This window comes from Salvelinus namaycush, chromosome 42 (assembly GCF_016432855.1).
Source record: "Salvelinus namaycush isolate Seneca chromosome 42, SaNama_1.0, whole genome shotgun sequence".
Lineage (NCBI taxonomy): Eukaryota > Metazoa > Chordata > Actinopteri > Salmoniformes > Salmonidae > Salvelinus > Salvelinus namaycush.
Window position 1 is genome coordinate 18104802 of NC_052348.1, and position 72089 is coordinate 18176890.

The following is a 72089-nucleotide window of genomic DNA, read 5'->3' on the forward strand; positions in this document are numbered from 1 at the left end:
ATCAACAAATTGTCCATCTCTAATTTGAAGCCTAAAACGTTGCCAACCTGCATGTCAGATAGTGATATGAGAGTTCAAATATACTTTAACCTGACCAAATTATTAGACCTGAAAACATTTATAAATAAACGCACTGAAAAAAAGGAGCGTGGACCAGAATGAGTCTCTCCTCACTGTATAGTTCCGGCACTGAGGATTACCATCTTCAGATAATGTTTTTGTGTCTGCAGATAATCGATGTACGGCGCTCAAAAATCAATAACAGTAACAGTATGCAAATCAGGGAGCCAAATGAACGGCTCTTTCACATATGTGATTTGGCGATTCCCGACGTTCACCGAAAAGAGACGTTCAAGAAAATCAAATCAAAATCAAATAAAATGTGTTTATATAGCCCTTCGTACATCAGATGATATCTCAAAGTGCTGTACGGAAACCCAGCCTAAAACCCCAAACAGCAAGCAATGCAGGTGTAGAAAAGACGTTCGTTCGCGAACGACCCATCAGTACAGTATACTAATGAAGAAAACTGGAAATGTCTCTATGGATAAGAACGTCTGCTAAATGACCAAAATGAAGTAAATGTCATTTCATTTACCGTACATAGTGGTCCATCCACTTTCATCTTCATCCTTACACGATAATCTATTGATTAAAGGTCATGCATGTGCTGTTGATATGTTAATACGTTTCTAACTACAACTTCAATTTAGGTTTACAATTACCCTGCATAGGTTGGTAGGTTGCTTGTTATGCTAGCTACATATTGTAACGTGATATGCGAATGCGACTAGCGTAGCTATCCCTTGGTCATGACCGAGTCCCATTATACACATAAGAGTCATTGGATGAAGGCGTCTTTTGAATGGGGGAGTTTTGTTAGAGGCCCCGACACTCGGTCTGAACATTAACACGCAACGCTTGCAATACGTGTTTTAGAAGCATAAGGACCTTTTCTTTCAAATCAGGGAGAAATATATATATTTTTAACTAAAGGTTAAATTGATACATCTTTATAGGTTTAGTTTTCCCAAACGGCCATATCTACATGTTACAGCAACAGAGGGACCACCTGCGCCCAGTAGCTATCTAGCATCCCACTGAACACCTGTGAGGGAAGAAGGCCGCCAGAAACGTGTTGTCACTGAAAAATATTTTCGGCTGCAACTGTGATAAAGCCTCGTTAAAACAGTATACAGCAGTGGCGGTAGGTGACGTTTAAGATGAGGGAGGACAGTTTTTATTGACCATGGCTTCATTTCTTTTGCAGCATATTGGATGACTGTCATTCATATTCCTTTCACCCAGCTCAATGTAACATCAATAGATTTAGGCTACTACATGATACTCAAATTTACCCTATATCCATCACGAGGTTGCTACAACCTAGCCTATAAATTGCACAGGTCGAGAGAAGGTGACAGACAGTGACACATTCAATATTGCCTTGCACTCTCTTGCCTGCATCTAGCTGATCTAGGGTGTAATCATTAGTCCAAAAGTTGCAAACGAGAGCTTCTATTCGACAAATTCAGGTATGTTTATCCCCGTTTTGTTCCGTTTGCTTCCGTTTATGAAACGTTTTTCAACAGAATCGGCGGAATGAATACACCCCTGGTCACACACAAACACAGTACACTTTCATAGCAGACACATACACACAGGATGATCATTTTTCTCATTGTAGAATTCCTTCTCGCATCCACGCACTCCTCCTCTCACCATTTCCCTTCGCTTGTGGAATTCAGCGCACAACACATCAGCTGTCTGTGATCAGGCGAAAAAAACCTTTCCAAGCCAAACCTTCATATCATAAACACTAACTGCTACACACAGCCTACATCATTAAAAGTACTAGCTAACGTCATAGCTAGTCAACATAGCTACTAGAACTAAGACGTTAGTTAACCCTCTATAATCAAGCAATAGTGAACAGCAAGCAGTATAGTAGTTACACCGGCAGGCCCCTGTGGCAATAAATGTATAATACCTAAAGCTTACCTTGACTTGGAAGAGTTCCAGTGTTGCATATCCATAGCCAGCTCGGTAACATAGCATCCCTGTCTGTTTGAGCCTGGCGTCTGTGTAGGCTAGCTAGCTGCAATCGCTAGCAAATTGAAAGTGAAAAATAAATATATATAAATAGCTAGCCCTCTCTGACGCTCTCATGCTTTAAATAAATAAATAATTTTGTTCAAAATACTATCGTATTTCTCTCTGTTTTTGAGTCGACTGCTCACCAATTTTATGCATTGCAGTGCTAGCTAGCTGTAGTTTATTATCTGATCCTTTGATTAGGTGGACAACATGTCAGTTCAGTAACATATAAGGTCCTTTGACCTTGAGGAGTAATCTCATGCTCCTTAAGAGTACTTATTGGGCTAGTTGTAGCTAGTGCAAAGCACCAGTAGGAATTTTTCAACAACCTTTACTTGGCAATACTTTCTTTGTTCTCAATTCGGAAGAAACTTGTCTCATAAACGTTTGTGTGCAGTTGCAGGTGGTACTCCAAAAATCTGAGAAGATGCAAGAAGCATTTTTCACTTGATATAAAAAGTGTATTTAATATTTTTCAGAACATTCTAAGTTTTTTTGCAGTACCACCTTCAACTGCACTCAGACGTTTATAAGAGACAATATTTTCCCGAATCGAGAACGAAGAAAGTATCGCCAAGTAAGGTTTTGTCGAAAATATCCTGATTATGGCTGAACAGCAGCCTATGCAGAGGAGTTTAATGTTTACATGGTTAATATTATGCCATGTTCTCTGCAGTTATGTGTTGGCAACAAGAGTGAAGTTTGTGTTGACATAAAATAGCCTTCAAGGTTTTGACGTGATATGCTTAGTGACTAATCAACATTCTCTCTGACTGCTGACCGACAATAGAGGCCGCAGTAATCTAGGCCAGAAGTTTGGAGTAGGACAACGTGGATTTGTAGAAGGATAGGCTACTTCTGCCCAATGCTCAGTAAGGAGAAGGATAGGCTACTTCTGTCCAATGCTCAGTAAGGAGAAGGATAGGCTACTTCTGCCCAATGCTCAGTAATGAGAAGGATAGGCTACTTCTGTCCAATGCTCAGTAAGGAGAAGGATAGGCTACTTCTGCCCAATGCTCAGTAAGGAGAAGGATAGGCTACTTCTGCCCAATGCTCAGTAAGGAGAAGGATAGGCTACTTCTGCCCAATGCTCAGTAAGGAGAAGGATAGGCTACTTCTGTCCAATGCTCAGTAAGGAGAAGGATAGGCTACTTCTGTCCAATGCTCAGTAAGGAGAAGGATAGGCTACTTCTGTCCAATGCTCAGTAAGGAGCAGAATAGGCTACTTCTGCCCAATGCTCAGTAAGGAGAAGGATAGGCTACTTCTGTCCAATGCTCAGTAAGGAGAAGGATAGGCTACTTCTGTCCAATGCTCAGTAAGGAGAAGGATAGGCTACTTCTGCCCAATGCTCAGTAAGGAGAAGGATAGGCTACTTCTGTCCAATGCTCAGTAAGGAGAAGGATAGGCTACTTCTGTCCAATGCTCAGTAAGGAGAAGGATAGGCTACTTCTGTCCAATGCTCAGTAAGGAGAAGGATAGGCTACTTCTGCCCAATGCTCAGTAAGGAGAAGGATAGGCTACTTCTGTCCAATGCTCAGTAAGGAGAAGGATAGGCTATTTCTGCCCAATGCTCAGTAAGGAGAAGGATAGGCTACTTCTGTCCAATGCTCAGTAAGGAGAAGGATAGGCTACTTCTGCCCAATGCTCAGTAAGGAGAAGGATAGGCTACTTCTGTCCAATGCTCAGTAAGGAGAAGGATAGGCTACTTCTGCCCAATGCTCAGTAAGGAGAAGGGTAGGCTACTTCTGCCCAATGCTCAGTAAGGAGAAGGATAGGCTACTTCTGTCCAATGCTCAGTAAGGAGAAGGATAGGCTACTTCTGCCCAGTGCTCAGTAAGGAGAAGGATAGGCTACTTCTGCCCAATGCTCAGTAAGGAGAAGGATAGGCTACTTCTGCCCAATGCTCAGTAAGGAGCAGGATAGGCTACTTCTGTCCAATGCTCAGTAAGGAGAAGGATAGGCTACTTCTGCCCAATGCTCAGTAAGGAGAAGGATAGGCTACTTCTGCCCAATGCTCAGTAAGGAGAAGGATAGGCTACTTCTGTCCAGTGCTCAGTAAGGAGAAGGATAGGCTACTTCTGCCCAATGCTCAGTAAGGAGAAGGACATCTCAAGGAGGTCTATTTATATTCATTTTGAAGTGAATGTCAGATGAGGCCCAAATAACTTGAGTGTAACAAACAAATATTTCAATCTACACCAAATGTAAATGTGCATTTCTAAACCGAGGATTATAATTTTATTGCTCTTAAAACATGAGAAACGTTGTACAGACAGAAGAACACAGTGAAGACAAGATTGTTGACAAATAAATAAAAGTAAATAAATAAGTGCAAACAAACACAATGGAATAGGCCATGGAACATAGGTCCATTATGTTATGGAACATAGGCCCATTATGTTATGGAACATATGCCCATTATGTTATGGAACATAGGCCCATTATGTTTTGGAACATAGGTCCATTACGTTATGGAACATAGGCCCATTATGTTATGGAACATAGGTCCATTATGTTATGGAACATAGGTCCATTACGTTATGGAACATAGGCCCATTATGCTATGGAACATAGGTCTATTACGTTATGGAATATAGGTCCATTATGTTATGGAACATAGGTCCATTATGTTATGGAACATAGGTCCATTATGTTATGGAACATAGGTCCATTATGTTATGGAACATAGGTCCATTACGTTATGGAACATAGGTCCATTACGTTATGGAACATAGGTCCATTATGTTATGGAACATAGGTCCATTATGTTATGGAACATAGGTCTATTACGTTATGGAATATAGGTCCATTATGTTATGGACATAGGCCCATTATGTTATGGAACAGAGACATATTCACAGTTTGGCAACAATGCAACTCAACAATGACAACCACACAAAATATTTGTATATTACCATTATGTCAAAAACAAAATGTTTGAAAACATTTCCAGGTGGTCATGATGAGAGAATGCCGTTTGATACTGTAAATATTTAGTTTTTATAAAAATAAACATGTCCCATGCTTTATACTCATTATATACTCTTAAAATATACGTTTTTGCTATTAGTTTTCTATGGAACATAACTACTATAAATTATACGGTACAGACATGTTTTCTATTTTTTTTTTACAAAACAGTGAAGAATTTGGAACCAATCTTCACATTGTCAGTTAGTGGGATAATTTAAAAGTGTTTTCAAGGCTCACAGATATTCCAACCGTTTTACAATATTTACATCTCAAGTGTAGAATAATACAACTCTGCGTAAAGAATTTCCATTGCAAAACATTACTGCCGTACGTAACCTCCTCATATTTTTGTGGATGTATATTCTTTCTTTCTCACTTCAATAAAACTAGTAGTAACACTGAATCTGCGACCACCATTGGTAACTTGACCGTTCTACTTCTTGTATCTTCAAGAAGAAATGTATAATTGGGGAAACATGCAAGACAGTAGTGCAGTGGAAGAAAACACATGGTATGAATAGTACACTAATGTCCGAGTCTGAATAGTTTCAGTTGAGGTTCGCAATAGGCTGCTTTGATCTTCGTGGTTTGACAATAGGATGAGACAGAAAGCCGTTTTCAGACAGAAAACACATGGTATGAATAGTACACTAATGTCCGAGTCTGAATAGTTTCAGTTGAGGTTAGCAATAGGCTGCTTTGATCTCCGTGGTTTGACAATAGGATGAGACAGAAAGCCGTTTTCAGACGGAAAACACAGGTGTCAGTTTTATTAAAATACATAGAAAACTACTTTGTGTGTGTGTGTGTGTGATTTCCCAATATTTCCTGTATTGCACAATGGACAACAGCACATAGAGAGCAAAAAGTATAAACCCATTGAATTTTTTGTGACACAAAATCCTGTAAAATGATTTTAGAGAAGAATATAGCAACTTGAATCTCTTATAAGATGAAATAGTTTATAAAACTGAAGGTGTATGATGTGACGTTTGTTTCTAGCTCAATGTTCAGTAGGCTGAATGTAAACAAAACATGAACTTAGATCATGTGTGAGCAGGAGCAAATGCTGAAGGTTGTGCAAAAGTCTAAGGCTAAGTTTGCTAAAGTGGATCTCCCATTTACCTCATCTCGTTTACAAGAGGTGAGGTGCCGGTTTCGTGTGGATTGTGATCGTTGTGTGTGTACTATGTGTGTGTGTGTCTCAAACCAAGACAGCAATGTGAGGTTTACTACAATTTATACTGCAGAGCGGGGCTGCCTTCCTTCATGAAGAACATTGATCTTAATGAGTTAGCGTTTTCGCTACATCTGCCCCAACCTGTGGTGTTATTCTACAGGTGAGTAAATGGGCCCCATGTCTGTTTTATAGCAACCCAATTCAAATGTGTGGATTTTACAATCTCGCAGAGGTACAATTTCCAACATTGTGAATGTGATGTATGTGATATTGTTGAGGTGCATGTCATGATATTTTCTGGGTGACTAACAGTACTCATTCTGTGACAACAGTTAGAAATGTAACAAACAAACACGTCAACTACTAACCCAGGCTTTGGACTACCTAATTCACAGAATTCGCTACTTTGACATATTCTCTGTGGTATTTTTGCCCAGAGCACATTAAAATGTCTAAAGATTTATTGTAGGTGTATTACTCTTTATATTTGTTATACTCAAATTCATTTTATATATTATTTTCATTATATTTATTCTCCACAAAATGGTATACTTTGCTAAAAAGATACAACTCAAATATACATAGAAAAGAATGAGAAGGATCTGTGTAATGTGAGAGTTGACATGGAGGAGTGGTTAGCCCTGTTTTCACCCAGCATTTCAGAGGTGTAGGTGCATGCACCTTTTGTACAGCGGTGCCGAAGCATTTGTCTTTTATGCTAGAACACTAACGGGCCACTCTAGGCTGCAACTGCCACAGCCCCTGTAAACGCATAATGGAGCAGTTGCATTGCGATGGATGGATCATTGCATGTCCTGTAAACAATAAATAACTAATGGACGTTGAGAGTGTGGACCCAGCCACCCACACTCCCAACTGTCATAAATAATTATTCACTAACTTCCCCCAGCTTTGTCTCTACTGGGTGGGCAGGGTTTTCATTGGGCGAGAGAGGGAGCCCATGTTAGTGGTGGTTGTAGTAACTTGGGGACTCATGCTCTTGTTAGGCAGACTACTGGAGTGGCCCATAGCATCCTCGGCTGCACGCAACAACAAAGTGTAATTGATAGCAACCTCTTCAACCTTCCTCAGCAGCTGCAGCCTTTGGGCCTCTGAACGCACCCCTCTAACCAGCTTGATGAAGGTCTGAGTCAGTTCGCAGAGGACCAGGAAGCTGGCCGTAACAACGCTCAGCATGCGTGTGGGGCTCTTCTCGACGCTCGCCACCCGTCTGCATGCTGCCCTGAACTCCTTGAAGCGCACCGCCAGCTCCTGCTTGTACTCAACAATCCGGGACGGCTGGAGGCGTGATTCGTTATCCACCTGGGGAACGTTAGCGCACTGTCGCAGGATGGCTAGCAGCTCATTAGCATCCAGCTGGGCGTTGAGGAAACCGTCCGGCAGGCTGAACGTCTTCCCTTGCAGGGACTGGACCCTCGCCAGGCTACCCTCCAGAGTCCCGCAGGCCCGGAGGTCAATCTCCTGTGTCTGCGGCTCCTCTTCTTCTTCCTCTTCCTCTATTTCTTCCTCCTCCCCGCTGCAGCCCTCAGCGTGGAGAACCTGGAGGGTTTTGCTGACGACGGGCAAGGTCTGAGAGTCCAGCTGCATCCCAGGCAGGACCTGGAGGGGGATGGAGTAGGAAAGCTCTTCTTTCTCACTGCTCTCGTCCGCCGCCTCACACTTCCTGTAGCAGAAACAGAAGGAGCAGCACTTCTCCCTGTCATCACTGTCCTCGCTAGGCAGCCCCAGCAGCATCTCTGTCGGCGCCCCCTCTCTGCTCTCCCGCAGCAGCTCTTCTCCCTGGACGAAGAACACTCCTTTCTTCCCCTTCGCCGCTGCAGCAGCCATGTGAGTTTGAGTTTGATTGTGAACAGGCCCCACGGGCATTGGAAGCCTCAGTCCTGTGGCCCTCACTCGCTCCATCTCCTTCTCCAGGCTCTTGGCTTTGGGTTTGACCTCGGCGTACAGTGGTGTGCCTTCAGCGTTGTCCACCTCCCCGATGCTATACCGCCTCTGTAGCTTCTTGTACTGCGGGGCGCCCATGCAGTCTGGTGTGCGAGAGGTGCAGGTGGGCAAGCAGGAAGCCTGCTCCCCCCTGGGTTCCCGTGACTCCAGACTGGTCGAGCGGATTCGGGTGGTCTTGATCTCTAAGGTCTGAGGTCTCCTCGGACCTCCCTGGGAGTGAGGGGTTTTGGAGGTCGCTTGAGGGGTCTTGGAGAGGGATCTCTCTCTGCCTCTATGTTGCTGTGGCTCTGCAGTTGAGCCGACCGGTGTATCAGGCAGTCGGATGCCTCTGCACATCCTCTTGCAGTCGCAGCTGCGGCGTTGCTCTCGGGAGATGCCAGGGGCTTTTAGCACAGGACTTGTACGAAGCTGGCAAGCACAGGGGGTACCTGAGGGGACTGGCGAGGACCCCTGGGGTAGGTACTCTCCCCCGGATGACTTGGGCTTCAGAAGTTCTTCCAGGAACTCTAACTCGTACTGCCGGACCTTCTGGAGCTGGGCTCTGCGCTCGTCAGTCTCCCGCCGAATCCGAGCTGGGAACGTGGCCGACAGGAGGTTCTTGATACTAAGGAAGGGGGCGCTACGCTGGGCCTTCCCTTTACCACCACCCTGCTTCTTGCTGTCGGCAGATGGAAAAGTGGAGACCTTGTCCACAGAGCAGGTAGGGTGTGTGGGGTCTCCCAGGAGAGATAATGTCTTCGCAGGGCATTTCTGTGGCTCAGCTTGAGCTTTACCCTGGGACCTCTCTGCCTTGGCCTCTGCTGCTTCCTTCCTCTCAGCTTTCACAGGTATGTGTGGGGACTGGGAGTACTTTGTTGGAACCTGGGGGCTGGGCTTGGCCAAGACGGGGTCTGCTCCTGCTCCTCCTGCTGCTCTCGCTGCAGTCTCTTTGCTGCTAGCTAGTTGGAGGCCTTTGGCTCGAAGACGCTCATCGTCTGTTGGGGAAGAGGAGTGGAACACCACCACCTTCTGGGATTGTGGATCCTTCGGTCTTAGCTGTGGCCCGGGTTCTCTCACTGGGCACGTGCAGAACAGGTCATCAACTGACAGGAGGTCATTAGAGCTTGAAGGCTTGATGGTCTCGCTAGAGGCAGTCTCGGCATCTTGGCACATGTTTGTGGGGCAAATCTTGGTGGAGGCAGTTCTGTCTACAGCCAAGAGAATAGGTAAGGCTTTGTTGGTAGGGTCCGGGCTCAGAGGCGCAGACTTCTTCCCCTTGATCCCTGCAGAGAGATTCGGGCTTAGTTTTCCCACAGCAGAACAGGGTGACCTTTGATCCTTGCTGACCTTGGGTGCCTGCCCTGGATCGGACACTTTCAGCTCCTCAGGTGACTTTGCAGGGCGGTCTTGGGTGCACGCTTTGGTAGGCTCTGGTTTTGCCTTCTTGCCTTCACTCGGTTCACTCTGCGATGGGTCTTGGGTAACGTTACTCCCCTGCTTCACTGAGCTGAGACCTGGACTGGTAGTCTCCTTAGCAGGGCTGAGCTTTAGGGGAACAGTCTTACTGAGGGTCACTGGCTTCGAGGGGCAGCTGCCGCGGATCTGACCCATGGAGAACGCACCACCCTCTATAGTCTGGGTGGTGCAGCCTGGTATGGCCAAGGGGAAGTCCCTGCGACTGAAGATACGCTCCTTGTTGATATGGTGGGCCAGCAGGTAGGCCTGGTTCTGGTGCTGCTTCATGGCCGACGCCATCTCTGAGACGTCTGTCAGCTCAGAGGAGTTGGTCTCGTGCCCTGAGTCCAACGATGACTCAGGCGTAATGGCCGCCAACACGATCAACCCTACGGAAAGAAGGAAACACAAGACACTATCAGGGTCACGAGGAAGTCATGAAATATCACAGACAGGTGGAAAGCAGTCATTGATTGTGCAAAGATGGCACAGCAAATATATTGTTTCTAAGTACTAACTCATCAAAATCCCTTGATGTTTCCTTTAAAGCTCTGCTAACCGTCTGTGAGTAAAACCTTGTTTGGCATCAAACTGAATTTTAATCAAGACTGAGTGAACTCTTGTGTTTCTCTCGCTATCAAAATATACAACACAAGAGACTTTGTTCAGTGTCAAGCAGTGTTCTGTAAAACAGCACGTCAAAACGTAGTCTTTTTGTCTCTGTTTTGGGATGCTAAAGCTTTGAACTTGAATTCTGCTATCAAGCCAGCCTCAGTTCATCGGGGCGTGGACTCTACAAGGTGTTTGAAAGTGTTCCACAGGGATGTTGACTCCAATGCTTCCCACAGCTGTTCACACAGGAAACTGTTGAGCGTGAAAAACCCAGCAACATTGCAATTTTTGACAGACTCAAATAGGTGCGCTTGGCACCTATTACCATACCCTGTTCAAAGGCACTTAAATCTTTTGTCTTCCCCATTCACCCTCTGAATAACACACATACAGAGTCCATGCCTCAATTGTCTCAAGGCATAAAAATCCTTCTTTAACCTGTCTCCCCCCTTCATCTACACTGAAGTGTACAAAACATTAGGAACACCTGCTCTTTCCATGACATAGACTGACCAGGTGAAAACTATGATCCCTTATTGATGTCACTTGTTAAATCCACTCAAATCATTGTAGATGAAGGGGAGGAGACAATTGAGATATTTTTTAAATATTTTTTTTATTTTACCTTTATTTAACTAGGCAGGTCAGTTAAGAACAAATTCTTATTTACAATGACGGCACACATGGATAGACATGGTGAGTATGTGCATCATTCAGAGGGTGAACAAAAGATTCAAGTGCCTTTGAACAGGGTATGGTAGTAGGTGCCAGGTGCACCGGTTTGAGTGTGTCAAGAACTGCAAAGCTGCTGGATTTTTCATGCTCAACAGTTTCCCGTGTGTATCAAGAATGGTCCATCACCCAAAGGACATCTAGCCAACTTGACACAACGTTGGGAAGCATTGGAGTCAACATGGGCCAGGATCACTGTGGAACGCTTTCTACACCTTGTAGAGTTCATTCCTCGACAAACTGAGGCTGTCCTGAGGGCAAAAGGGGGTGCAACTCAATATTAGGATTGTGTTCCTAATATTTTGTACACTCAGTGTATAAAAACATTTCAAAGTGCCTTTAGTAGTCACTGAACCCTAAAATTAACAATTAGCACTAAAAATAGCCCTTGTAGCATGACTCGGTATGTTGACCTGTGGTCTGAGCTGGCTGTTGGGGGTGATGGGGGAAATCCTCTGATGCAGCTAGGGCCTCCAGGGCCTGCAGAGTGGACACCAGAGCATCATCCAGCTCCTGGGCATGGTCCCGTACTGTCCTGGTGGCCACGTTGTCTATCAACGTCACCGGGACATCCTCTGGAGCCGGTAGCACTTCCTTGGCAGAAGCCTTGGCAGAGCTCTTGCCGGCAGCAGCCCCAGTTGCAGTGCTTGGACTGGGGATGGAGTTTGGGTTTGGTTGAGACTTCCGTCCTCTCTTGGAGTCGTCTTCATCCGAGCTGTTGTCCCTGAAGCCAGGCGGAGGGGCAGCAATGGCTGGCGGAGGAGGCTGCAGCTTTCTTCCTACTTCCTCTTCCTCTTCGTTCCCCGGGGGAGGCAGGGCCATGAGGTCTACTGCACCACCATCACGGGAGGCACAGGCGCTGGAGCAGTGCTTCGACGAGTTGCCGCTGCTTCCACCGTTTAAGGCCACAGCCACTCCCTCTGCCCTCAACCTGGCCTTGCAGGAGTCACAGAAGAACCGTGTAGCTCGCTGGGACTGCCCCATGGTTTGGGCTCTGCTCCTGAAGACCACTGAGCTCTCCTGGACGGGGCTCTCCGGCCTCCCGCCAATCGCCTCTGTGCTCCGGAGCATTGGGTCAGACTTGGCACTGGGCCGCTCTGGTGCCTCTTGGGAAATTAAGTTCTCATTGATGTCGAGCTCGGGTTCTGCCTGCATTTGGAGCTCCTGCAGCTGTTGTGGCTCCCGGAGATGAACATGGCATAGACCCAGGTGTTGGGACTCTGCGGGCAGTGGGGCAGTCGCTGTCTTCTGAGACTGGGACCCCGGGTCCCTCGTATGGGGTCTTTCCCTCTCGTCCCCTCGTCGGTCTCCACTGGACGCCGCTGTGACGCCAGAGCGTGGGTGGGCGTGGTGGGAACCTCTGTAATCTGAGGACAGAATTGTCAGAGCAATTGAGAGGCTGAGAGGTGAGAAATCGCATGGGAGGATGACGTGGGTCCTTATGGGAAAATAGAGGAGAAGGCTGGTGGATTCTTTTCAGTGATGGATGCTGGAGACTGGAGTTGGAGGTTTGAGGTAAGTCTGGTGGGATGTTATGGGACGTAGCAGCCTTCCTCTCATGCAAGCACACCACCACAGCAGATGGAAACAGAGCTGTGCATGTTTGAATATTACATGTATACTTGATTACAGAGATAAAAGCAAGGCAAAACCCCTGAAATGTTACCCTATGCATGGAAAAGGGAGAGAATAGTCCAATGAAGATGAGATCTCAGGATGGAGATGGGAGGAGCGACAGCAGAGGTGATTGGTAGCTGTTGATATGGTTTAGGTCCGGATGCACAGATGCATTATGGAGAAGCAGGTCTCAGTCCAGTTGGATTGAGCAGAGTTGGTTGCAGTATAATGGTTTACATGCAATGCCTCACACTTGCAGGCACACACAAAAACCTGTAAATGGAATCCTTGAGATGCAAACTGATATGCTAAGTTTGAATGCTGAGTTTGTATGCTGAGTTTTATTGTTACAAAATGTAGCCAAAGCAAACAGTATGGAAACGATTTTAACCGCAAATGAATTTTTTTTCTCCGTTTTATCTAAAGCTAATAATAATGGAATTTCTGTAACACTTCCCGAAACACTAGACTTACAGAAACACCATGTATACAAAAGTATGTGGACACCCCCTTCAAATTAGTGGATTCAGCAATTTTAGCCACACCCGTTGCTGACAGGTGTATAACATCGAGCACACAGCCATGCAATCTCCATAGACAAATGTTGGCAGTAGAATGGTCTTACTGAAGAGCTCAGTGACTTTCAACGTGGCACAGTCATAGGATGTCACCTTTCCAACAAGTCAGTTCATCAAATTTTTTCCCTGCTAGAGCTGCCCCGGTCAACTGTAAGTGCTGTTATTGTGAAGTGGAAACATATAGGAGCAACAACAGTTCAGCCGCGAAGTGGTAGGTCACACAAGCTCACAGAACGGGATCGCCGAATGCTGAAGCAATGCCAAGCATCATCTGGAGTGGTGTAAAGCTCGTCACCATTGGACTCTGGAGCAGTGGAAGCGTGTTTTCTGGCGGTCCGACCAACTAATCTGTGTTTGGCAGTGCCAGGAGAACGCTACCTGCCCCAATGCATAGTGCCAACTGTAAAGTTTGGCGGAGGAGGAATAATGGTCTGGGGATGTTTGTCATGGTTCGGGCTAGGCAATGAAGGGAAATCTTAAAGATACAGCATACAATGACAATCTAGACGATTATGTGCTTCCCACTTTGAGGCAACAGTGTGGGAAAGGCCCTTTCCTGTTTCAGCATGACAATGTCCTCACTAATGCTCTTGGGGCTGAATGGAAGCAAGTCCCCGCAGCAATGTTCCAACATCTAGTTGAAAGCCTTCCCAGAAGAGTGGAGGCTGTTATAGCAGCAAAGGGGGGGACCAACTTCATATTAATGCGCATGATTTTGGAATGAGATGTTCGACGATCAAGTGTCCACATACTTTTGGTCATGTAGTATACATTTCTTAAACATCAACAGATATTGTGAATATGCAGTTTCATTGCAAGTCCTAATAAATCAAGGAGGTGACTACTAACATACCTGCCTTGATCATATAAGACTGACCAGGTGTCCGGTAGTAGATGGTTCGTTTGGGGTCCACGAACAGCTTGTAGTAGCCGGAGATGAGACAGGCAAAGTTACTGGCATCAGGCCACTCCATCAACAGGACCAGAGGCTGCAGGGGTGGATCATTAAGACTTAGATTAAGATTCCTTTATTGTCAATTGTACACAAGGTCCAATGGAAATGTGTCTTCTGCTTTATCCAATAATGTAGATATATTGGCTTTATCCCAGCCCCTCCGAAACACACACACACACATTCATAAACAGAGGTTGGAGCAGAGATGGAGAGAAGTTAAGAGACTTCAACAAAGCATTTGACTGTATATTTAATATAATGGCCATACCGGTACTTCAACTTGGTTTATGTTGTAGGTTTGATTTCATTTAATTTAATTTGAAAGGAATTCTTCTGTGCAGCGAAAATCTATGCTAGGTAGCATGGTCTACTAGTATGATGCAATGATTTCTGGCAAAACAAACAAATCTCATTCTTTTGAGTTCCACCCTGAGCCTCATAATGTCCTTCTAGATCTATAGTTGTACATGTGTTCAATCTGTCATATACCTTGGCCTCATGTATGGCCACCTCTACGCGGGCAACGCCCTGGTTCTCCCGGTGCAGCTGTATCTTAGCAACGCGACTGAACTCTGTCAGAACCGTGGTCAGGTTGTTCTTCAGGTCGATCACATGACCGATGCCGTGCCGCGGACCCACCAGCAGCGTAGTGGCCGACTGCTTCTCATCCTGTGGATCAATCAGTCAGTAAATCAATCAATCAACAGAGAGAGAGCTCTTAATTCATGCAATAACATTTATAGAACTTAACTCAGAAACAGGCATTCTTTAAAAGTGGCCAATGAAGTGAGTTGATTATATGTAGTATACATACACATGTATGTAGTAACAATTTGGAGTTGATTATATTTGTTATATCAGTTTGGAGTTGATTATACTTGCTATATATCAGTTTGGAGTTGATTATACTTGTTATATATCAGTTTGGAGTTGATTATACTTGTTATATCAGTTTGGAGTTGATTATACTTGTTATATCAGTTTGGAGTTGATTATACTTGTTATATATCAGTTTGGAGTTGATTATACTTGTTATATCAGTTTGGAGTTGATTATACTTGTTATATCAGTTTGGAGTTGATTATACTTGTTATATCAGTTTGGAGTTGATTATATTTGTTATATCAGTTTGGAGTTGATTATACTTGCTATATCAGTTTGGAGTTGATTATACTTGTTATATCAGTTTGGAGTTGATTATACTTGTTATATATCAGTTTGGAGTTGATTATACTTGTTATATCAGTTTGGAGTTGATTATACTTGTTATATCAGTTTGGAGTTGATTATATTTGTTATATCAGTTTGGAGTTGATTATATTTGTTATATATCTGATTGGAGTTGATTATACTTGTTATATCAGTTTGGAGTTGATTATACTTGTTATATATCAGTTTGGAGTTGATTATACTTGTTATATCAGTTTGGAGTTGATTATACTTGTTATATATCAGTTTGGAGTTGATTATACTTGTTATATATCTGATTGGAGTTGATTATACTTGTTATATCAGTTTGGAGTTGATTATACTTGTTATATATCAGTTTGGAGTTGATTATACTTGTTATATCAGTTTGGAGTTGATTATACTTGTTATATATCAGTTTGGAGTTGATTATACTTGTTATATATCAGTTTGGAGTTGATTATACTTGTTATATCAGTTTGGAGTTGATTATACTTGTTATATCAGTTTGGAGTTGATTATACTTGTTATATATCAGTTTGGAGTTGATTATACTTGTTATATCAGTTTGGAGTTGATTATACTTGTTATATATCAGTTTGGAGTTGATTATACTTGTTATATCAGTTTGGAGTTGATTATACTTGTTATATATCTGATTGGAGTTGATTATACTTGCTATATCAGTTTGGATGTCTGGCCTGGGATGCTACAAGGCTACAGGAAAACATAAACATGAGCTGTATGTTGACAAAAGAGAAATTCATCATAAAAGAGTGGGACTCATATATGATGTGGGAATACAAAATTGGAATGGTCATAAGGGAATGTTAAGCCGTCATTGTAAATAAGAATTTGTTCATAACTGACTTGCCTAGTTAAATAAAGGTTAAATAAATAAATAAATGTTGCCATTACTAGTCCGACGGTGTGGAACAGCAAGCCTCCAAAGGGCGGAAGATCGTTGAGGACACGCATGTACTGCAGCTTTCCCTGGAGAGGAGGGACCTGTCAGTAGACACAACACAACACTCAAGGGCCCAGTCTCAATAGTCTCTAGTGGCTTCCTCTACTCGTCTCCTCGATCTGCACTAACATTAAAGAACTGGACAGGTGAAATTAAAAACCTAGCTGGCATCCTTCATATTGCTTTCACTTATCTTGTGATTTCAGATCAGTGGAGATGAAGGAGAGGAGACGAGGAGGAGAAGCCACTTAATATGGTTGAGATTCACCCAAGGATGACAAGACGGATGTGGTCGCCCTGTTGCTAGCTTCTACTACTGAGATTCACCCAAGGATGACCATTGGATTTTATACTGCAATACTATACATGTCCACTTGGGGTCACTGTTTAGCCATGTATTGGGGCACAAGCACACTGTTTAAATATGTATGGGACTCCACAGCCAGTTAAATCCAAAGATAAACTGCTTAACGGAGAGTGCAAGCCCTCAGATGAAAGGTAGGCTATACAATGAATCTGAATAACTTAGTGTTATAGCTATGCTGTATCTAGAGAATATTTACTGAAAGGAAGGTCATTGTGTGAGAGAGGACAGATCACCTTATTGCCGGAGGGAGGCGGATGCTGATAGGTTTTGAGCAGCTGTGACAGGGTCTTACACACATTCTTCTCCTTGATGGTGGGAAGCAGAGTGAGGGGTAGGAAGGGTTCCAGACCCCACTCCTTCCTGGGGAGGGAGAGAGAGAGAAAGAGATGTGGGAATAGAGAGGAGGGGGGAGAGTAGAGAGCAAGGGGAGAGAGGAAGAAAGAGAGAGAGAGAGATGGTATAATCAGTCAGATGCTGACAGCTGTGGGACCATGTCTATATCTCAGGGAGAGACCCCCAGGGAAGACTCGTGGGCTATGTCCCAAATGGCACCCTATTCCTTTATAGCCCTGTGGGCTCTGGTCAAAAGTAGTGCACAACATAGGGAACAGAGTGCCAGTTGGGACGCATCCCAACGACTGCTCCTGTTCTCTGTCACACTGACAGGGCCCCCCTCAGAGTCAGACTCAGACAGGAGGGAGAACACTGGCTCTACTCTGTCTGTGTGACTGAATGACTTGACTTGCAACAACTGTTGTTTCATTGTATTCACTTGCATATTATGTTTTTGTTGAACGCACTGATTGTAAGTCGCTCTGGATAAGAGTATCTGCTAAATTAGTCTGTCAGAGTGAATTAGTTATCAGAATTATCTACACTCAACAAAAATATAAGCACATGCAACAATGTCAAAGATTTTACTAAGTTACAGTTCATATAAGGAAATCAGTACATTTAAATTCATTCATTAGGCCCTAATCTATGGATTTCAAATGACTGGGAATACAGATATGCATCTGTTTGTCACAGATGCAAAAAAAGGTAGGGGCATGGATCAGAAAACCAGTCAGTATCTGGTGTGACCACCATTTGCCTCATGCAGCGTGACACATCTCCTTCGCACAGAGTTGATCAGGCTGTTGCTTGTGGCCTGTGGGATGTTGTCCACTCCTCTGCAATGGTTGTGTGAAGTTGCTGGATATTGGCGGGAACTGGAACACGCTGTTGTACATGTCGATCCAAAGCATCCCGAACATGTTCAATGGTTGTTATGTCTGGTGAGTACGCAAGCCATGGAAGAACTGCGACATTTTCAGTTTCCAGGAATTGTGTACAGATCCTTGTGACATGGGGCCGTGCATTATCATGCTGAAACATGAGGTGATGGTGGTGGATGACCGGCACGACAATGGGCCTCAGGATCTCGTCACGATATCTCTGTGCATTCAAATTGCCATTGATAAAATACAATTGTGTTCATTGTACGTAGCTTATGGTTTCCCATACCTTAACCCCACCGCCACCATGGGGCACTCTGTTCACAGCTTTGACATCACCAAACCGCTCGGCCACACAACGCCATACACGCTGTCTATCATCTGCCCGGTACAGTTAAAACTGGGATTCATCTGTGAAGAGCACACTTCTCCAGTATGCCAGTGGCCATCGAATGTGAGCATTTACCCACTGAAGTCGGTTGTGATGCCGAACTGCAGTCAGGTCAAGACCCTGGTGAGGATGACGAGCATCCAGATTAACTTCCCTGGGACGGTTTCTAAAAGTTTGTGCAGAAATTCTTCGGTTGTGCAAACCCACAGTTTCATCAGCTAACCGGGTGGCTGGTCTCAGACGATCCCACAGGTGAAGAAGCTGGATGTGGAGGTCCTGGGCTGGCGTGGTTACACGTGGTCTGCGGTTGTGAGGCTGATTGGACGTACTGCCAAATTCTCTAAAACTACTTTAGGAGGCGGCTTATGGTAGAGAAATGTGCACCTGTGAAATGATCATGCTGTTTAATCAGCTTCTTGATATGCCACACCTGTCAGGTGAATGGATTATCTTGGCAAAGGAGAAATGCTCAGTAACATGGCCGCAAACAAGTTAGTGCACAAAATTTGAGCTTTTTGTGCGTTTGGAACATTTCTGGGATATTTTATTTCAGATCATGAAACATGGGACCAACACTTTACATGTTGCATTTATATTTTTGTTCAGCATATATTATCTGGTAGCGTCTGTCAGAATGATCTAGATAGCTGGTAATGTCTGTCAGTCAGAGTGATCTAGATAGCTGGTAATGTCTGTCAGTCAGAGTGATCTAGATAGCTGGTAATGTCTGTCAGTCAGAGTGATCTAGATAGCTGGTAATGTCTGTCAGTCAGAGTGATCTAGATAGCTGGTAATATCTGTCAGTCAGAGTGATCTAGATAGCTGGTAATGTCTGTCAGTCAGAGTGATCTAGATAGCTGGTAATGTCTGTCAGTCAGAGTGATCTAGATAGCTGGTAATGTCTGTCAGTCAGAGTGATCTAGATAGCTGGTAATGTCTGTCAGTCAGAGTGATCTAGATAGCTGGTAATGTCTGTCAGTCAGAGTGATCTAGATAGCTGGTAATGTCTGTCAGTCAGAGTGATCTAGATAGCTGGTAATGTCTGTCAGTCAGAATGATCTAGATAGCTGGTAATGTCTGTCAGTCAGAATGATCTAGATAGCTGGTAATGTCAGTCAGTCAGAGTGATCTAGTTATCTGGTCAGTTGGGGATATGACTAAATGTGTGGCCTGAGGGAATTGTAATTTCTTGGTGTCAGAGTAGCTTTAGCTCGTGGTTTGAGTGGTTTCTGTTGTTAATATTAGATGGATTCATTATGGATCATTTTGATATACTTTTAGAACTCAGCTGGATACCACACTTCTGCACATTAGAGCTAAGACATTTTTAATGAAATATAATGGAATACGGAGACACGCATTTCAGTCTTTGAGGTGTCTGAGTGATGAGTCATGCAGCTGAGGGATCCATTTTGTCATAAGACACACACACACACACACACACACGGACACGCACACGCACAGACACACACGCACACGCACGCACACACACGCACACGCACACACACGCACACGCACACGCACACACACACACACACTTACTCCACATTCTTGAGCGAGATCTTCTGATTAGGTCTGGCCGACGACACCGTGATGTAGATATGAAGCGCCGCCAGCCGCAGTGTGACATCAGACTTCCAGTCCATGCCGAAGCGCTCTTTGATGACGTCATTGCGACTCTGTGGTGGGGATGTCATGTTATTCTGGTTACACAGTTTTAGGCACAGCTATAACAGAGATGGATGTCCTTGTCAGGAACCTCTTCCAGCAATTTTATGCAAAGGGGTGAGACAGAGAGATATTGAAGATGCACTGGTTACTTCATTTATTTGTGTTGGACGTAATGTGAAACTGGTTTTGGTATGTCTATATACCATCTTGGTATGGCAGAATCTCTAGCGTGGAAGAGTTACTATAACAACATTCTAGAATGAGATGGAGAAGGACATAAATCTGTAACTACTCATTTGTGCCAGGAGTTCTAATCCTTTTGTTGGCTCAGTGGGCTGAGGGGCTCCGCTGCAGAAAGAACCCCTTGATGATCCAAACAGAACCATGAGGTCTGTATCCATGGTATCCCCACCTACAAGTACCTGAAGGCTATATCCCTAGCTGTAGAGGTACCTGAAGGCTGTATCCCTAGCTGTAGAGGTACCTGAAGGCTGTATCCCTACCTGTAGAGGTACCTGAAGGCTATATCCCTACCTGTAGAGGTACCTGAAGGCTGTATCCCTACCTGTAGAGGTACCTGAAGGCTGTATCCCTACCTGTAGAGGTACCTGAAGGCTATATCCCTACCTGTAGAGGTACCTGAAGGCTGTATCCTCACCTGTAGAGGTACCTGAAGGCTGTATCCCTACCTGTAGAGGTACCTGAAGGCTATATCCCTACCTGTAGAGGTACCTGAAGGCTGTATCCTCACCTGTAGAGGTACCTGAAGGCTGTATCCCTAGCTGTAGAGGTACCTGAAGGCTGTATCCCTACCTGTAGAGGTACCTGAAGGCTATATCCCTAGCTGTAGAGGTACCTGAAGGCTGTATCCCTAGCTGTAGAGGTACCTGAAGGCTGTATCCCTAGCTGTAGAGGTACCTGAAGGCTATATCCCTAGCTGTAGAGGTACCTGAAGGCTGTATCCCTAGCTGTAGAGGTACCTGAAGGCTGTATCCCTACCTGTAGAGGTACCTGAAGGCTATATCCCTACCTGTAGAGGTACCTGAAGGCTGTATCCTCACCTGTAGAGGTACCTGAAGGCTGTATCCCTAGCTGTAGAGGTACCTGAAGGCTGTATCCCTACCTGTAGAGGTACCTGAAGGCTATATCCCTAGCTGTAGAGGTACCTGAAGGCTGTATCCCTAGCTGTAGAGGTACCTGAAGGCTGTATCCCTAGCTGTAGAGGTACCTGAAGGCTATATCCCTAGCTGTAGAGGTACCTGAAGGCTGTATCCCTAGTTGTAGAGGTACCTGAAGGCTATATCCCCACCTGTAGAGGTACCTGAAGGCTGTATCCCTAGTTGTAGAGGTACCTGAAGGCTATATCCCCACCTGTAGAGGTACCTGAAGGCTATATCCCTAGTTGTAGAGGTACCTGAAGGCTGTATCCCTAGATGTAGAGGTACCTGAAGGCTATATCCCTAGCTGTAGAGGTACCTGAAGGCTATATCCCTAGCTGTAGAGGTACCTGAAGGCTGTATCCCTAGCTGTAGAGGTACCTGAAGGCTGTATCCCTAGCTGTAGAGGTACCTGAAGGCTGTATCCCTAGCTGTAGAGGTACCTGAAGGCTATATCCCTAGTTGTAGAGGTACCTGAAGGCTATATCCCTAGCTGTAGAGGTACCTGAAGGCTGTATCCCTAGCTGTAGAGGTACCTGAAGGCTGTATCCCTACCTGTAGAGGTACCTGAAGGCTATATCCCTAGTTGTAGAGGTACCTGAAGGCTGTATCCCTAGCCGTAGAGGTACCTGAAGGCTGTATCCCTACCTGTAGAGGTACCTGAAGGCTATATCCCTACCTGTAGAGGTACCTGAAGGCTATATCCCTAGCTGTAGAGGTACCTGAAGGCTATATCCCTAGCTGTAGAGATACCTGAAGGCTGTATCCCTACCTGTAGAGGTACCTGAAGGCTATATCCCTAGCTGTAGAGGTACCTGAAGGCTGTATCCCTAGCTGTAGAGGTACCTGAAGGCTGTATCCCTACCTGTAGAGGTACCTGAAGGCTGTATCCCTACCTGTAGAGGTACCTGAAGGCTGTATCCCTAGCTGTAGAGGTACCTGAAGGCTGTATCCCTAGCTGTAGAGGTACCTGAAGGCTATATCCCTACCTGTAGAGGTACCTGAAGGCTGTATCCCTAGCTGTAGAGGTACCTGAAGGCTATATCCCTACCTGTAGAGGTACCTGAAGGCTGTATCCCTACCTGTAGAGGTACCTGAAGGCTGTATCCCTAGTTGTAGAGGTACCTGAAGGCTGTATCCCTAGCTGTAGAGGTACCTGAAGGCTATATCCCTACCTGTAGAGGTACCTGAAGGCTGTATCCCTAGCTGTAGAGGTACCTGAAGGCTATATCCCTACCTGTAGAGGTACCTGAAGGCTGTATCCCTACCTGTAGAGGTACCTGAAGGCTGTATCCCTAGATGTAGAGGTACCTGAAGGCTGTATCCCTAGCTGTAGAGGTACCTGAAGGCTGTATCCCTAGCTGTAGAGGTACCTGAAGGCTGTATCCCTAGCTGTAGAGGTACCTGAAGGCTATATCCCTAGCTGTAGAGGTACCTGAAGGCTGTATCCCTAGCTGTAGAGGTACCTGAAGGCTATATCCCTAGTTGTAGAGGTACCTGAAGGCTGTATCCCTAGTTGTAGAGGTACCTGAAGGCTGTATCCCTACCTGTAGAGGTACCTGAAGGCTGTATCCCTAGATGTAGAGGTACCTGAAGGCTGTATCCCTACCTGTAGAGGTACCTGAAGGCTGTATCCCTAGCTGTAGAGGTACCTGAAGGCTATACCCCTACCTGTAGAGGTACCTGAAGGCTGTATCCCTAGCTGTAGAGGTACCTGAAGGCTGTATCCCTAGCTGTAGAGGTACCTGAAGGCTGTATCCCTACCTGTAGAGGTACCTGAAGGCTATATCCCTACCTGTAGAGGTACCTGAAGGCTATATCCCTAGCTGTAGAGGTACCTGAAGGCTATATCCCTAGCTGTAGAGGTACCTGAAGGCTGTATCCCTAGCTGTAGAGGTACCTGAAGGCTGTATCCCTACCTGTAGAGGTACCTGAAGGCTATATCCCTACCTGTAGAGGTACCTGAAGGCTATATCCCTAGCTGTAGAGGTACCTGAAGGCTATATCCCTACCTGTAGAGGTACCTGAAGGCTGTATCCCTAGCTGTAGAGGTACCTGAAGGCTATATCCCTAGCTGTAGAGGTACCTGAAGGCTATATCCCTAGCTGTAGAGGTACCTGAAGGCTGTATCCCTAGCTGTAGAGGTACCTGAAGGCTGTATCCCTAGCTGTAGAGGTACCTGAAGGCTGTATCCCTAGCTGTAGAGGTACCTGAAGGCTATATCCCTAGCTGTAGAGGTACCTGAAGGCTGTATCCTCACCTGTATGTAGAGGTACTCGAAGGCTGCAGGGTCCCTCCTGAGCAGGTCTGCCGGGTCCTTGGGGAAGAAACAGATGCGGAAGAGACACTTCATCCCCTGGAAATACGTCCTGTGCACCACCTGAGGAGAGAGAGGGAGACGGCATGAATAACATCTATATCATAACAGCTTCCCTCCCAACATAGTAGACAAACACAGCTAGTCATTGGAAGGTGATTCCATGCCATATCGAGTGTAATGTAATATAATTCTATAGAATTTTATTTCTATGAGTGTAAACATGAGTACCGGTCAAACTGCCATGGTCTGAAGGGCTTAGTCCTTGGTAGTGATTCTAATTTTAATGTGGTGATACCATTCAATCTAGTCTGGTTGAGCCGGACTCACCATTGAGCACAGAATTCGGTCTGGTTTAACCAGGCTATATTACACCCACACTGCTCTTAGAATGACTGTAACAAGGTAATCAGGAGGAATACAGTAACTGTTGGCTCCCTTACATGTGAGAGCGGCTGGTTCTCCTGCAGCAGGTGTAGTCTCTGGTTCTGGTCCAGCCCACCTGACTCCAGCACCAGGGCAAAGTGCTCGATGTAACGCAGGGACAGGCGGTCCTGCAGGGACGAGATCACATCCTAGAGAAGGAGAAAGAAAGATAGATTTATTTGCAGTTCATGGATAGCATTTATCTCTTGCAGTATTTAGACAATACTTACTGTCCTCCTGTGTTATGTGAATCTGTGCTATGTTGATTATTCTGCCACCAATACACCAAATGATCCTGTTATCTTCTCCATTGAGGGCTTCAGAGGTCATTCCCTATCTGCCCTCTGATGACCTGCCAGAGGAAAATACCACCTGGCTTTCCATTTGGCACCCTATTCTCTATATAGTGCAGTAATTGTCAAAAGTAGTGCACTATGTAAGGAAAGGGAATAGTGTATTATTTGGGACGTATCCCATGTGTCCATAATGGCCAGAGTTCTATTTGCCCTCCTCTCACAGTGTTGCATTGGGATCAATATTCTGTATGACTAGCTAGGTTTCCATCCAATCGGCGGCGGATTTTCATGCGGAAATTCTAAAATCTGCATAAAGAAAATATGAGTGGCGTTTTTCCACCAAATGGACTTGTGGAGGAGAAAAGCAAGTGCGTGATGACGTGGTGCACACAAAATGTACTTTTTCACTTAAGTTTTCATGTACCGAATACAAAATCCAAAGTTCAATGTAATTCCATCACATTTTCAACTCTGCCGATAGTTTTGTGACAAAAACTGTTGTGTTAAATAATAAATGTGACTACTCTGGTCCTGTCATATGCACTATAACCAACAGCTCACAGATACAGTGTGGGTAGGCTGTGTGGGTAGGCTGTGTGGGTAGGCAGTGTGGGTAGGCAGTGTGGGTAGGCAGTGTGGGTAGGCTGTGTGGGTAGGCTGTGTGGGTAGGCAGTGTGGGTAGGCTGTGTGGGTAGGCGGTGTGGGTAGGCAGTGTGGGTAGGTTGTGTGGGTAGGCAGTGTGGGTAGGCTGTGTGGGTAGGCAGTGTGGGTAGGCGGTGTGGGTAGGCTGTGTGGGTAGGCGGTGTGGGTAGGCAGTGTGGGTAGGCAGTGTGGGTAGGCGGTGTGGGTAGGCGGTGTGGGTAGGCAGTGTGGGTAGGCGGTGTGGGTAGGCTGTGTGGGTAGGCAGTGTGGGTAGGCAGTGTGGGTAGGCTGTGTGGGTAGGCAGTGTGGGTAGGCTGTGTGGGTAGGCTGTGTGGGTAGGCTGTGTGGGTAGGCGGTGTGGGTAGGCAGTGTGGGTAGGCGGTGTGGGTAGGCGGTGTGGGTAGGCAGTGTGGGTAGGCGGTGTGGGTAGGCTGTGTGGGTAGGCAGTGTGGGTAGGCAGTGTGGGTAGGCAGTGTGGGTAGGCTGTGTGGGTAGGCAGTGTGGGTAGGCTGTGTGGGTAGGCTGTGTGGGTAGGCGGTGTGGGTAGGCAGTGTGGGTAGGCTGTGTGGGTAGGCTGTGTGGGTAGGCTGTGTGGGTAGGCTGTGTGGGTAGGCAGTGTGGGTAGGCTGTGTGGGTAGGCAGTGTGGGTAGGCAGTGTGGGTAGGCTGTGTGGGTAGGCGGTGTGGGTAGGCTGTGTGGGTAGACTGTGTGGGTAGGCAGTGTGGGTAGGCTGTGTGGGTAGGCAGTGTGGGTAGGCAGTGTGGGTAGGCTGTGTGGGTAGGCGGTGTGGGTAGGCTGTGTGGGTAGGCAGTGTGGGTAGGCAGTGTGGGTAGGCTGTGTGGGTAGGCGGTGTGGGTAGGCTGTGTGGGTAGACGATGCGGGTAGGCAGTGTGGATAGGCAGTGCGGATAGGCAGTGCGGGTATGCTGTGTGGGTAGGCGGTGTGGGTAGGCTGTGTGGGTAGGCTGTGTGGGTAGGCAGTGTGGGTAGGCTGTGTGGGTAGGCAGTGTGGGTAGGCAGTGTGGGTAGGCTGTGTGGGTAGGCGGTGTGGGTAGGCTGTGTGGGTAGGCGGTGTGGGTAGGCAGTGTGGGTAGGCTGTGTGGGTAGGCAGTGTGGGTAGGCTGTGTGGGTAGGCGGTGTGGGTAGGCGGTGTGGGTAGGCGGTGTGGGTAGACGATGCGGGTAGACGATGCGGGTAGGCAGTGTGGATAGGCAGTGCGGATAGGCAGTGCGGGTATGCTAGTCTACATGATGAGATTATTATGTAGCAAGAATATTTTTATTTGTCAAACTGCAGCCAAGCATCGATCATCATGTCACCAGAATAAGACCCTATTTATTGGAAAGGAGCATCAAGATCACCGTGCTCTCCCTGCAATGTTCATCATCATTGATTTAATATGTAGCCTAATAAACTGCATGGTTTTCCGGGTCGTAGTGGGAGGACCACACACTTTATCATCACATGACTCCAAGTTTGCTTCCATATGATGGTTATTATATCAATATTTGCGCATAAAGGCAGTTCCACCACTATTTCTTGCATAATTAATTTTACTTACACAAAAAGAACCCAACATGTTGAACGAACAAATTATCTTTCGACATTTATAAAATTGTACCGAAACTTCCTGTTTCCATCACAACTGTCAGGATTGTTTTTATATGGTATGACTTTACTTGCATAGAACCTGTGGATGGAAACGTGGTTCTTGGTAGCCCTCTTGTGTTCTCTCTCTCTCCCTCTTTTCTCTCATTCTCTTCTCTCTCTCTCCCTATTTTCTCTCTCTCATCTCGCTCTCTCGCTCTCTTTCCCTATTTTCTCTCTCTCCTCTCTCTCTCTCTCTCCATCTCTCTCTTCCTCTCTCTCCCTCATTTCCCTCTCCTCGTTCTCTCTCCCTCTCTCTCCCTCTTTTCACTCTCTCTCCTTATTTTCTCTCTTTCTCTCCCTCTTTTCTCTCACTCTTCTCTATCCCTCTTCTCTCTCTCTCTTGCCCTCTTTTCTCTCTCTCCCTCTTTAATCTCTCTCTCTTCTCTCTCTATTTACCCTCCCTCTCTCTCTTACTCTCGCTCTCTCTATTCCCCCCTTTCTATTCTCTACCTCTCTCCCAACACTGCAGAGGAGATGTAGCCTAGGCCTGTACTGTCTGCATTCCAAATGGCGCTGTATGGGCCCTGGTCAGACGTAGTGCACCTATTACCTAAAGTATATAATCCCAAATGCCCCCCTATAACCTAAAGTATATAGTCCTAAATAGACCCCATTACCTAAAGTATATAGTCCTAAATAGACCCCATTACCTAAATTATGTATTACCTAAAGTATGCAATGTATTACTTTAGGTAATGGGGTCTCTTTGGGACTATATACTTTAGGTAATAGGGTTATATTTGGGACTATATACTTCAGGTAATGGGGTCTATTTAGGACTATATACTTCAGGTAATGGGGTCTATTTAGGACTATATACTTTAGGTTATAGGGGGGCATTTGGGACTATATACTTTAGGTTATAGGGGGGCATTTGGTACTATATACTTTAAGTTATAGGGGTCCATTTGGGACTCAGCCACTGTGTATTATTCGCTCTGCTCCTTGTGGCTTCATGAGCAGTGTCATGAGTGTTGTTAGTCTATGAACAACGTTCAAAGAGCATCTGTGAGTGTGTGTGTGTGTGTGTGTGTATGTGTGCGTGTATGTGCAGTCAGCGACCTATTGTAACAGATAGTTTGAGTACTGTAGTCTCCTAAATGGAAGGGTTGATGGTGGATGAATGTCCTAGCAGCAGAGATGGAGATGCATTCACTTTGAATCACAGTGGTGTGGATACAAACTGACTGTCTGCTAAAACAAATCAAGGATAAGCTGTATGGGCAATATTGACCAAGGATTACAACGACAACAATCTGATGCAACACAAAGTGGATGGGGAAATAAATAGTAATTTTAGTCAGGTGGAAAGTCATTGTCACTATACGGCGTAAATCGTACAATTGAATCGCAATGTACACGTATTTACTAAAGAGATCTGGTGTGGCGTCCTATAGTGCAATTGATTGATTTGCATTTTACATTTGAATGTGATTCCATTTAATTAGGCCACAGTACAGCTCTTTTCCCCCTCTCTTTCTCGCTCCCTCACGTTCTCCGTCTATCAATTTTTCTCTCTCTCCATTTATGTCCCTCCCTCCCTCCCTCCCTCCCTCCCTCCCTCCCTCCCTCCCTCCCTCCCTCCCTCCCTCCCTCCCTCCCTCCCTCCCTCCCTCCCTCCCTCCCTCCCTCCATCTCTCTCTCTCTCTCTCTCTCTCTCTCTCTCTCTCCATCCATTTCTCCCTTTACATCTCTCCCTTTCTCTCTCCTCTCTCACCATCCATTTCTCCATCACGCTCTCCCGCAATGAACTGGAAAATACATTTCTGAAATCTAATATTGTGCCTTAATGGTAAGAGATATCAGAGTTGTCTCAGAGCCTGACAGTGAGAGCCTGACAGTGAGAGTCTGGCAGTGAGAGCCTGACAGTGTCTCCTGACAGTGAGAGCCTGACAGTGAGAGCCTGACAGTGAGAGTCTGACAGTGAGAGTCTGACAGTGAGAGCCTGACAGTGAGAGCCTGACAGTGAGAGCCTGACAGTGTCTCATGACAGTGTCTCCTGACAGTGAGAGCCTGACAGTGAGAGCCTGACAGTGAGGCTCTCACTGTCAGGCTCTCACTATCAGGCTCTCACTGTCAGGCTCTCACTTTCAGGAGACACTGTCAGGCTCTCACTGTCAGGCTCTCACTGTCAGGCTCTCACTGTCAGGAGACACTGTCAGGCTCTCACTGTCAGGCTCTCACTGTCAGGAGACACTATCAGGCTCTCACTGTCAGGCTCTCACTGTCAGGCTCTCACTGTCAGGCTCTCACTGTCAGGCTTTCACTGTCAGGCTCTCACTGTCAGGAGACACTGTCAGGCTCTCACTGTCAGGCTCTCACTGTCATGAGACACTGTCAGGCTCTCACTGTCAGGCTCTCACTATCAGGCTCTCACTGTCAGACTCTCACTGTCAGGCTCTCACTGGCAGGCTCTCATTATCAGGCTCTCACTATCAGGCTCTCACTGTCAGGCTCTCACTGTCAGGCTCTCACTATCAGGCTCCTGACAGTGAGAGCCTGACAGTGAGAGCCTGACAGTGTCTCCTGACAGTGAGAGCCTGACAGTGAGAGCCTGACAGTGTCTCCTGACAGTGAGAGCCTGACAGTGAGAGCCTGATAGTGAGAGCCTGACAGTGAGAGCCTGACAGTGAGAGCCTGATAGTGAGAGCCTGACAGTGAGAGCCTGACAGTGAGAGCCTGACAGTGAGAGCCTGACAGTGTCTCCTGACAGTGAGAGCCTGATAGTGAGAGCCTGACAGTGAGAGCCTGACAGTGTCTCCTGACAGTGAGAGCCTGACAGTGAGAGCCTGATAGTGAGAGCCTGACAGTGAGAGCCTGACAGTGAGAGCCTGACAGTGAGAGCCTGACAGTGTCTCCTGACTGACTGCTGGATGTCATTACAATATTACATCTTGTGTACCAAATGGCACCCTATTCCCTTTTTAGTGCACTACTTTTGACTAACGCTTGGGTCAAAAGTAGTGCACTACATAGGGAATAGGGTGCCATTTGAGACGTAGACAAAGGCATGATAAAATACTGTGAATTGAAGGAAGTGGGCTTCTCAGAACTAGGCCTGTTCTTCATATACTGTGGAGGGAGTCTTACCATCATTGATGTCATTAGATATTTGTATTTTTTGGGGGAAGTGATGTTTACACCCACTGGGCACAGACGTCAGTTCAACGTCTAGTTTTGATTTACATTTGGTTTAGTTGTCAACTAACGTGAATTCAACATGAAATCAACCAAATAATTCCCCCTGTCATTAGATTTAGGTTAAAAGTTGGATTCCCTTACGTTGATGACATTTTGAATATCCAATCAGTTTTCCATGTTGATTCACCAGCATCACATTACTTTTTTTTTTTTTTAAACAATGTTGAGTCAATCAGTTTTTGCCCAGTGGGTTGGTCAATATGTTTGCAATTCATGTGCAGTTTAAATGGGCATGGAAATATTTTTAAAAAAATACCCAGATTTTTTAAACAAATATTTGACAGTTGTATCTTAAAGCATAATTGAGAAATAAATAATTGAAGTTGGAACATTTGTGACATTTTGGGATTACCCAAGCGTCTTTTAAGACGCAAAGCAACATTTGGTGCTATATGAAGCTTTACCGCTTACTCTGTAATATGAGTAGTATTTTACAATCTATTGTTGAACATAATATACTCTTCGGGCGTATCAAAGTTCCAGACTGGGATCTCTGGTAGTTTTAGAGTAGCAGAGATCATTTTATACAGATACATTGGCATAGTAGGCAATGTAACCAATCAAAACCCTCCTATTACTTGTGTCATTGCACATCCTGCAAATCCCCAGCAGAGGGTGACCATTTTGAATCCATTTTCACATTCACTCTGTTGGTAATGTTTACAAATTGGATCATACACTGTATACGTACCCTGACAGTGGTGCGGCTGTCAAACGTAAAGGACTTGATCTGACCATTCTCCAGGAACACCTTCAGCACATTTGGTATGAGTAGCAAAGAGTCGTCCTTTAGCATTGTCTGTGAGAGAGAGACAGAGAGGGTGGGCAGAAAGGGAGAGATGAAAAGAGGCAGAGAGAGAGCGGGAGAGAGAGAAAGAGAGGGAGAGAAAGAGAGAGGGAGGGAGAGAAAGAGAGAGGGAGAGAAAGAGAGAGCGATGCAGTGAAAGAGGGAGAGGGAGGGAGAGAAAGAGAGAAACTGTAAAACCTGAGTGCCTCTTATAGCAAATAAGAGAGTGGCAATATGAGGTATCTTGAGAAAAAACTTAAAAGGTCAAAATGGCACATCAACATGGTACAGTACATCTAATACACCCCAGAGTAGAGGATCAGGGCTATAATTGAATGGTGTTGGAAGTCCGTGACTGTGGAATGTGCAGAGAGAAGTACATTCCATCTAAAAGCAGCTAAGAAGGGACCAGGCTGGAGCTTCCAGAGTGCAATGGAGGAGCAATACCTTAAGTGAACCGGTGCAGCTTGAATTGGGACAAAACTCTGCTTTAGGAACCCTGCCTGGATACATTGTGCTGTGATCAAAGAGAAGCTTATTACATTTCCTCAATACATCCATTTAATATGTATGCGCCGGTGTTGCAAGTACAATTGGTAGCTAGCTCGCTGAATAGACTATAAAGTGCAGTGGTTACGTAGGCCAGGGAACTGCAGGAGACACGATGACTCAAGGTTAATCTGATTTTATCAGCCACTCATCAGAAAAGTTTCCTCTGCTGGAGTTGAATTCAGTCCAGGTAGGGAGACGGGGCGTGACAGCTATTCACTCTTTCCGGAGAAACTGTCACCAGGAGGGTGAATGAGGTAAGTGGAGAGAGTTGGTGACTCAAAGCCCCAGTCACACACATCATCCACTGCTGGTCTGAAAACCACTTAGAGAACAGAGAGAGAGGAGGATGGGGAAGATGTACAGTATAGCACCTCACAGTTACAGTATAGCCCCTCACAGTTCTGTATAGCCCCTCACAGCTACAGTATAGCCCCTCACAGTTACAGTATAGCCCCTCACAGTTCTGTATAGCCCCTCACAGCTACAGTATAGCCCCTCACAGCTACAGTATAGCCCCTCACAGTTACAGTATAGCCCCTCACAGTTACAGTATAGCCCCTCACAGCTACAGTATAGCCCCTCACAGTTACAGTATAGCCCCTCACAGCTACAGTATAGCCCCTCACAGCTACAGTATAGCCCCTCACAGCTACAGTATAGCCCCTCACAGTTACAGTATAGCCCCTCACAGCTACAGTACAGCCCCTCACAGCTACAGTATAGCCCCTCACAGCTACAGTATAGCCCCTCACAGTTACAGTATAGCCCCTCACAGTTACAGTATAGCCCCTCACAGTTACAGTATAGCCCCTCACAGCTACAGTATAGCCCCTCACATCTACAGTATAGCCAATCACATCTACAGTATAGCCCCTCACAGTTACAGTATAGCCCCTCACAGTTACAGTATAGCTCCTCACAGTTACAGTATAGCCCCTCACAGTTACAGTATAGCTCCTCACAGTTACAGTATAGCCCCTCACAGTTACAGTATAGCTCCTCACAGTTACAGTATAGCCCCTCACAGTTACAGTATAGCTCCTCACAGTTACAGTATAGCCCCTCACAGTTACGGTACAGCCCTTCACATCTACAGTATAGCCCCTCACATCTACAGTACAGCCCCTCACAGCTATAGAATAGCCCCCTCACAGCTACAGTATAGCCCCTCACATCTACAGTATAGCCTCTCACAGTTACAGTATAGCCCCTCACAGCTACAGTATAGCCCCTCACAGCTACAGTATAGCCCCTCACAGTTACAGTATAGCCCCTCACAGTTACGGTACAGCCCTTCACATCTACAGTATAGCCCCTCACATCTACAGTACAGCCCCTCACAGCTATAGAATAGCCCCCTCACAGTTACAGTATAGCCCCTCACATCTACAGTATAGCCCCTCACATCTACAGTAAAGCCCCTCACAGCTATAGAATAGGCCCCTCACAGTTACAGTATAGCCCCTCACAGCTACAGTATAGCCCCTCACATCTACAGTATAGCCCCTCACTGCTACAATCGTTTCGGAAAGTATTCAGACCCCTAGAAATTTTCAACATTTTGTTACGTTACAGCCTTATTCTAAAATGAATTAATTCCCCCCCCCCTCATCAATCTACACACAATACCCCATAATGACATCACAATACCCCATAATGACAAAGCAAAAATAGGTTTTTAGACATTTTTGCAAATTTTTTGAACCCCCCGCGGAAATATCACATTGACATAAGTATTCAGTCCCTTTACTGAGTACTTTGTTGAAGCGCCTTTGGCAGCTATTACAGCTTAGATTTTTCTTAGGTATGACGCTACAGGCTTGGCACATCTATATTTGGGGAGTTTCTCTCATTCTTCTCTGCAGATCTTCTAAAGCTCTGTCAGGTTGGATGGGGAGCGTCACTGCACAGCTATTTTCAGTTTTCTCCAGAGATGTTCGATCAGGTTTATGTCCGGGCTCTGGCTGGGCCACTCAAGGACATTCAGAGACTTGTCCCAAAGCCTCTCCTGCGTTGTCTTGGCTGTGTGCTTAGGGTCATTGTCCTGTTGGAAGGTGAAATTACGCCCCAGTCTGAGGCCCTGAGCGCTCTGGAGCAGGTTTTCATCAAGAATCTCTCTGTACTTTGCTCTGTTCATCTTTCCCTCGATCCTGATTAGTCTCACAGTCCCTGCTGCTGAAAAACATCCCCACAGCTTGATACTGCCGCCACCATGCTTCACCATAGGGATGGTGCCAGGTTTCCTCCAGACGTGACGTGTGGCATTCAGGCCAAAGAGTTCAATCTTGGTTTCATCAGACCAGAGAATCTTGTTTCTCATGGTCTGAGAGTCCTTTAGGTGCCTTTTGGCAAACTCCAAGTGGGCTGTCATGTGCCTTTTGCTGAGGAGTGGCTTCCGTCTGGCCACTCTACCATAAAGGCCTGATTGATGGAGTGCTGCAGAGATGGTTGTCCTTCTGGAAGGTTTTCCCATCTCCAGAGAGGAACTCTAGAGCTCTGTCAGAGTGACCATCGGGTTCTTGGTCACCTCCTTGACCAAGACCCTTCTCCCCCGACTGCTCAGTTTGACCGGGCGGCCAGCTCTAGAAAGAGTCTTGGTGGTTCCAAACTTCTTCCATTTAAGAGCTCAATTTCAAGTGTCCTAGCAAAGGGTCTGAATACTTATGTAAATAAGGTGTTACTGTTATTTTTATATAAAATTGCAAACATTTCTAAAAACCTGTTTTCGTTTTGTCATTGTGGGGTATTTTGTGTAGATTGACGAGTATTATTATTTTTTAAATCCATTTTAGAATTAGCTTTTATAACGTAACAAAATGTGGAAAAAGAGAAGGCGTCTGAATACTTTCCAAATGCAATGTAGCTAGCTTAGCGGTGAAGCTTTGGGCCAGTAACCGAAAAGTAAAAAATCCGTCAATGTGCCCTTGAGCAAGGCACTTAACCCTAATTGCTTCTCTAAGTCGCTCTGGATAAGAGCATCTGCTGAATGACAAAAATGTAATAATATTGAACAATTATATGATGAGAGGTAATGAAATGAATCCTTCAGCAAATGTGAGCATCATTTAGAATAGACTGACGTCACTACAGATGTATCCACATAAGATGTCAGCCAGGCTACACTCTTACAAAAAAATATACTATCTAGAACCTAAAAGGGTTCTTCGGCTGTCCCCATAGGATAACCTTTTTAGATCCAGGTGGAACCCTTTTTGGTTCAAGGGAGAACTCTTTTGGTTCCCGGTAGAACCCTTTTGGGTTCCATGTGAAACTCTTTCCACGGAGGGTTGTACATGGAACCCAAAAGGGTTCTACCTTGAACCAAAAAGGCTTCTCCTATGGGGACAGCCGAAGAACCCTTTTGGAACCCTTTTTTCTAAGAGTGTAGTTTAGAATTCCTCCTAGTCCACCGTGGCTTCTCTCTAAGACCCGAGGGAAATGATGGTGGCAGAAGTAAAGGTTGAATTTAGCACAACAGGCTGTGCTGTGTGACCCGAGTGTGGAGCAGAGCAGTGCAGGCAGGGTCTGTCTCCCAAATGGCACCCTGTCTCCCAAATGGCACCCTATTCCCTATATAGTGCCCCTGGCTCTCATCAGAAGTATATACGGGCTCTGTTTTGGACGCAGCCATAGAAAAATGGAGCATTATGAGAGCCAGAAGGGCTCCTTCCCAAATGGCACCCTAATCCCTACATAGAGCCCTATTGGCTCCTGTCAAAAGTGGTGCACTATGTAGGGAATATGGTGCCATTTGGGATGCATCCATAGTAGATGTAGTCCTCATCTCTCTTTCCCTCTACGAAGATAAACGCCACATGCTCAGGTTAGGTGGTCTGCACTGATAAGTCCAAACCAATCAATCCCCATTCCCAGCCTGATCCCAGGAGACGGATAGACATGATTAAACACTCTGCAAAAGGGGATTGTTCGATCTTTACCAATCATACACCCAGGGGAGGAGGAGCATCTCTCTCTCCCTGTATCAGGCCTCCACCCAGTGGAGGAGGACTATCTCTCTCTCTATATATCTGTATAGCAGGGGTCTACATGCAGTCTAATTAATCTAGGCTATAGGTGAGATCTATGGTATTATCATGTGTGTTATTGATCCCTCTTTGCCCCCAGGCTGCTGTGTGTGGGTGTGTGGGTGTGTGTACGTCATGCATGAGGGGATGCTTACTTTCCTGGTAATGAAAGGCCACGAGCCAGTAACTCTACCGTTAGCTCCCCGGGAACTCTTGTGTTAGAGTCTCCCCGGGAACTCTTGTGTTAGAGGCTCCCCAGTTTTCTCTCGTGTTAGAGGCTCCCCAGTTATCTCTCGTGTTAGAGTCTCCCCAGTTATCTCTCCTGTTAGAGGCTCCCCAGTTATCTCTCCTGTTAGAGGCTCCCCAGTTATCTCTCCTGTTAGAGGCTCCCCAGTTATCTCTCCTATTAGAGGCTCCCCTTTTATCTCTCCTGTTAGAGGCTCCCCAGTTATCTCTCCTGTTAGAGGCTCCCCAGTTATCTCTCCTGTTAGAGGCTCCCCAGTTATCTCTCCTGTTAGAGGCTCCCCAGCTATCTCTCCTATTAGAGACTCCCCAGTTATCTCTCCTGTTAGAGGCTCCCCAGTTATCTCTTGTGTTAGAGGCTCCCCAGTTATCTCTCCTGTTAGAGACTCCCCAGTTATCTCTCCACCCCCATGTGTGTGTTCCCTAAAGGTTGTAGCTTTAGTTTATGGAAACGTGTCCAGACTGGCAGGGAAATGTAAACTTGTGTACTCATTGATTCCACTCGTACGACTGGTTAGCAACACACACCAGGGCTGCATCCCAAATGTCATCCTGTACCCTATTTAGTCATCTTATGCCCTTTTGACCAGGGCCCATAGGGCTCTGCACTATATAAAGGATAAGATTTGGGATGCATAGAGATGATGTTGAAACCAAGCAGCTGAAGCCTAACTTGTTATTCATAAATTGCACAACAAGCTGTCAATAGGAACAGTGAGAGATAAGCTTGTTGGCTTGACTGTAGAGCCAACTTCTCTGGGCTTTGAGAAGAGAACTCAGCTCGCGTCCAAAATGGCACTATATTCCCTATATAGTGCACTACTTTTGACCAGGGCACATAGGGCTCTGGTCAGAAGTAGTGCACTATGTAGGGAATAGGGTGCCATTCGGGACACTTCTTCAGAGCTCAGAGACAGTAGGGAGAGGGCTTTCACAGCCAAGCAGGGACTTTACATGTCTGCTCTCAGCCAGCCTAACAGTGTAACGCTGCTGCTGCAGCTGAATTCAAAATGTGTCCAATGTTTAACAAACATCTTAGAAACAGTTTAGAGGCGCAACCTGTGCTCTACCAGAGAGAGTGGACATCGATCTGGAGGAGAACCATTTATAATCAAAAGCTGCACTGTGTTGGACCCAAGGCTGTTTTGTATGGTGCAGGTAGTCAGCTACCCAAAATACAAACAAGGTGATGGAGGGGAAGAGGATGTTCAGCCATGTTTAATCAGCCGGGAGACAGGCCCAGGCCCAGGCCCAGACCCAAGGTAAAGAGAGAACAAATTAAAGAGAACGTTTTAGAGAGAAGTGGAGAAAGAATGAATAGTGAGAGAAATCGTGTTAGGGAAAAAAAGAAAGAGTATTAACGATTGAGAAAGCAAGAACAACATAGAAGAAGACAGAAATGGGGAGAGGGATAGAAAGAAGAGTGCAGGTGTGAGAGAAGAATCAACAGCGGAGTGGTACTTACTGAGTCTGGGTCACAGAAGGATCACCAGCGGAGTGGTACTTACTGAGTCTGGGTCACTGAAGGGTCACCAGCGGAGTGGTACTTACTGAGTCTGGGTCACTGAAGGATCACCAGCGGAGTGGTACTTACTGAGTCTGGGTCACTGAAGGATCACCAGCGGAGTGGTACTTACTGAGTCTGGGTCACTGAAGGATCACCAGCGGAGTGGTACTTACTGAGTCTGGGTCACTGAAGGATCACCAGCGGAGTGGTACTTACTGAGTCTGGGTCACAGAAGGATCACCAGCGGAGTGGTACTTACTGAGTCTGGGTCACAGAAGGATCACCAGCGGAGTGGTACTTACTGAGTCTGGGTCACTGAAAGATCACCAGCGGAGTGGTACTTACTGAGTCTGGGTCACTGAAGGATCACCAGCGGAGTGGTACTTACTGAGTCTGGGTCACTGAAGGATCACCAGCGGAGTGGTACTTACTGAGTCTGGGTCACAGAAGGATCACCAGCGGAGTGGTACTTACTGAGTCTGGGTCACTGAAGGGTCACCAGCGGAGTGGTACTTACTGAGTCTGGGTCACTGAAGGGTCACCAGCGGAGTGGTACTTACTGAGTCTGGGTCACAGAAGGATCACCAGCGGAGTGGTACTTACTGAGTCTGGGTCACTGAAGGGTCACCAGCGGAGTGGTACTTACTGAGTCTGGGTCACTGAAGGATCACCAGCGGAGTGGTACTTACTGAATCTGGGTCACTGAAGGATCACCAGCGGAGTGGTACTTACTGAGTCTGGGTCACTGAAGGATCACCAGCGGAGTGGTACTTACTGAGTCTGGGTCACTGAAGGATCACCAGCGGAGTGGTACTTACTGAGTCTGGGTCACTGAAGGATCACCAGCGGAGTGGTACTTACTGAGTCTGGGTCACTGAAGGGTCACCAGCTGAGTGGTACTTACTGAGTCTGGGTCACTGAAGGATCACCAGCGGAGTGGTACTTACTGAGTCTGGGTCACTGAAGGGTCACCAGCGGAGTGGTACTTACTGAGTCTGGGTCACTGAAGGGTCACCAGCGGAGTGGTACTTACTGAGTCTGGGTCACTGAAAGATCACCAGCGGAGTGGTACTTACTGAGTCTGGGTCACTGAAGGGTCACCAGCGGAGTGGTACTTACTGAGTCTGGGTCACTGAAGGGTCACCAGCGGAGTGGTACTTACTGAGTCTGGGTCACTGAAGGATCACCAGCGGAGTGGTACTTACTGAGTCTGGGTCACTGAAGGGTCACCAGCGGAGTGGTACTTACTGAGTCTGGGTCACTGAAGGGTCACCAGCGGAGTGGTACTTACTGAGTCTGGGTCACTGAAGGGTCACCAGCGGAGTGGTACTTACTGAGTCTGGGTCACTGAAGGGTCACCAGCGGAGTGGTACTTACTGAGTCTGGGTCACTGAAGGGTCACCAGCGGAGTGGTACTTACTGAGTCTGGGTCACTGAAGGATCACCAGCGGAGTGGTACTTACTGAGTCTGGGTCACTGAAGGGTCACCAGCGGAGTGGTACTTACTGAGTCTGGGTCACTGAAGGGTCACCAGCGGAGTGGTACTTACTGAGTCTGGGTCACTGAAGGATCACCAGCGGAGTGGTACTTACTGAGTCTGGGTCACTGAAGGATCACCAGCGGAGTGGTACTTACTGAGTCTGGGTCACTGAAGGATCACCAGCGGAGTGGTACTTACTGAGTCTGGGTCACTGAAGGATCACCAGCGGAGTGGTACTTACTGAGTCTGGGTCACTGAAGGATCACCAGCGGAGTGGTACTTACTGAGTCTGGGTCACTGAAGGGTCACCAGCTGAGTGGTACTTACTGAGTCTGGGTCACTGAAGGATCACCAGCGGAGTGGTACTTACTGAGTCTGGGTCACTGAAGGGTCACCAGCGGAGTGGTACTTACTGAGTCTGGGTCACTGAAGGGTCACCAGCGGAGTGGTACTTACTGAGTCTGGGTCACTGAAGGATCACCAGCGGAGTGGTACTTACTGAGTCTGGGTCACTGAAGGATCACCAGCGGAGTGGTACTTACTGAGTCTGGGTCACTGAAGGGTCACCAGCGGAGTGGTACTTACTGAGTCTGGGTCACTGAAGGGTCACCAGCGGAGTGGTACTTACTGAGTCTGGGTCACTGAAGGATCACCAGCGGAGTGGTACTTACTGAGTCTGGGTCACTGAAGGATCACCAGCGGAGTGGTACTTACTGAGTCTGGGTCACTGAAGGGTCACCAGCGGAGTGGTACTTACTGAGTCTGGGTCACTGAAGGATCACCAGCGGAGTGGTACTTACTGAGTCTGGGTCACTGAAGGATCACCAGCGGAGTGGTACTTACTGAGTCTGGGTCACTGAAGGGTCACCAGCGGAGTGGTACTTACTGAGTCTGGGTCACTGAAGGGTCACCAGCGGAGTGGTACTTACTGAGTCTGGGTCACTGAAGGGTCACCAGCGGAGTGGTACTTACTGAGTCTGGGTCACTGAAGGGTCACCAGCGGAGTGGTACTTACTGAGTCTGGGTCACTGAAGGATCACCAGCGGAGTGGTACTTACTGAGTCTGGGTCACTGAAGGATCACCAGCGGAGTGGTACTTACTGAGTCTGGGTCACTGAAGGGTCACCAGCTGAGTGGTACTTACTGAGTCTGGGTCACTGAAGGGTCACCAGCGGAGTGGTACTTACTGAGTCTGGGTCACTGAAGGGTCACCAGCGGAGTGGTACTTACTGAGTCTGGGTCACTGAAGGATCATTAGCGGAGTGGTACTTACTGAGTCTGGGTCACTGAAGGGTCACCAGCGGAGTGGTACTTACTGAGTCTGGGTCACTGAAGGATCACCAGCTGAGTGGTACTTACTGAGTCTGGGTCACTGAAGGGTCACCAGCGGAGTGGTACTTACTGAGTCTGGGTCACTGAAGGGTCACCAGCGGAGTGGTACTTACTGAGTCTGGGTCACTGAAGGACACTTGTTCTGAAAAGCGCACTTTGGGCGGGTTGGTTCTCAGATGGGCCTTCTTAGCTGCACTTATAAAGGCTGACTTAGGTGACTAGAAGAGAGGAAAGACAAAGACATTTAGGGTTTATTAACGGCGTTAACAATTCGAATTAAGCAAATTACAAAAGTTTTTATTTAATTTTATGCTTTGAAACCATCTTGTTATGTTTGGCAAAAACTTGATTTAGTTAGATGGTTAAATAATTGGGACGTTTTTCATGAAAGTTTAATTACATGCCTGGCTGAACATGAGTCTGTAATTACAAAGGCAACAAAAAGACTACTACGTGTTTGTGCATAATTTAACCTTTATTTAACTAGGCAAGTCAGTTAAGAACAAATTCTTATTTACAATGACGGCCTAGGAACAGTGGGTTAACTGCCTTGTTCAGAACAACAGATTTTTGTCAGCTCGGGGATTCAATCTAGCAACCTTTCGATTACTGGCCCAACGCTCTAACCACTAGGCTACCTGCCTCCTCTAACCACTAGGCTACCTGCCTCCTCTAACCACTAAGCTACCTGCCTCCTCTAACCACTAAGCTACCTGCCTCCTCTAACCACTAAGCTACCTGCCTCTAACCACTAGGCTACCTGCCTCCTCTAACCACTAGGCTACCTGCCTCCTCTAACCACTAAGCTACCTGCCTCTAACCACTAGGCTACCTGCCTCCTCTAACCACTAGGCTACCTGCCTCCTCTAACCACTAGGCTACCTGCCTCCTCTAACCACTAGGCTACCTGCCTCCTCTAACCACTAAGCTACCTGCCTCTAACCACTAGGCTACCTGCCTCCTCTAACCATTAGGCAACCTGCCTCCTCTAACCACTAGGCTACCTGCCTCCTCTAACCACTAGGCTACCTGCCTCCTCTAACCACTAGGCTACCTGCCTCCTCTAACCACTAGGCTACCTGCCTCCTCTAACCACTAGGCTACCTGCCTCCTCTAACCACTAGGCTACCTGCCTCCTCTAACCACTAGGCTACCTGCCTCCTCTAACCACTAGGCTACCTGCCTCCTCTAACCACTAAGCTACCTGCCTCCTCTAACCACTAAGCTACCTGCCTCCTCTAACCACTAAGCTACCTGCCTCCTCTAACCACTAAGCTACCTGCCTCCTCTAACCACTAAGCTACCTGCCTCCTCTAACCACTAAGCTACCTGCCTCCTCTAACCACTAAGCTACCTGCCTCCTCTAACCACTAAGCTACCTGCCTCCTCTAACCACTAGGCTACCTGCCTCCTCTAACCACTAGGCTACCTGCCTCCTCTAACCACTAGGCTACCTGCCTCCTCTAACCACTAGGCTACCTGCCTCCTCTAACCACTAGGCTACCTGCCTCCTCTAACCATTAGGCTACCTGCCTCCTCTAACCCCTGGCTATCTGTAAATTATGTCAGAGTGTTGGAGTGTGCCCCTAGCTATCTGTAAATTATGTCAGAGTGTTGGAGTGTTCCCCTGGCTATCTGTAAATTATGTCAGAGTGTTGGAGTGTGCCCCTGGCTATCTGTAAATTATGTCAGAGTGTTGGAGTGTGCCCCTAGCTATCTGTAAATGATGTCTGAGTGTTGGAGTGTTCCCCTGGCTATCTGTAAATTATGTCAGAGTGTTGGAGTGTGCCCCTAGCTATCTGTAAATTATGTCAGAGTGTTGGAGTGTGCCCCTAGCTATCTGTAAATTATGTCTGAGTGTTGGAGTGTGCCCCTAGCTATCTGTAAATTATGTCAGAGTCTTGGAGTGTGCCCCTAGCTATCTGTAAATGATGTCAGAGTGTTGGAGTGTGCCCCTGGCTATCTGTAAATTATGTCAGAGTGTTGGAGTGTGCCCCTGGCTATCTGTAAATGATGTCAGAGTGTTGGAGTGTGCCCCTAGCTATCTGTAAATGATGTCAGAGTGTTAGAGTGTTCCCCTGGCTATCTGTAAATTATGTCAGAGTGTTGGAGTGTGCCCCTGGCTATCTGTAAATTATGTCAGAGTGTTGGAGTGTTCCCCTGGCTATCTGTAAATTATGTCAGAGTGTTGGAGTGTGCCCCTAGCTATCTGTAAATGATGTCAGAGTGTTGGAGTGTGCCCCTGGCTATCTGTAAATGATGTCTGAGTGTTGGAGTGTTCCCCTGGCTATCTGTTAATGATGTCAGAGTGTTGGAGTGTTCCCCTGGCTATCTGTAAATGATGTCAGAGTGTTGGAGTGTGTCCCTGGCTATCTGTAAATGATGTCTGAGTGTTGGAGTGTGCCCCTAGCTATCTGTAAATGATGTCTGAGTGCTGGAGTGTGCCCCTGGCTATCTGTAAATTATGTCAGAGTGTTGGAGTGTGCCCCTAGCTATCTGTAAATTATGTCAGAGTGTTGGAGTGTGCCCCTAGCTATCTGTAAATGATGTCTGAGTGTTGGAGTGTGCCCCTGGCTATCTGTAAATTATGTCAGAGTGTTGGAGTGTGCCCCTAGCTATCTGTAAATTATGTCAGAGTGTTGGAGTGTTCCCCTGGCTATCTGTAAATGATGTCTGAGTGTTGGAGTGTGCCCCTAGCTATCTGTAAATTATGTCAGAGTGTTGGAGTGTTCCCCTGGCTATCTGTAAATGATGTCTGAGTGTTGGAGTGTGCCCCTGGCTATCTGTTAATGATGTCAGAGTGTTGGAGTGTTCCCCTGGCTATCTGTAAATTATGTCAGAGTGTTGGAGTGTGCCCCTAGCTATCTGTAAATGATGTCTGAGTGTTGGAGTGTGCCCCTAGCTATCTGTAAATTATGTCAGAGTGTTGGAGTGTTCCCCTGGCTATCTGTAAATTATGTCAGAGTGTTGGAGTGTGCCCCTGGCTATCTGTAAATGATAATAAGAATAATACTTGTGCTGGTTGGATAATATAAGGAATGTAAAATGATTTATACTTTTACTTTTGATACTTAAGTATGTTCTAGCAATTACATTCAGTTTTGATACTTAAGTATATATATACTGGGTGACTTTCACTTTGACTTGAGTCATGTTCTATTAAGGTATCTTTACTTTTACTCAATTATGACTTTTGGTTACTTTTCCACCACTGAATGTACGGGAGGCGGCTCATTAGAATATTTTTGGGCGTTGTTTGTTCACAGCTCTTTTTGTGCAACTGTGAGTGAGAGTGTGTCATTGTTGTTTTACACTATTACATGTTATGTAGGACTATGGCCAGAGATGGTGTCTTGTGAAAGACTCACGTATGGCCTTGTGTCAATTGCGAACGGTTGACTAAGTCAAGTCTCTCTTCAGGGAACCCCAGCTGTTCAACTTGTCGATAAACACAACAATAAAACCTATGGAACTTTAACAATATAATAGTGATTAAACCAGATATGATATGTATGGCTCTTTCTATGACATAGCCACAGGCTGACAAGGTGAAAGCTATGATCCCTTATTGATGTCACTTGTTAAATACACTTCAATCATTGTAGATGAAGGAGAGGAGACAGGTTGGAAAAATTATTTTTTAAGCCTTTAGACAATTGAGACATGGATTGTGTGTGTGCCATTCAGAGGGTGAATGGGCAAGACAAAATATTTAAGGGCCTTTGAACGGGGTATGGTAGGAGATGCCAGGCGCACCGGTTTGAGTGTGTCAAGAACTGTAACGCAGCTGGGTTTTTCAAGACAACTGTGGGAACCATTGGGGTCAGCATTGGCCAGCATCCCTGTGGAACACTTTCAACACCGTGTAGAGTCCATGCCCTGACGAATTGAGGCTGTTCTGAGGGCAAAAGGGGGTGTATCTCAATATTAAGGTGTTCTTAATGTTTTGTACACTCAGTGTAGCTCCGTTCTCCGTAAAGGTTCTATAAAGAACCATAAAAAAAGGTTTTTATTTAAGGGTTTTTGGTGCTATATACAGTATAACCTTTTTTATGGGTTCTTTATAGCACCATACAGGTTCCATTTAGAACCTTAAAAAAGTCCCATATAGCACCAAAAAGGTTCAGCCAAATAACCCTTATTTGGTACTATATAGAACCATTTGGTACTATATAGAACCATTTGTATTTAGTGTGTGTGAAGAGTACTTACTGACAATCACGACACACAGTAAAAATAGTGAGAGAGAGAGAGAGAGAGATAGAATGAGGGAGAGCGAGAATGAGAGAGAGAGAATGAGAGAGAGAGAATGATGGTGAGATAATGAGGGAGTGATAGAATGAGAGAGAGATAGAATGATGGAGAGAGAGATAATGTGGGAGAGTGAGAGAAAATGAGGGAGAGAGAGAGAGAGAGAGAGAGAATGAGGGAGAGAGAGAGAGAGAGAATGATGGAGAGATAATGAGGGAGAGAGAGAATGAGGGAGAGAGAGAGAGAATGAGGGAGAGAGAGAGAGAGAATGATGGAGAGATAATGAGGGAGGGAGAGAGAGAATGAGGGAGAGAGAGAGAGAGAGAATGAGGGAGAGAGAGAGAGAATGAGGGAGAGATAATGAGGGAGAGAGAGAATGAGGGAGAGAGAGAGAGAGAGAGAGAATGAGGGAGAGAGAGAGAGAGAATGATGGAGAGATAATGAGGGAGAGAGAGAATGAGGGAGAGAGAGACAGAGAGAGAGAGAATGATGGAGAGATAATGAGGGAGAGAGAGAATGAGGGAGAGAGAGAGAGAGAGAGAGAGAATAAGGTAGAGATCTGTATGTGTGGTTGCTTCGTGTGTGAGAGGGAGACATGGAGGGATACAGAGATACAGATAGAGTTTGAGAACTTCAAGGAGAAAAGGCGTGAGAGAGAAACGGTGAGCGAGAGCTGTGTATTGTTACCTGGTGAGGCTGCAGCACAGTGAGAACTATGGAGTCTTTGCAGCATCTATAGAGAGGACAGAAAAGAGGAGAGGAGTGTGGAGTGGGTTAGGTAACACCAGGGCTGTGGCATTGGAAGAAACTGTCCTGTTCTTATCTGCTAGACCTCCTCTCTGTTCTCTGTGTTCTCAATGACTCATCTGTCTCATTATGTTTCCATGGAACACATGAGGCTTAGAGACAGACTATTTCTCCATGAATTTAGCCTTCAAACACACAGAACGATCCCCGCTGTACTGCTGCTGCTGCATTTACTGCAAATATTCTGCTCTTATGTGTTGTGTGAGTTCACACATTGAATGAACTCAGAAAAACATTCCCACCAAAGCTTTGTCCTGTCCTAGACTCACATAAAGTGTAGGCTATAGACGAATAACAATCTAGAGACACATTGCATTGGACTCGACTCATTCCTTATCTCCCCCCCACCTCCCACCCCTTACCTTCCTAACCAAACCCACCGCCCTCCTCCCTCCCCCTCCCCTGTGGTGATATAAAGGATGTTACCTTACAAGGTCTATGACTCTCTCCCGGGAAGCCTCGCTCACCACCTCCTCATTGATGGCCAGGATCTGGTCTCCAGGAAGAAGCTTGCCGATGGACGGGCCGTCTGGGACAGCACACACACACACACACACACACACACACACACACACACACACACACACACACACACACACACACACACACACACACACACACACACACACACACACACACACACACACACACACACACACACACACACACACACACACACAGGCAGAGGAACGCTTAGTCTATGAGTAATGGACACACAGACAAAGACATCAAACTGACAACACTCATATATCATCTCTCTCTCTCTCTATCTCTTGCTCTATCGCTCTATCGCCCTCTCTCTCACACACACACACCCCTACCTACCTGCAGAGACGGAGCGTACAATGACTGGTCTCTGGCTGCCTGCTATGAATCCGAAGCCTTGGCTGGGGTGGCGCTGAATGCAGACCTGTCGAGCTGAAGCTGGGCCAGGAGTCAGGCTACCACTGTCCATACCATCCTGGCTCTCTTCTAACATCGCAGGGCTGCACCGGGAACACACACACACACACACACACACACACACACACACACACACACACACACACACACACACACACACACACACACACACACACACACACACACACACACACACACACACACACACACACACACACACACACACACACACACACACACACACACAGACTCAGAGTATGTAGAAATGTGTTGTGACCCTACGTAGGGAGGAAGTGTAGTGTACCTGTCACATGTGTTTGTGTGTCCATCCTGGACCTTGGCCATCCCCTGAGAGGAGGGAGGAGCATGGGGCGGGGTCTCACAGAAAGGAGCTCGGTCTGATTCTCAATCATTCACCTGAGAGAGGTGGAGGATGGACAGAGAGGGGGAGTAGGGAAATAGAGAGGGGGTGAGGGGGGGGGGGGGTGAAGGGAGGAGGGATGGAGGGGGTAGGGCATTATATATGTGATGGAGTGGAAGGGGGAGAAGGAGGGAATAACATTAGAGATTGACGGGAACAATCACATGACTGAAGCAAATTCCAACAGAGCCTTTAAGATTAAAGCCTATAAGACTTAAAGCCTATAAGAGTAAAAAACTAAATTGCTATAGGCCAGGGGTATTCAAATCTTACCCTACGAGGTCTGGAATAAACCAGGGGTATTCAACTCTTACCCTACGAGGTCTGGTATAGGCCAGGTGTATTCAACTCTTACCCTATGAGGTCTGGAATAAACCAGGGGTATTCAACTCTTACCCTACGAGGTCTGGAATAAACCAGGGGTATTCAACTCTTACCCTATGAGGTCTGGAATAAACCAGGGGTATTCAACTCTTACCCCATGAGGTCTGGAATAAACCAGGGGTATTCAACTCTTACCCTACGAGGTCTGGTATAGGCCAGGTGTATTCAACTCTTACCCTATGAGGTCTGGAATAAACCAGGGGTATTCAACTCTTACCCTACGAGGTCTGGAATAAACCAGGGGTATTCAAATCTTACCCTATGAGGTCTGGAATAAGCCAGAGGTATTCAACTCTTACCCTATGAGGTCTGGAATAAGCCAGGAGTATTCAACTCTTACCCCATGAGGTCTGGTATAGACCAGGTGTATTCAACTCTTACCCTACGAGGTCTGGTATAGACCAGGTGTATTCAACTCTTACCCTATGAGGTCTGGTATAGGCCAGGGGTATTCAACTCTTACCCTACGAGGTCTGGTATAGACCAGGTGTATTCAACTCTTACCCTACGAGGTCTGGAATAAGCCAGGAGTATTCAACTCTTACCCTACGAGGTCTGGTATAGACCAGGGGTATTCAACTCTTACCCTACGAGGTCTGGAATAAGCCAGGAGTATTCAACTCTTACCCTACGAGGTCTGGTATAGACCAGGTGTATTCAACTCTTACCCTATGAGGTCTGGAATAAGCCAGGAGTATTCAACTCTTACCCTACGAGGTCTGGTATAGACCAGGGGTATTCAACTCTTACCCTACGAGGTCTGGAATAAGCCAGGAGTATTCAACTCTTACCCTACGAGGTCTGGTATAGACCAGGTGTATTCAACTCTTACCCTACGAGGTCTGGTATAGACCAGGTGTATTCAACCCTTACCCTATGAGGTCTGGAATAAGCCAGGGGTATTCAACTCTTTCCCTACGAGGTCTGGCATAGACCAGGTGTATTCAACTCTTACCCTACGAGGTCTGGAAAAGACCAGGCGTATTTAACTCTTACCCTATGAGGTCCGGTATGGACCAGGTGTATTCAACTCTTACCCTATGAGGTCCAGAGCCTGCTGGTTTTCTGTTCTACCTGATCATTTATTGCATCCACCTGGTGTCCCAGGTCTAAATCAGTCCCTGAATAGAGGGGAATCATCCACCTGGTGTCCCAGGTCTAAACCAGTCCCTGATTAGAGGGGAATCATCCACCTGCTGTCCCAGGTCTAAATCAGTCCCTGATTAGAGGGGAATCATCCACCTGGTGTCCCAGGTCTAAATCAGTCCCTGATTAGAGGGGAATCATCCACCTGGTGTCCCAGGTCTAAATCAGTCCCTGATTAGAGGGGAATCATCCACCTGCTGTCCCAGGTCTAAATCAGTCCCTGATTAGAGGGGAATCATCCACCTGGTGTCCCAGGTCTAAATCAGTGAATAACTAGAGGGGAACAATGAAAAAAACCAGTGGAACTGGGTTTGAGGTCCAGAGTTGAGTTTGAGGGGTACAGGCTATTTGTTGTTATGAAACCACCATCCATTTTCTTTCAAGCAAGCTACATTTGTGGTCCAGCCACAAAACAGCATGGCTTCTACACAAGGGCAAAAATTACTATTTTGAAGTTGAAAGATGCGATATCACAGAACACACTCTCCATCTGGGTCCCAAATGGCACCCTATTCCCCTGGGACACTAGTCAAAAGTAGTTCACTACATCACTCCATTGAGTCCCAAATGGCACCCTATTCCCCTGGGACACTAGTCAAAAGTAGTTCACTACATCACTCCATTGAGTCCCAAATGGCACCCTATTACCCTAGGGCTGTAGTCAAAAGTAGTTCACTACATAGAGATAGGGTGCCATTTGAGATGCGACCTGTCTCCACATCTCCAACACACTCAATAGATCGTGTTCTACACCGAACAAAAATATAAACACAACATGCAACAATTTCAAAGATTTTACTGAGGTAGAGTTCACATAAGGAAATCAGTCAATTTAAATAAATTCATTAGGCCTATGGATTTCACATGACTGGGAATACTAGATATTTAAAAAATATATATATTTCACCTTTATTTAACCAGGTAGGCCAGTTGAGAGCAAGTTCTCATTTACAACTGCGAACTGGCCAAGTTAAAGCAAAGCAGTGCGACACAAACAACAACACAGAGTTACACATGGAATAAACAAACATACAGTCAATAATACAGTAGGAAAACATCTATATACAGCCAACGAGAGCGTACAGGTCGCAGTGGTGGGTAGTATATGGGGCTTTGGTGACAAAACGGATGGCACTGTGATAGACTGCATCCAATTTGCTGAGTAAAGTGTTGGAGGCTATTTTATAAATGACATCGCCGAAGTCAAGGGTCGGTAGGATAGTCAGTTTTACGAGGGTATGTTGGCAGCATGAGTTAAGGAGGCTTTGTTTGCGAAATAGGAAGCCGATTCTAGATTCAAATGGTGGTCACAGACACCTTAAAAAAAAGGTAGGGGCATGGATCAGAAAACCAGTCAGTATCTGGTGTGACCACCAATTGCCTCATGCAGCGCGACACATCTCCTTTGCATAGAGTAGGTCAGGCTGTTGATTGTGGCCTGTGGATGTTGTCCCACTCCTCTTCAATGGCTGTGCAAAGTTGCTTGAAATTGGTGGGAACTGGAACACGCTGTCGTACACGTCGTTCCAGAGCATCTCAAACGTGCTCAATGGGTGTTCTGTCTGGTGAGTATGCAGAATTGTGTACATATCCTTGTGACATGGGGCCGTGTATTATCATGCTGAAACATGATGTGATGGCGACGGAGGAATAGTACAACAATGGGCCTCAGGATCTCGTCACAGTATCTCTGTTCATTCAAATTGCCATAGATAAAATGCAATTGCGTTCATTGTCCGTAGTTTATGCATGCCCATACCATAACCTCACCGACACCATGGGGCACTCTGTTCACAATGTTCAGCAAACCGCTCAGTCACACAACACCATACTCGTGGTCTGTTGTTGTGAGGCCGGTTGGACGTATTGCCAAATTCTCTAAAAAGATGTTGGAGGCGGCTTATGGTAGAGAAATTATCTTGGCAAAGGAGAAATGCTCAGTAACAGGGATGAAACAAATTTGTGCAAAGAAAGCCGCTTTTTGTGCGTATGGAACATTTCTGGTATCTTTTATTTCAGCTCATGAAATATGGGAACAACACATTACATGTTGTGTTTATATTTTTGTTCAGTGTAGTTTCTTCCAAATCTTCTGACCCCAGATAAAGAATGTACACCGGATTGAACAGAAGAAGAGAGAGTGTGAAAGAGGATTTGAGGATGTAAACAGAGAGAGGGAGTGTTTACATGCACTGCACTGCAGGCCTTTTTTAAAATACATCTGTCAGAAAGCAAAGTACTTAAAATCTGTGTAAGGCAGAACAACTGAATGAACCTAGCTTCTAATGGCTCTAGTGACGAAGAGGCAGCTGAGGTCAACAACAACAACACATTCTCATTTCCAGATGCCTGCGTGGGAGTTCGAGTTAGAGGGAGGGACAGAGAGGATACACATAGATGAAGAGAGATAGAAAGAAACGGTGATATACCATTGTTTTATCTCCTTTTAGTGAGCTGCATATTCTGACAGTGTCTGCTTAAAGATGAGACGCTGATTGGAATTTGAATGGGACAGATTGCATCTGGAGGACTAGCATAAGACACAGAGAGAGAAAGAGATAAAAGAGAGAGAGAGACAAAAGAGAGAGAGATAAAAGAGAGAGAAAGAGAGAGAGAGAGAGATAAAAGAGAGAGAGAGAGCGAGAAAGAGAGAGATAAAAGAGAGAGAGATAAAAGAGAGAGGAAGAGAGATAGATAAAAGAGAGAAAGAGAGAGAGAGAAAAGAGAGAGAGAAATAAAAGAGAGAGATGGATACAAGAGAGCGAAAGAAAGAGATAAAAGAGAGAGAGATAAGAGAGTGAAAGAGAGAGAGAAAGAGACAAGAGAAAGCGAGAGAGAGAGATAAGAGAGAGAGAGATGGAAAGTGAGAGAGGGAGACAGAGATAAGGAAAAGCTAAATGTTATTCAGATACTGATGATCCATTTTACCCACAGTGTCGGGTCTGTGGAGAGGCATAGATAAATACAGGGATGACAAGCCATCAATACATGAGCACAGATGATTCAGTGGAGTCAATGGTTGATATTTATGGTCTGTCACATTTGTTTTTCCTGATAACGACAGAAGGGCATTGGAGGAAAATGTCACCTCTCCAATCACAGCGCAGCGTTAATGATACCTGACTAATCTATGACAGGCGATCAATTGACGATTTATATCCATTTCAAAGATCTCTCGTCAAGGGATAGACTCATTATAGCAGTATGCTAACAATTAACTAAAAGGATTATAATTTGTGTCCCAAATGACACCCTTTTACCTTTATAGTGCACTACCTTTATAGGGGATGTGGTTACATTTGGGAGGAAGACATAGCATGATATCAACCCAGCTAGCACTTTTGGTTTCTTGGAAGTTGTGGGAACATATGTTTTTGGTTTAACATTGGTTGTGGGAACGAAGCATACGTTTCGTTGACCGGTAAAACAAAACAGAAGTGAAAACTGCGCCTGTACTGGGAATGTATATTTAGTAGATTGCAGGGAGGTTTCTGGGAGGTTTTATTAACGTTCTGAGAATGGAAGTTCTAGGTTATTTTGAGTTTTTTAAATAACTTCCTGAAAACTTACACTGAATGTTTCAATGACATTGCTATCTTATTTTGGCTTAACTCCAAGCATAGATAGAACACATGGAGATTAATTTTCTTAGCCCTGATCATGCAAACACATTTTAGTTGTTGTTGTGACATGGCATCACTGAGATTCAAACCTATAATCGTCTGTTCTTTACTCATGGCATTAGTCCACAACGCCACCAGGACGGAGCTAGCATGCTATATATATTTTTTCCCATGCGAAGGTGTTCATTTTAGTCTATTCAAACAGACCGGATTTCAAACGGGGAAAAAACGAATTAAGATCAGGTGTGGCCAATTAGTGGGCACAGCCAACACACCTAAACACACTTGGCCAGGTCGCAGTTGCAAATGAGAACTTGTTCTCAACTAGCCTACCTGGTTAAATAAAGGTGAAATAAAAAAATAAAATTAACAAGATAGAGGATATTGAGAGTTTTGCTGATGTTTAAAAAGAAATGTATATGTTTTTAAATAGGTATTATGTTTTTTATAAAAAGTTTTCTAAATGTTCTCGAAACAATTTGAGAACATGACTTTAAATAGAACCGTAAGGAAACCTGTAGGAAACGTTATGCTGGACTACTGAAATTCCCACAAAAGAACGTTGTTTCATAACGTTCTTGGAACAATTAGAGAGCATTCCCAATGTCAAACCAGTTGGAGAACGTTCCTAAAACATTATCCAAAATGAACACAATGCAACAGTAAACATGTCGACCCCCACAAATGACGCAACACCCCCCTTGGGCCAATTGAGATATCGCGTGAGACTATTGCGTGTGACTATATTACTATAGGTCTCGCCTTGGGCCAATCAGTTTCATTTAGTAAATGCTGGTTCTCTATGGCAAGACAAATCATTCTGCCAAGTTTTGTCAAAATCGGGCCAGTGCTGTCTGACCTATAACGTGTGATTAGCAACTATCTATCCTGTACCATTCCCAAAGAGTTTATGGGAAGGTTGTAGGCAAAATAACCATAGGACAACCACGCTCTCACCAAGCGCCAAGAAACATGGTTCTTAAAATGTTATGTGCTAGTTGAGAAGGCTTCCCTGTCAGTATACAGACTGCGTCCTCACTGGTTCCTAGCAAACAGTGAACGTTCATACATTAGGTAACCATATATTGTTTGCTGGGAAGTTGTTTTCAGGAACTTGTGAAACTCTTGATGTATAATGTTTGTTATTTATGGTAATTCAGGCTGAAGTGTGACGGTATTTAAGTCCTAACTGTTGCTTAGACTCTCTTTGATTCTATGTATTGAGAATCACCAGCTGTTGTTGCAAAACCTACTCATATTCTGTGATTAAGCACTTGTGACTAAGTAGCCTATAGCTGTCACAATGTAATTGTTCTTTCTCTCTACCACACTCTTTCTTTCTTTCTCTCTCGGCACCCTGCCACCTCCCACCCTCCCATCTGCATTATCGCTCTCTCTTTCTCTCCGCCCATTCTCTTTCCCCTCTCTCTCTTTCTCTCTTTGCTTCCTCGCCCCTCTCTCTTTCTCTCCGCCCATTCTCTTTCCCCTCTCTCTCTTTCTCTCTTTGCTTCCTCGCCCCTCTCTCTTTCTCTCCGCCCATTCTCTTTCCCCTCTCTCTCTTTCTCTCTTTGCTTCCTCGCCCCTCTCTCTTTCTCTCCGCCCATTCTCTTTCCCCTCTCTCTCTTTCTCTCTTTGCTTCCTCGCCCCTCTCTCTTTCTCTCCGCCCATTCTCTTTCCCCTCTCTCTCTTTCTCTCTTTGCTTCCTCGCCCCTCTCTCTTTCTCTCCGCCCATTCTCTTTCCCCTCTCTCTCTTTGCTTCCTCGCCCTTCTCTCTTCCTCCTCTCTCTCCATTTTTCTCTGCTCCCTCTTCACTGTTGGAAGGGAAGGAAACCCATTCTGTTGCGTCATCATGGAGCCTCATAGGGATTGGTTATCCATCAGTGGTCTGTGACGGCTGTATACCATTATGCATGTCAATGGCTCCTCCACACCGCCCTGCCAGGGCTGGGTACCATTATGCTTGTCATATCTACTCAGCACCGCCCCTTCAGCCCATCCCTGCCAAGAGAGGGAGCAGGATTTGTGTTCTGACCAAGGAGATAGCATAAATATCCCTGCTAAGGAGAGAGAGCCCACACTTTTCCTCTCCAGCCACAGACATTACTCACTGGGGCCAGAGCCCGGAGTCCAGTGGCCATTACCCCGGAGCCAAGAGCCAAGAACCCAGAACTTGCAACCTGTAATCTATTCTAGAACCTATAGGACAGGAGCCCAGTAAGTGTCAGACATACAGTAGACAATACATCAGTCCTATATCTATGGTGTAACTTAGGCTTGAAAAGTTCTGGTAACTTTCCCAAAATTCCCTGCTTTTCCAAAAACCTACTTTATTCCCCTCTGATTATGGGAATCTTCTAACTGGGATTTCTGGAAAACCTGGGAATTTTTGGAAAAGTTACCGGAATTTTGCAACAATAAGACAGCCTGCGCACACCGAAGAATCTCTGAGTTCAGCAGGCCAGCTAAAGAAGATCTCTGGTGTTCAGCAGGCCAGCTAAAGAAGATCTCTGGTGTTCAGCAGGCCAGCTAAAGAAGGTCTCTGGTGTTCAGCAGGCCAGCTAAAGAAGATCTCTGGTGTTCAGCAGGCCAGCTAAATAAGATCTCTGGTGTTCAGCAGGCCAGCTAAAGAAGGTCTCTGGTGTTCAGCAGGCCAGCTAAAGAAAATCTCTGGAGTTCAGCAGGCTAGCTAAATAAGATCTCTGGTGTTCAGCAGACCAGCTAAATAAGATCTCTGGTGTTCAGCAGGCCAGCTAAAGAAGGTCTCTGGTGTTCAGCAGGCCAGCTAAAGAAGATCTCTGGTGTTCAGCAGGCCAGCTAAATAAGATCTCTGGTGTTCAGCAGGCCAGCTAAAGAAGGTCTCTGGTGTTCAGCAGGCCAGCTAAAGAAGATCTCTGGAGTTCAGCAGGCTAGCTAAATAAGATCTCTGGTGTTCAGCAGACCAGCTAAATAAGATCTCTGGTGTTCAGCAGGCGAGCTAAAGAAGGTCTCTGGTGTTCAGCAGGCTAGCTAAAGAAGATCTCTGGTGTTCAGCAGACCAGCTAAATAAGATCTCTGGTGTTCAGCAGGCCAGCTAAATAAGATCTCTGGTGTTCAGCAGGCCAGCTAAATAAGATATCTGGTGTTCAGCAGGCCAGCTAAAGAAGGTGTCTGGTGTTCAGCAGGCTAGCTAAATAAGATCTCTGGTGTTCAGCAGGCCAGCTAAATATGGTCTCTGGTGTTCAGCAGGCCAGCTAAAGAAGGTCTCTGATGTTCAGCAGGCCAGCTAAAGAAGGTCTCTGATGTTCAGCAGGCCAGCTAAAGAAGGTCTCTGATGTTCAGCAGGCCAGCTAAATAACATCTCTGGTGTTCAGCAGGCCAGCTAAATAAGATCTATGGTGTTCAGCAGGCCAGCTAAAGAAGGTCTCTGGTGTTCAGCAGGCCAGCTAAATAAGATCTCTGGTGTTCAGCAGGCCAGCTAAAGAAGGTCTCTGGAGTTCAGCAGGCCAGCTAAAGAAGATCTCTGGTGTTCAGCAGGTCAGCTAAAGAAGATCTCTGGAGTTCAGCAGGCCAGCTAAATAAGATCTCTGATGTTCAGCAGGCCAGCTAAATATGTTCTCTGGTGTTCAGCAGGCCAGCTAAAGAAGGTCTCTGATGTTCAGCAGGCCAGCTAAAGAAGGTCTCTGATGTTCAGCAGGCTAGCTAAATAAGATCTCTGGTGTTCAGCAGGCCAGCTAAATAACATCTCTGGTGTTCAGCAGGCCAGCTAAATAAGATCTCTGATGTTCAGCAGGTCAGCTAAAGAAGATCTCTGGTGTTCAGCAGGTCAGCTAAAGAAGATCTCTGGAGTTCAGCAGGCTAGCTAAATAAGATCTCTGGTGTTCAGCAGGCCAGCTATATAAGATCTATGGTGTTCAGCAGGTCAGCTAAAGAAGATCTCTGGAGTTCAGCAGGCCAGCTAAATAAGATCTCTGATGTTCAGCAGGCCAGCTAAATAAGATCTCTGGTGTTCAGCAGGTCAGCTAAATAAGATCTCTGGTGTTCAGCAGGCCAGCTAAAGAAGATCTCTGGAGTTCAATGCGGTTGTGTTCTGAATGAGTGAACCCAATCCTTTCCCTTCACAGTTTGATTGACAAATTAATTGACAAATGGATGTTTAATCACATGCCACAGCTGGCAGCCGCTGAGCTGGAGTCAGCCCATGATTCACTGAGTGTAAAGAAACAGTTTTAGGTTATTTTCGGTTCAATACATGATGCTACAACCACTATGTTCAGTGTTCAATACCTCATGCTACAACCACTATGTTCAGTGTTCAATACCTCATGCTACAACCACTATGTTCAGTGTTCAATACCTCATGCTACAACCACTATGTTCAGTGTTCAATACCTCATGCTACAACCACTATGCTCAGTGTTCAATACCTCATGCTACAATCCCTATATTCAGTGTTCATTGACTTATGGGACTTCATCCTAGGAGTAAAGGATCGAGGCTAATACTGTGAGGAAAAGATAGGATGTGAGAGAGCGGAAGAAGAGAGAGAGACAAAGAGAGGGAAAGAGAGTGAAATACAGAGACAGACAGGCAGGCAGCCGGAGGACACAGAAGCAGATAAACAACAATCCGGTAACAGCGATCGACCTTTAGTGAGCGAGGAGGCCCAGGAATTCTGTCAAGAACCACCTCCCCGAGGGCATCAACAAGCCCGGTCGTTTCCATGGTTACCACAGCGCTAGCGCGACAGTGGGGGAGGATGATTATTATTGTTATTTGGGGCTGCTAATAATTGTCCTGTTACACAAGTGTGTAATGAAAATGTGTTTCTTGCATATCCCAAGTCCCCCTGAGACACCCGCATAGAGTGGGTTCTCAACCAGGGTCACCATTGTACAGTGCCCCTCGAGAAATTAGGTTTCAGTGCGTTGCTCAAGGGCACAGCAACAGATTTAACACCTTGTCAGCTCCAGGTATTCCAACCAGCGGCCTTTCGGTTACTGGCCCAATGCTCTAACCTCGAGGATACCTTCCACCACAATGATTATGGTGATGGTGATAAGGAGTGATGATGGTGATGAGGCGACAGCTAGGTTAGGTTACAGACTACTGGCTTGACTTGGCTGCTTCACAGACAGTCGCCCTACAGCCAGTGTGGCCAGATGCTCAAACATCCCTGAGCACCAGAGGCACAGACCAAACCAATCCATTCTGCTTTTGTACCCAGGCAGGCTGTGCCCTGTGGTGCTGCCTCAGGGGGTGGCTAACCCTTCTGTGGTGTGGCCGGAAGATTGGGAGATGGAGGAGAAATGTACCATCTCTGACCTTTTACGTTAAATCACTCTGGAATATAACATCTGTACATTTGGCAATGGTACAACTACAGATGTCGGATCTTAATTTGACCCGTTTCGTCACAGGAGGAAGATAATCCTGCAGCAGGAGGATTTGAATATCTGAAGAAGTATTTAGATTCGCTGCCAGGGGGGCGTTTGTATACAATGCAGTACCGTACCTACATTGTACTTTAGACTGCAGGTCCACTGGCATCCAGTTCAAGTAGCCTATGTAGGCTACGTGCAGGCTACAGCGCGTCTTGTGTGAATTCTTATGTGGATGCAAGCAATAGGCAGAATCAATTATTGTTGGCCTCTGGTGCCTGTGTTTTCCAGCAGTTATTACCGTGGACCCTCGCACACATTTGCCAGAGTTTGAATCCAGTCCGCTGCCCTTTGACCTTCCCTGTCTTTTCAACACTGTTCTATCTCTTCAAAAAAAGAGTGGGTGCTCCACTCCTTAAAAAAATTATAATTGGACAAATAAGATGTTGATTGTGACCGCACGTCCAACATAAAACATGATTATAAATAATACAAGGTAGGCTAAATTGATTCATAGAACATGCGCAGACCTGCCAAGCAACAATAGATGCTATGCTAACTGATATATAAAGCAACAATAGATGCTATGCTAACTGATATATAAAGCAACAATAGATGCTATGCTAACTGATATATAAAGCAACAATAGATGCTATGCTAACTGATATATAAAGCAACAATAGATGCTATGCTAACTGATATATAAAGCAACAATAGATGCTATGCTAACTGATATATAAAGCAACAATAGATGCTATGCTAACTGATATATGCTAACTGATTCCACCTGTGAAAGAGAAAACAAACAAATAAATAGAAAACAAACTCAGTGCTGAGATATCTGAGGTGGAAATTAAAAACTTCAGAGGACTTAAGAATACATTGCGAGTGTGCTGTTTCACTTTTGATTAATGCACTGAATGAGTGAAGGAGTTTCACCATCGGATCTGTCATTGTTAAATCATTTATATAACCTATAGCCTAGAGGTGTAGTGGTGCCTGGAGAAGTGGTTATGCTCTAATTTTGCAAAAACAAAATCCCAAAGCATCATGTGTTCAAAATTCAATGAGAAACAGTGACACATAACCCTCTGGATGACCTAAAATGATGAATCACATATAGGCCTTTCACAGTCACAGTCAGGCCTTTCACAGTCAGGCTTACCCAAGTTGTACTGTGCAAGTAGGTTAATAGTAGGCCTACTATTGAAACAGATCAACAGAGTCAGGTTTTCAAAGTCGCACTTTTGTTTTATAGAAAATCATTAAAATTGGATGTTCTAAATTCACAAAAATTCTTAATCCACGTTAGGAAACCACTTTTGAGGTCTGGGAAAACATTTGATTGTAGTTACCCTTCAATTCAAGTGCAGGCACCTAGCATTGTTGTTTGGTTAGCAGTGTTTCTGTAGCACATGAGATGGAGTTTGCAAAACAAATGGCCACTGGATTGATGAAAATAATTATGATATCATTCTGTCAGGTAAGCAGGCTAGTTAACATTTAATTGAGAAGGTTTTGGGGAAAGTCTTTCCATCTATCCACCAGAAGACGGTTAGGCCTACCATTAGCATCAACATATTTTTCCTGTTCCTTAATTGTTTGAAACCTGGATGTTTTACTTCATATTATGAGGCATGTCTTAGCTTGCTTTAAAGTAGCCTATAGTCATAGGAACTTGGTTTCTCTTGTTCTATTGGTTTTATTTAAACTTTATTTTGTTGTCTAGCAGGCATTATCCTGGTCACATTAGCATCCCATGATACTTGTTGCATCTTTAGATCTCCCCTATTTAAAAATGTTTACGGATATTTCCATCTCTGTCCATGACACCGCTCACATGTGCGTTGTGCATTTTAGAACAGTTTTTCCCTGCAAATTCCATGATGGAACATTCACAGTTAGGCCTACCACCATGTGCACATGTGAAGAAATAATACGTTATCAACATTTTAAGCGAAACATTCTGATCTGTTCCATCAGCCCTATTAATTGATACGGCATATACGTACAGTACACTACTATGATACGCATCATGGGGATTAAGAAGTGAGCATATGCAATGCCCACTGAAAAATAAGTGGGTATATGGTGGGTATATGGTGTAGCCTAAACCGGCATATACCCTCCACTACACCACTGCTATAGCCTACATTAGGGGGTATATGGTGGGTATATGGCGTAGCCTAAACCGGCATATACCCTCCACTACACCACTGCTATAGCCTACATTAGGCCCACAAGTTGACTGCATTTGTTTCAATGTTTTCAGGAAGTAAAACAAATACTCTAATAATTTACACATCAAAGAAAAGTGTCTCAGCTCAACGAAATCGTATTTGGATAGGCGCCAATGTAGGCTTTCAGTCCACAACAAGAATGACTTCAAATGCCTTTATCAAACTGAAAGTAGACTACAGTAGACCTATGCCACTGTAGCCGACGCATAACAGTTTAGCAATGGAATTTTCAGCTACTGTAAGGGCCATCCACACCAAAGACCATAACTATATTGACTAATTATTCATAGCCTAACTATTAAACACGGACAAGCATCCACTCTGGAGGAAAGTTTATCGTTCTACAGAAGGCCTAATTCTGTCAAATCAACTCAGCTTATTAACTCAGCCAGAGAAACTCAAACAGTATCCTCGTTTTTCATACCTTTCACTATGTGACAATGGATAGGCTAACGGGTAGCCTACGGAACGTACTGGAAAATAATCAGATAACAACGGTCCTATTGCAGCAATTGATGTTACTAGATTATCGCCAGTTGATGTCTCGTTAAACCATCAATGCAAGAAAAATTTCACCCTCACAGCTGATCTCAATTGCAACCATTATTATTCACCTCATTATCACTCCAGTCATTCAAGATGTGTTTTCCTTCTGGTTGGTATTATTATCGTAAAAACGAACAGCCTCGGGGCGATTTATTTATTTGACAAGTATTCTGTACAATAGAAATAAAGTATTTCCTCGTTTACAATGGCGATTTACCCAGCACTTGTCTAAATGGAAACTGTAGCGTACTGCTATTGTTTTTATTTGTTTCCTATTTAAACTATGTTGTTATCCATTAAATACAACTGTCTTTCAAATACAAGTGTCTGGTATGGCCATTTCTTATCAAGATCTGGGGAAATATATCCCTGGATAGTCCATATTGAAATGTTTTACTAAATCAAGTCAATCAGGAGTTATTTGTGCCAGAAGGGCGTGGGCCTGAATCAAACCCATGCAGACATGGTAGGCCTATATGTGCATGCTGAAGGCAGCGGCCATAACCACTAGATCAGCCCAGGCCACGATTTAATACAGCCCGACAGGATGCTCTCAATGGTGCATCTGTAAAAGTTTATGTGGGTCTCAGGGTCCAAGCCAAATTTCTTCAGCCCCCTGAGGTTGAAGAGGCGCTGTTGCGCCTTCTTCACCACACTGTCTGTGGACCATTTCAGATTGTCAGTGAAGTGTACGCCGAGGAAGCTTTCACCTTCTCCACTGAAATCCCGTCGATGTGGATGGAGGTGTTCTCCCTGTGCTGTCTCCTGAAGTCCATGATCAGCACCTTCATTTTGTTGACGTTGAGGGAGAGGATATTTTCCTGGCACCACTACGCCAGGGCCCTCACCTCCTCCCTGTAGGCTATGATTGAGTTGGAGGCGTGATGATTGAGTTGGAGGCGTGTTTGGCCACGCAGTCATGGGTGAACAGGGAGTACAGGAGGGAGCTGAGCACGCACCCTTGTGGGCCCGCTGTGTTGAGGATCAGCAGAGGGTGTCACACCCTGATCTCCCTCCAGGAGGAGACAATCACCTTGCCCATCTTCCCCATTATCCCCTGTGTATTTATACCTGTGTTCTCTGTTGGTCTGTTGCCAGTTCATCAAGTTTGTTCAAGTCAACCAGCATTTTGTGTCTCACCTCCTGCTTTTTCTAGTTTCTGTTTTCTTGCCCTCCCAGTTTTGACCCTTGCCTGTCCCTGACCCTGAGCCTGCCTGCCGTCCGGTACCAAGGAAGGTGATGAAGGTTTTTGATGCCCCACTCTCTGGGAGAGAAGCTGCTCAGAAGCTAATCTAGCATGCCCGCACAGTGGTCGACTATGCGGTGGATTTCTACACATTGGCAGCGGAGAACCCGGAAGCATTGTTCGACTTGTTCCTGCACGGCGTCACGGAGGAGGTTAAGGACGAGCTTGCGGCTCGGGAGTTGCCCACGGATCTTGACTCCCTCATCGCTTTGACCATCCGCATTGATGGGCGTTTGCGGGAACAATGGATGGAGAGGGAATTCAACGCCACTCACACATCCAGGGAAACATACACCTCCACTTTTCTTCTTCCCGAGAGTTCTCTACTCCTGTCTGCGAGATGTACTGAGAACCCAGCTGGATGTATGGACAGGACAGTATTTCCAGAGAGTGCCATGATTCCGTGAAACAGAGTATGATACTTATTTTCCACCATAATTTGCAAATAAATTCATAAAAAATCCTACAATGTGATTTTCTGGATTTTTTTTCTCATTTTGTCTGTCATAGTTGAAGTGTACCTATGATGAAAATTACAGGCCTCTCTCATCTTTTTAAGTGGGAGAACTTGCACAATTGGTGGCTGACTAAATACTTTTTTGCCCCACTGTATACAGAACCAGTCCAAAGTTTGTGGTTTTATTTTTTATTTGTACTATTTTCTACATTGTAGAATAATAGTAAATACATCAAAACTGTGAAATAACACATATGGAATCATGTAGTAACCAAAAAAGTGTTAAACAAATCAAAATATATTTTAGATTTTAGATCTTCAAAGTAGCCACCTTGATGACAGCTTTGTACACTCTTGGCCTTCTCTCAGCCACAGCTGGGTTGGGGCGGCAGGTAGCCTAGTGGTTAGAGCATTGGGCCAGGAACCAAAAGGTTGCTGCATCAAATCCCTGAGCTGACAAGGTAAAAATCTGTTGTTCTGAACAAGGCAGTTATGGCCTTTCCCCCATAGGCCGTCATTGTAAATAATAATTTGTTCTTAACTGACTTGCCTAGTTAAATTAGGGCTATGAGTTCAACTAATCCTAAACCATCTCAATTGGGTTGAGGTCGGGTGATTGTGGATGTTTTTTATTTTATTATAATTATACATTTTTTTACCCTTATTTTACCAGATAAGTTGACTGAGAACACATTCTCAATTACAACAACAACCTGGGGAATAATTACAGGGGAGAGGAGGGGGATGAATGAGCCAATTGGAAGCTGGGGATGATTAGGTAAATCAGCTTTCAGTTTTCTTGCACCTTATTTGTGGAACAATCTCCAAAATGTTCTTACATTTGATGTTCTGGTGCCTCTAGGTCAATTCAGAAAGCTGATTGATGACCTTATTACTGATGAATGTGTTTGTTCTTTGTGACCGTGTTTTTCTTTCTGCATTTTGTATTTCTATTTTGATGTGTGTACTTTCTGTATTGTATTTAATTCAGGGCTCATCTGTAAAAGAGACCTTGGTCTCAGAATTACTCCCTGATCAAAATAAAGGTTCAATATTTTGTTTATTTTTTATTAGGTGGCCATGATGGTATGAGCTGCAATGTACAGTATATACATTTGCTTGATTATTAATGTTATCCAGTACAGGACAGACAATGTGTTATAACTGCGTTATCTCTGATTCTGATTTATGAGTTTATTCAATATCAAGTAGTGTCCTGGTAGCGTTCCAAGCAGAGATAAATTCTGCAGAAGTATGGAGTTAGGGCTATGTCTCCATCCCAAATGGCACCCTATTCCCTAAGTAATTCACTACGTTTGATCAGGGCTCATTGGGCTCTGGTGAAAAGGCTGCCAACATTTGCCTGCCAACATTTAGCATAAAATTGACTAAATCCTTAAATCTGTATTAATCCTGTTAGCCTCATGAAAGAAGACACAGTAATCTCCTGTGAGGTGAGACTTCAGACAAACAGACAGACAGACCCTGTCACACGTCTGATTCCACACACACACACACACACACACACACACACACACACACACACACACACACACACACACACACACACACACACACACACACACACACACACACACACACACACACACACACACACACACACACACACACACACACACACACACACACAGTATGTAGAAATGTGTTGTGAGTGTATTGTAGCCACCTCCTGTCCTTCATTTATTTTCAATTGTAAGAGGTGATGAACTTTGCAGAAAAGGAGAAGGCCAGAGAGCTTTGTGAACTGCTGTGATAGATACTTAGATAGAGAGAATCAGGTGATCCTATCTACTGGGGCCTGCCTTACCTATTCCAAAGGGCTGGCTGAGGCACTCCCATTGAAAGACTGCAGGATTCAAGCACCATTCATATAATTCAGTTTGGAATGGAACTGATGATAACCCTAATATTGTGGGTTTCTAATCCACCCAGGGTTAAATCTGTTCAATACTGATGAAAACCTTTCACTATAAATGGAATTGGCTTTGCTCAGACAGTGGGCTTTCCAACTCTGTATTCATGAAATCTCTTAGTTTCCTTCTCTATTTCCATTTCTCTATCTCTTCCTCTTTTTCAACCCTCTCTCCACCTCTCTTTATCAGTCTCTCTCTCTCTCAATCTCTCACTTTCTCTCTCTCCCACCATTGCTTGAGCTGTGATAGACAGCACTTTAACGATCTAGACTCAGAATCCATCTCAGGGAGGCACACATGACATCCTCAGAGAGAGAGGGAGAAAAAGAGAGAGAGAGGGAGAAAAGGAGAGAGAGACTGAGAAAAGGAGAGAGAGACTGAGAAAAAGAGAGAGTTGAATGGAGAGAGAGAGAGTGAGAAAGAGAGATGAAGAGAGAAGTATAGGCAGAGACCGAAAGACAGAGATGGACAGACAGAGAGCTGTATTTGTCCATACTATCTAATGGGGAAAAAACACAGAGAGCTGTATTTGTCCAAACCGTCTACTGGGGAAAAGACACAGAGAGCTGTATTTGTCCAAACCGTCTAATGGGGTAAAGACACAGAGAGCTGTATTTGTATTTGTCCATACTGGGGCGGCAGGGTAGCCTAGTGGTTAGCGTGTTGGACTAGTAACCAAAAGGTTGCAAGTTCAAATCCCCGAGCTGACGAGGTACAAATCTGTCGTTCTGCCCCTGAACAGGCAGTTAACCCACTGTTCCTAGGCCGTCATAGAAAATAACAATTTGTTCTTAACTGACTTGCCTAGTTAAGTAAAGATAATGGGGTAAAGACAAAGAGAGCTGTATTTGTCCATACTGTCTAATGGGGTTAAGACACAGAGAGCTGTATTTGTCCATACTGTCTAATGGGGTTAAGACACAGAGAGCTGTATTTGTCCATACTGTCTAATGGGATACAGATAACTTATCTTCTGGTGCCGACAGAGATGGCTTCTTCTCGTTCCTATGCAGTATTTTGTTTTTTTATGTGTTATTTCTTACATTGTTACCCCAGGAAATCTTAGGTTTCATTACATACAATCGGGAGGAACTATTGGATATAAGAGCAACGTCAACTCACCAACATTACGACCAGGAATACGACTTTCTTGAAGCGGATTCTCTGTTTGGTCCACCACCCAGGACAATGGATAGGATCGCAGCTGGCGACCCAAAACCACGTGTGATCATAACAACATACAGGAACTCAAGTCCTTTTGTTCACCTGACCTATAATTCCTTACAATCAAATGCCGACAGCATTATCTACCAAGAGAATTCTCTTCGATCATAATCACAGTCGTGTATATCCCCCCCAAGCAGACACATTGACGGCCCTGAAAGAACTTCATTTGACTATGTAAACTAGAAACCACATATCCCAAGGGTGCATTTATTGTAGCTGGGGATTTTAACAAGGCTAATCTGAAAACATGGCTCCCTAAATTTTAATCAGTATATCGAATGCGCGACCCGGGCTGGCAAAACCCTGGATCATTGTTATTTTAACTTCCGCAATGCATATAAAGCCCTCCCCTGCCCTCCTTTCGGAAAATCTGACCACGACTCCATTTTGTTGATCCCAGCCTATAAAAAGAAACTAAAACAGGAAGCGCCTGTCATGTTTTGTCATTGATTATCAGGTCTTGTCCCTGTGCTTCCCTTCTATTCGTTTCCCTCTGCTGGTCTTATTAGGTTCTTTCCCTCTTTCTATCCCTCTCTCTCCCCCTCCCTCTCTCCCTCTCTCGCTCTCTCTCTCTATCGTTCCGTTCCTGCTCCCAGCTGTTCCTCATTCTCCTAACTACCTCATTTACTCTTTCACACCTGTCCCCTATTTTGCCCTCTGATTAGAGTCCCTATTTCTCCCTCTGTTTTCCGCTTCTGTCCTTGTCGGATCCTTGTTTGATGTTTGCTGTTCTGTGTCCTTGTTCCGCCCTGTCGTGTTTTTGCCTTCTTCAGATGCTGCGTGTGAGCAGGTGTCTATGTCAGCTACGGCCTGTGCCTTCCCGAAGCGACCTGCAGTCTGTGGTCGCGTCTCCAGTCGTTCCTCTCTACTGACGAGAGGATTTCAGTTTTCCTGTTTTGTATTTACCTAAGATAATATCCAGGAGTATCGTTTTTGTTTAAGACTGGAATAAAGACTCTGTTTCTGTTAAGTCGCTTTTGGGTCCTCATTCACCAGCATAACAGAAGGATCCGACCAGTAATGGACCCAGCGACTACGGATTCTCGCAACACTGCCATCGAGATCCAGGGAGCAATGCTCGGCAGACACGAGCAGGAATTGTCTGCTGCTCGTCATGCCGTTGAGACCCTGGCCGCTCAGGTCTCCAACCTCTCAGGACAGTTTCAGAGTCTTCGTCTCGTGCCACCTGCTACTTCCTGGTCTTCCGAGTCTCCGGAACCTAGGGTTAATAACCCACCATGTTACTCTGGGCAACCCACTGAGTGCCGCTCCTTTCTCACCCAGTGTGATATTGTGTTCTCTCTCCAGCCCAACACATACTCAAGAGAGAGAGCTCGGATCGCCTACGTCATATCACTCCTTACTGGTCGGGCTCGGGAGTGGGGCACAGCTATCTGGGAGGCAAGGGCTGAGTGTACTAACGATTATCAGAACTTTAAAGAGGAGATGATACGGGTTTTTGATCGTTCAGTTTTTGGGAAGGAGGCTTCCAGGGATCTGGCTTCCCTATGTCAAGGTGATCGATCCATAACGGATTACTCTATAGAGTTTCGCACTCTTGCTGCCTCCAGTGACTGGAACGAGCCGGCGTTGCTCGCTCGTTTTCTGGAGGGACTCCACGCTGAGGTTAAAGATGAGATTCTCTCCCGGGAGGTTCCTTCCAGCGTGGACTCTTTGATTGCACTCGCCATCCGCATAGAACGACGGGTAGATCTTCGTCACCGAGCTCGTGGAGGAGAGCTCGCGTTAACGGTGTTCCCCCTCTCCGCATCTCAACCATCTCCTCCCACCGGCTCAGAGACTGAGCCCATGCAGCTGGGAGGTATTCGCATCTCGACTAAGGAGAGGGAACGGAGAATCACCAACCGCCTTTGCCTCTATTGCGGTTCTGCTGGACATTTTGTTATTTCATGTCCAGTAAAAGGCCAGAGCTCATCAGTAAGCGGAGGGCTACTGGTGAGCGCTACTACTCAGGTCTCTCCATCAAGATCCTGTACTACCTTGTTGGTCCATCTACGCTGGTCTGGTTCGGCTGCTTCCTGCAGTGCCTTGATAGACTCTGGGGCTGAGGGTTGTTTTATGGACGAAGCATGGGCTCGGAAACATGACATTCCTCTCAGACAGTTAGGGAAGCCCACGCCCATGTTCGCCTTAGATGGTAGTCTTCTCCCCAGTATCAGATGTGAGACACTACCTTTAACCCTCACAGTATCTGGTAACCACAGTGAGACCATTTCCTTTTTGATTTTTCGTTCACCTTTTACACCTGTTGTTTTGGGTCATCCCTGGCTAGTATGTCATAATCCTTCTATTAATTGGTCTAGTAATTCTATCCTATCCTGGAACGTTTCTTGTCATGTGAAGTGTTTAATGTCTGCTATCCCTCCTGTTTCTTCTGTCCCCTCTTCTCAGGAGGAACCTGGTGATTTGACAGGAGTGCCGGAGGAATATCATGATCTGCGCACGGTCTTCAGTCGGTCCAGAGCCAACTCCCTTCCTCCTCACCGGTCGTATGATTGTTGTATTGATCTCCTTCCGGGAACCACTCCCCCTCGGGGTAGACTATACTCTCTGTCGGCTCCCGAACGTAAGGCTCTCGAGGATTATCTGTCTGTTTCTCTCGACGCCGGTACCGTGGTGCCTTCTTCCTCTCCCGCCGGAGCGGGGTTTTTTTTTTGTTAAGAAGAAGGACGGTACTCTGCGCCCCTGCGTGGATTATCGAGGGCTGAATGACATAACGGTTAAGAATCGTTATCCGCTTCCCCTTATGTCGTCAGCCTTCGAGATTCTGCAGGGAGCCAGGTTCTTTACTAAGTTGGACCTTCGTAACGCTTACCATCTCGTGCGCATCAGAGAGGGGGACGAGTGGAAAACGGCGTTTAACACTCCGTTAGGGCATTTTGAATACCGGGTTCTGCCGTTCGGTCTCGCTAATGCTCCAGCTGTCTTTCAGGCATTAGTTAATGATGTACTGAGAGACATGCTGAACATCTTTGTTTTCGTTTACCTTGACGATATCCTGATTTTTTCACCGTCACTCGAGATTCATGTTCAGCACGTTCGACGTGTACTCCAGCGCCTTTTAGAGAATTGTCTCTACGTGAAGGCTGAGAAGTGCGCCTTTCATGTCTCCTCTGTCACATTTCTCGGTTCTGTTATTTCCGCTGAAGGCATTCAGATGGATCCCGCTAAGGTCCAGGCTGTCAGCGATTGGCCCGTTCCTAAGTCACGTGTCGAGTTGCAGCGCTTTCTCGGTTTCGCTAATTTCTATCGGCGTTTCATTCGTAATTTCGGTCAAGTGGCTGCTCCTCTCACAGCTCTGACTTCTGTCAAGACGTGCTTTAAGTGGTCCGGTTCCGCCCAGGGAGCTTTTGATCTCCTCAAGAAGCGTTTTACATCCGCTCCTATCCTTGTTACTCCTGACGTCACTAAACAATTTATTGTCGAGGTTGACGCTTCAGAGGTGGGCGTGGGAGCCATTCTGTCCCAGCGCTTCCATTCTGACGATAAGGTCCATCCTTGCGCTTATTTTTCTCATCGCCTGTCGCCATCGGAACGCAACTATGATGTGGGTAACCGCGAACTGCTCGCCATCCGCTTAGCCCTAGGCGAATGGCGACAGTGGTTGGAGGGGGCGACCGTCCCTTTTGTCGTTTGGACTGACCATAAGAACCTTGAGTACATCCGTTCTGCCAAACGACTTAATGCACGTCAAGCTCGTTGGGCGTTGTTTTTCGCTCGTTTCGAGTTCGTGATTTCTTATCGCCCGGGAAATAAGAACACCAAGCCTGATGCCTTATCCCGTCTCTTTGGTTCTTCTGTGGCTTCTACCGACCCCGAGGGGATTCTCCCTGAGGGGCGTGTTGTCGGGTTGACTGTCTGGGGAATTGAGAGACAGGTAAAGCAAGCACTCACTCACACTGCGTCGCCGCGCGCTTGTCCTAGTAACCTTCTGTTCGTTCCTGTCTCTACTCGTCTGGCTGTTCTTCAGTGGGCTCACTCTGCCAAGTTAGCTGGCCACCCCGGCGTTCGGGGTACGCTTGCTTCTATTCGCCAGCGGTTTTGGTGGCCTACTCAGGAGCGTGACACGCGCCGTTTCGTGGCTGCTTGTTCGGACTGCGCGCAGACTAAGTCAGGTAACTCTCCTCCTGCCGGTCGTCTCAGACCGCTTCCCATTCCTTCTCGACCATGGTCTCACATCGCCTTAGACTTTATTACCGGTCTGCCTTCGTCTGCGGGGAAGACTGTGATTCTTACGGTTGTCGATAGGTTCTCTAAGGCGGCACATTTCATTCCCCTCGCTAAGCTTCCTTCCGCTAAGGAGACGGCACAAATCATCATTGAGAATGTGTTCAGAATTCATGGCCTCCCGTTAGACGCCGTTTCAGACAGAGGCCCGCAATTCACGTCACAGTTTTGGAGGGAGTTCTGTCGTTTGATTGGTGCTTCCGTCAGTCTCTCTTCCGGGTTTCATCCCCAGTCTAACGGTCAAGCAGAAAGGGCCAATCAGACGATTGGTCGCATATTACGCAGCCTTTCTTTTCGTAACCCTGCGTCTTGGGCAGAACAGCTCCCCTGGGCAGAATACGCTCACAACTCGCTTCCTTCGTCTGCTACCGGGCTATCTCCGTTTCAGAGTAGTCTTGGGTACCAGCCTCCTCTGTTCTCGTCCCAGCTCGCCGAGTCCAGCGTTCCCTCCGCTCAGGTTTTTGTCCAACGTTGTGAGCGCACCTGGAGGAGGGTCAGGTCTGCACTTTGCCGTTACAGGGCGCAGACTGTGAGAGCCGCCAATAAACGTAGGATTAAGAGTCCTAGGTATTGTCGCGGTCAGAGAGTGTGGCTTTCCACTCGTAACCTTCCCCTTACGACAGCTTCTCGCAAGTTGACTCCGCGGTTCATTGGTCCGTTCCGTGTCTCTCAGGTCGTCAATCCTGTCGCTGTGCGACTGCTTCTTCCGCGACATCTTTGTCGCGTCCACCCTGTCTTCCATGTCTCCTGTGTCAAGCCTTTTCTTCGCGCCCCCGTTCGTCTTCCCTCCCCCCCCCCCCGTCCTTGTCGAGGGCGCACCTATTTACAAGGTACGGAAGATCATGGACATGCGTTCTCGGGGACGTGGTCACCAGTACTTAGTGGATTGGGAGGGTTACGGTCCTGAGGAGAGGAGTTGGGTTCCATCTCGGGACGTGCTGGACCGTTCGTTGATTGATGATTTCCTCCGTTGCCGCCAGGGTTCCTCCTCGAGTGCGCCAGGAGGCGCTCGGTGAGTGGGGGGGTACTGTCATGTTTTGTCATTGATTATCAGGTCTTGTCCCTGTGCTTCCCTTCTATTCGTTTCCCTCTGCTGGTCTTATTAGGTTCTTTCCCTCTTTCTATCCCTCTCTCTCCCCCTCCCTCTCTCCCTCTCTCGCTCTCTCTCTCTATCGTTCCGTTCCTGCTCCCAGCTGTTCCTCATTCTCCTAACTACCTCATTTACTCTTTCACACCTGTCCCCTATTTTGCCCTCTGATTAGAGTCCCTATTTCTCCCTCTGTTTTCCGCTTCTGTCCTTGTCGGATCCTTGTTTGATGTTTGCTGTTCTGTGTCCTTGTTCCGCCCTGTCGTGTTTTTGCCTTCTTCAGATGCTGCGTGTGAGCAGGTGTCTATGTCAGCTACGGCCTGTGCCTTCCCGAAGCGACCTGCAGTCTGTGGTCGCGTCTCCAGTCGTTCCTCTCTACTGACGAGAGGATTTCAGTTTTCCTGTTTTGTATTTACCTAAGATAATATCCAGGAGTATCGTTTTTGTTTAAGACTGGAATAAAGACTCTGTTTCTGTTAAGTCGCTTTTGGGTCCTCATTCACCAGCATAACAGCGCCGGTGCTCAGGTCTGTTCGACGCTGGTCCCGACCAATCGGATTCCATGCTTCAAGATTGCTTCGCTCACGTGGACTGGGATATGTTCCGCATAGCGTCGGACAATAACATTGATGAATACGCTGACTCGGTGAACGAGTTTATTAGCAAGTGCATCGGTGATGTTGTACCCACAGTGTCTATTAAAACATTCCCCAACCAGAAACCGTGGATTGATGGCAGCATTCGCGCAAAACTGAAAGCGCGAGCCACTGCTTTTAACGAGGGCAAGGTGACCGGAAACATGACCGAATACAAACAGTGTAGCTATTCCCTCCGCAAGGCAATCAAACAAGCTAAGCGTCAGTATAGAGACAAAGTAGAGTCGCAATTCAACGGATCAGACACGAGAGGTATGTGGCAGGGTCTACAGTCAATCACAAACTACAAACGGAAAACCAGCCCCGTCGCGGACCACGATGTCTTGCTCCCAGACAAACTAAACAACTTCTTTGCTCGCTTTCAGGACAATACAGTGCCACTGACACGGCCCACTACCAAAACCTGCGGGCTCTCCTTCACTGCAGCCAACGTGAGTAAAACATTTAAACATGTTAACCCTCACAAGGCTGCCAGCCCAGACAGCATCCCCAGCCGCATCCTCAGAGCATGCGCAAACCAGCTGGCTGGTGTGTTTATGGACATATTCAATCAATCCTTATCCCAGTCTGCTGTTCCTACATGCTTCAAGAGGGCCACCATTGTTCCTGTGCCCAAGAAAGCAACGGTAACTGAGCTAAATGACTATCGCCCTGTAGCACTCACTTCCGTCATCATGAAGTGCTTTGAGAGACTAGTCAAGGACCATATCACCTCCACCCTACCTGACACCCTAGACCCACTCCAATTTGCTTACCGCCCCAATAGGTCCACAGACGACGCAATCGCAATCACACTGCACACTGCCATAACCCATCTGGACAAGAGGAATACCTATGTAAGAATGCTGCTCATCGACTACAGCTCAGCATTTAACACCATAGTACCCTCCAAACTCGTCATTAAGCTCGAGACCCTGGGTCTCAACCCCGCCCTGTGCAACTGGGTCCTGGACTTCCTGACGGGCCGCCCCCAGGTGGTGAGGGTAGGAAACAACATCTCCACACCGCTGATCCTCAACACTGGGGCCCCACAAGGGTGAGTTCTCAGCCCTCTCCTGTACTCCCTGTACACCCATGACTGCGTGGCCATGCACGCCTTCAACTCAATCATCAAGTTTGCAGACGACACTACAGTGGTAGGCTTGATTACCAACAACGACGAGACGGCCTACAGGGAGGGGGTGAGGGCCCTCGGAGTGTGGTGTCAGGAAAATAACCTCACACTCAATGTCAACAAAACAAAGGAGATGATGGTGGACTTCAGGAAACAGCAGAGGGAGCACCCCCCTATCCACATCGACGGGACAGTAGTGGAGAAGGTGGAAAGTTTTAAGTTACTCCGCGTACACATCATGGACAAACTGAAATGGTCCACCTACACAGACAGCGTGGTGAAGAAGGCGCAGCAGCGCCTCTTCAACCTCAGGAGGCTGAAGAAATTCGGCTTGTCACCAAAAACACTCACAAACATTTACAGATGCACAATTGAGAGCATCCTGTCGGGCTGTATCACCGCCTGGTACGGCAACTGCTCCGCCCACAATCGTAAGGCTCTCCAGAGGGTAGTGAGGTCTGCACAACGCATCACCGGGGGCAAACTACCTGCCCTCCAGGACACCTATACCCCCCGATGTCACAGGAAGACCATAAAGATCATCAAGGACAACAACCACCCGAGCCGCTGCCTGTTCTCCCCGCTATCATCCAGAAGGTGATGTCAGTACAGGTGCATCAAAGCTGGGACCGAGAGACTGAAAAACAGCTTCTATCTCAAGGCCATCAGACTGTTAAACAGCCATCACAAACATTGAGTGGCTGCTGCCAACATACTGACTCATCTTTAACCACTTTAATAATGAAAACTTGATGTAATAAATGTATCACTAGCCACTTTAAACAATGCCACTTTATATAATGTTTACATACCCTCCTACATTACTCATCTCATATGTATATACTGTACTCTATACCATCTACTGCATCTTGCCTATGCCGTC

At 46.1% G+C, this 72089-nt stretch overlaps 1 protein-coding gene across 1 annotated transcript; it reads right to left on the bottom strand.

The window, feature by feature from the left end:
* Positions 1 to 7169: 7169 nt before the first annotated feature.
* On the bottom strand, positions 7170 to 45527 carry frmpd3 (FERM and PDZ domain containing 3). Its single transcript, XM_038981368.1, has 15 exons — positions 45443 to 45527; positions 45044 to 45146; positions 44498 to 44543; positions 39673 to 39777; positions 30325 to 30432; positions 23863 to 23994; positions 23363 to 23482; positions 19817 to 19953; positions 16900 to 17026; positions 16251 to 16340; positions 14634 to 14813; positions 14043 to 14178; positions 11677 to 12361; positions 11408 to 11610; positions 7170 to 10039 (listed from the first exon to the last, which is right to left on the bottom strand). The coding sequence occupies exons 5-15, from the start codon at positions 30427 to 30429 to the stop codon at positions 7170 to 7172; spliced, it is 4785 nt and encodes a 1594-aa protein (XP_038837296.1). The 5' UTR covers positions 30430 to 30432; positions 39673 to 39777; positions 44498 to 44543; positions 45044 to 45146; positions 45443 to 45527.
* Between the last annotated feature and the right edge of the window lie 26562 nt (positions 45528 to 72089).

Excerpts from the sequence above, each read along its gene's own strand:
- frmpd3 (XM_038981368.1), bottom strand. The coding sequence starts at position 30,429 with ATGCTAAAGGACGACTCTTTGCTACTCATACCAAATGTGCTGAAGGTG. Across the intron at positions 14,179-14,633 it reads TGGCCATACATGAGGCCAAG|CCTCTGGTCCTGTTGATGGA; the intron begins GTATATGACAGA and ends CCACCCCTGCAG. Across the intron at positions 12,362-14,042 it reads GTCTTATATGATCAAGGCAG|ATTACAGAGGTTCCCACCAC; the intron begins GTATGTTAGTAG and ends TTCTGTCCTCAG.